This window comes from Pyxicephalus adspersus, chromosome 7, assembly GCF_032062135.1.
Source record: "Pyxicephalus adspersus chromosome 7, UCB_Pads_2.0, whole genome shotgun sequence".
Lineage (NCBI taxonomy): Eukaryota > Metazoa > Chordata > Amphibia > Anura > Pyxicephalidae > Pyxicephalus > Pyxicephalus adspersus.
In genome coordinates, this window is record NC_092864.1 from 21163856 (window position 1) to 21235944 (window position 72089).

General features: G+C 37.4%; 1 pseudogene; it reads right to left on the reverse strand.

The window, feature by feature from the left end:
• Positions 1-21893: 21893 nt before the first annotated feature.
• LOC140336011 (annexin A4 pseudogene) lies at positions 21894-22763 on the reverse strand (annotated as a pseudogene).
• Between the last annotated feature and the right edge of the window lie 49326 nt (positions 22764-72089).

The following is a 72089-nucleotide window of genomic DNA, read 5'->3' on the forward strand; positions in this document are numbered from 1 at the left end:
CATAAACTAAAGGTACTGATCTCCCCAAACTAGACAGCATGGGACTACTCTGACAAAGTGGTTCTCCATGTTGTATCACTCAAGGATCACCTTAAATCAAGTCAAAGCAATCTGTCCAGATGTTTAAAGCCCCATTCATATCTGCACATTTAAGATGTATTGTATTGGAAAAAGTAATTTTCACACGTTTGAGGAAACTGATGTAACATGGATCTGGCATATTCGATACACATACAAAGCACCACAATCACAACGTGTCTAAAACTATCAGATGTGAACGGGCCCTTATTGTCTGCTTAAAAATTATTTCAGGGGTCCATTAAAACCTTATTATTTTTGATGGAGTAAAAAAGATATTCTATACCTAACCTATTTGTAATGATGCAGGTTCCAAGGCTGTCATCCTTATCTTTGTATTGATAGTTGGGGAGAGAGGAAATATGAATAAGTATGTACATAGCAAGTATTCTTTTACCAACTGCATACTCTCCTGGGTTAGTAACCCAGTAGAATAAAGCAGCTTCCATAGTTCTGTATTCACAGGTTAACTTTCCATGTGAAGCATAAATGTTCTTTTCTCTGGCAACTGTCCAAACTCTTCAATGCCACACTTAGCCTGACTTTGTGTCCCGAGAGTGGTTCATGTTTATTATAGGCAAGTCCCCTGGTATATATTACGCCGTTGTTTCTCAACCAGGGTTCCTCCAGAGGTTGCCAGGGGTTTATTGAGCAACAAGCAATTTGTGACTTTAAGATCATTTTAAGTAGCATCAATGATCTTATTGGCTATCTATAAGGGTGACATTCTTCCCAGTGGTCAGCAATGTAAGAGGCATTCTTCCTACTGATCATCACACGAATGTACTGTAAGTTGTGGATATAGCAATTATAAAAAAGCTTCTGTAAGACCTTAAATTTAAGATTAAATATAAAAGCCAAAGCAGTGTTCAAACATTTGACCTTCTATAATAGGTTCAGCAGAGAATCTAAGTGTGGAGATCCCTGTTGATCACCCCAAAATGTGACTATAAGACTGTAAAATATATTTGTTATATATCTTGTCATTATTTTGTCATTATTTGGCCCATTAAATATAAATTTCAATCTTTTAAGCCTGTTACTATAGCATTTTATGATCTCGTTTAACACAAAAACATTGTCATCATAATGTTTATATTGATTTTTCATTTATCATCTGTAGAATAGAAGCAGTTAGGTGTATGAATGTGGAAAATTGTTTTTGGGTGATGAAACCCATATATTTCTGTATAATTAGTTTTGGTTGTATAGATTGTAGTAGAAAGTTGTCCAAAGCTAACAAACCATGCTGTCTAAAACTTGTGTACAATTTCATGCAAAGATTGAGACGTGATTCTTTCAGGCTGAAATGGAGTTTTCTGAGGAAGGTCAAGGACATTGTCTAAGCTGATTACAGACAGCATGATGAGTCTAGGCAAACTGTAATACGTGAAATAAATATGTACAGTTTAAACAATATTCTTAAGTCTGCTAATATATTTTGCATGCATTTTCCTTTTCCTCAACTCCTTTTATTGTCCTATGACCCCTTGCTGTTTATCACAATGTTAAGTAAACCTTCTGTATTGCCACCAATAGATAGCCAGAGCAATAGACACTAGTAGACTCATAGACAGATAGACAAGTAAAGAAAAGACAAATAATCCATATTCCAGAGAGCCAAACAGTGCAATTCTGGACAATAGCAGAGAAAACATGCTGATAATAGGAATAAGCAAAGAGAAGAAGAGCATGGTCACATGTAGAGATAAATACATTAGAGTGGGTCTAGAAGTAAGACGATATGTTAGAGACTCATAAGAAGGCAGATCCCATGTTTCCTAATTCTAAAGGTGCATTAACAACCCCTCAGTTTTTGGGGTATTTGTTTAGGTATACCCCCATTCCTGGGAGAATGGGGCAGAGTGTCTTTTGCTGTACCACCTTTCTCTCAGAATGTAATTGATCTTTATTGGAAGAAAGAAGAATTGGAGTGGTCTTTTGTAACAAGGTAGAAGTATTTGTAGGACTACAAGTGTCAGGAAGGGTTATAGAATGACACAAAACACTCAGGCACTGCTTAATTAAATGTTAGTTATTTTTATTGGATGCATAGAAAGATCAAGATCACTGGACCCCAGGGAGGATCTGTTTTTGTATCATTGAACTGGGAAGAGTGAGGCAGGGAGATGTTGGCATTTCTTTACACGTATCCAGAAAATGTCAGTGTCAGCACTTCATTGTATGGTATCTGGAGTTACCAATTCCAAACTGATCTCAACCTAACCCAGTTTACATAAATCCACATGTACATCCACAATACATGTATTCAGTATTCCATGTTTTTGTATTTAACATGCTAAAAAAGATGAACTCCTAGGTGGCTCTGGAGTGGAATAATTACAAAGCCTTACAAGCCCTGATACATCTTTGAAGTGATATCCGATGTAGTAACCCAGACGCAGCCACCAGAAATGTTCTAATTTGAATTTTGTTTTTTATTTTACTATTGGAAGTCTATGCAGTCTATGCCCATTTATTTTTCAACCAGTAACCATATGGATTTTATAGAAACCATTTTGTCTGTAAAAACTATCCAAAGCTAAAATAATGACTTTATCTCCATTTCTCCAGAAAATGAAGAGTGTTTGTCACCTTTACCGCAGTCATCACATATTGGGACTGTTGTGCACCCCACAATTTTAGGACTGACACGTGGGAGTGAGACTCCTAATACATTTTGTTGAAAGCTCGTATCATCAAAAAAATCTGTTTTGCAAATATAATTGTGTGCCAAAGACCCAATTATATTATTTTTTAAGGAGGTGTGCTGTGAGAAGAGTACCAGAGGCCAAATATTAGGAAACCTGCAATCACACCTAGAGATTTCCACTCTACAGCTGGGTCTATGGAAAGTGTCTATATTACTACAGTGTAATTCATAAGCACAGTGTAGTCTGTAGCATTTCCCAGACACAATTGAGTCCATCTAAATAACATCAAATATTTAAGCAATATTTATTGGCGGAATGGAAGATATGCAAAAAAGAGGACTCACTAACTCCTGCAGTGCCCTTTTAATGAACAATGAAATCCATATTCTTTTATTTGTATTTCTCCTAAAACTAAAAATGTCTGGAAAGACAAATTATTGGAATAAAGATAAGGAGAGGGTGAAGAGAAAAGTGTCTCTTTAAGGCAGTATTTTTATAAAATTGAATAAAATATTTTATTTATTTTCAATAAAATAAAATAAATGTCTACAAGCTACAAGGTCAATTACTGATCTATCCTTTTAACTTACATCGCTTCCTGGTCAATATACCAAGGTCTCAACTCAGCCCTCAGCCCATGAGGGCGAAATGCGTCGAGAGAGACCATTAACAGGAAACTCACCTATATCACCCTCACTTCACTGGGGTTTGGTGTACATTATAACCATGTAGTGTATCTAGATTCATAATGTCAGAGTGCTAAAACCTTATATGTATGTATGTTAAGACATTTATTTTATTTTATTAAATATATATAAATAATTTTAATCAATTTTATAATAACACTGCCTTAAAGAGCCACTTTTTACTTCATCCTCTCCTTGTCTTTAGATGTTTAGGCTCGGCAACACTACCTAAGTAGTCATGAATCCTATCCCTTAGAAACTGATCACATACTAAACTTTCTACACTAATTGGAATACCAATAACATGAGGTGTGGGCTTGGGGGAAAATTGTTCTGACAAAGCTCTGTATAGATACAGATTTAGACTTAGCTGTATAATAGAGAATTGAGATGTGGTATATTTCGTAATCACCGCTGCACTCAATAGGAAAAACAGCATTCTCTAGACAAAGCTGTACCTAAAGTTTCTCCAAGGCAGAAAACATTGTACAAATTGTATTGAGAAATGGAACAAGATATGCAAAAAGTAGAAATTTTTACTTTTTTAATGGTCAGAAAAATACTATTTCACTATCACTTTTGCGCTCATGAAAATCTTTGTAAAAAGCGAAAAAAGTTCATAGACCATTACTGATTGATGGGGTTAAATCCATTTTTTACCAAAATGGTTGCAGAATAGGAAATAAATATATCTCCCTCTTTTGGAACTTGGAAGCTGCATACCCAGGGGCCCAATGATATCTGTAATTAGTATGGAGGATTTCCATTTTAAAAAATGGTCAACCCAACTCTAACCTTTAAGGTAAAACCATGCTTTGAAAACCTTTTCCAGATTAATCTATAGGTAAGACTGTATTCATATAACATATTCTTATTTCAAGTAAACTTCCTTTTCCTATTTATGAAACTAATACTTTAAAGTACTTCAGTACAATACTTTAAACTCCATCCCAAAACAATATTAAAAATGAGTCCTGTAAAGGATAAAATACTAAGAAAATTTATGGGAAAAGTCATCTTAAATCAAACAATTTTTCCTATAGTATTTTTTTCTGCCACGGATGTCTTCAGTCTGATGCCCAGAATTATTCAAGTCACCTGTTCTTAGCTCAGGCCAGGTCCAGGTATTACAATTTTTTTTTTAATTTTGGCAAACCCCTATAGGCCTAGTTTTCATGTGTTAAGTTTGTCTTTGATCTCCTAAAAGCCCACATCTGGAAAACAGTCCTGTACAAGCCTATGGAAGCAGTTCAGCTTCGAGACTGATCTGTGATGCTGTGTTGAGTGCTCTACCACCGCACCATTGGAAAGTATTGTATTTTCAACCAGTTTCATTTGTTTTTTGGTTATCAGAGGTCTCAGGCGGTGTTGTTCGCGCTGAACCGCTGCCATATGGCTTACTTTGACTGCCTCTCAGAACATAGCCTTAGTGTTCAAATGGCATCTTCGACCACTGAGAATGTCAGTAACACCTTGCAATATTTTATTGCATATGGAGAACCCAATATATAGCATGGTGCAAATTGATATATATCTTATTATGAATATTAGGGATCTTCTTTGGATTGCTTTAGAAATGTACATTTTAACTGTAAAATACAACTGGCGAGGAGCAAACCTTCTCATGTTGAAATTCTGACCTGGGAGAATGGATTTGGAATTATCCGGCAGGTGGAGGAGCTGCTGGAAGTAAAGAATCATTCGAGAATGATTTAGAATGAGCCTTTGATAACGTAAACCATTTTAATGAGCTGGCAGAGACACAAACAACCTGCATCCTTCCTGCAATCAGCGCTTTCCTCGTCATTTCCACCACAAAGGCCATAAGGATTCGGCAATGGGCTTTCAAGCTGTGATTCCTTTTTTTTCTTACGAGCTACAAAGTCTATGTGAATTTCTGGACCTCCCTGGAAAATTTTAGTTTGTTTGCCTTACTTGGCAAGCTGCTAGTCAGCCTTCCCTCATTTGACTTGCTCTATTATTATTACATGTGCAGATTATTCCAAGCTTCTCTGGTGAAACCTGCCGAGCTCATTGTGTGGAAAATGAGGCCTCGTTTATGCTGCTTCTGAGCGGCAACCTGAACACTTCTACAAAAAAACGGCTTTGTTGTTGGGAAATTTGCGTCCCTCTGTGCAGTGTACTTTGTGTTGCTTTACTTCCTACAGAAATTTAAAAAATGTTACAGACATGCTAGTATGTCGATATTGTCAGATGGCATATATTGTAGATTATAGCCCAATTTCAAATGGCAAATAGCAGTCACGGGGAATTCTCACCCTATCATTGTCCATGTTCCCTGCAGATTCACTAATCTATGATCCATTGGTGGACTTCTTCCAGATTGATTAACTCCCAGCGTCACTTAACCCACATCCTGTAAACCCAGGGAGTCAAAGACCCAGCCCCCAGGGGCAGATTAGCCAGCTGCACTGCAATCACAAGGGAATGGTGAAGAAACTGGATGCATGTGTGGATTTCTACAATTTCTATAACCCGGTAGATTGTCTGGAGAGCCCAAAGATCTGTAAATTCAAATAGTAGCTTTCCTGCTATGTATGAAATTTATTGCATTCAACCAGAAGTCAGCCTACATCAAACAAATGAAGTACACAGAAATGCTGCAACGGTTTGATTGTCAATTGGTTAAATGTGGTCAATTAAGGGTCATTTATTAATTTTAAACCCCCTCCCATTATTCACTGTTCCCAATCCAAATCATGTTTTGTGAAGGCTGATAAGTCCCAGACTGAATACATTTCTTTCTTTCCTCCCCCTCCTTCTTCATTTTCCTTCTTTCTTTCTTTCTTTCTTTCTTTCTTTCTTTCTTTCTTTCTTTCTTTCTTTCTTTCTTTCCTTCTTTCTTTCTTTCCTTCTTTCTTTCTTTCTTCCACCTTTCCTTCTTTCATTCCTCCATAAATGCCCAGGAGTTGTATACAAGCATGTACAGTAATTTTCACCTCTGAAAACACACCTGTATGTAAATGCAACATTTGCAAACAGGGAACACGAGTTACATAAAAAGAGTCTGGTGTATCACATTTGTACAATGACATTTCAACATTGCTGACATCCTCCAAGAATTCCCGGGATGCAGATGTCATTAAAAGGTGTGAACAACTGCTGCCTACATGTACCATTTTCATACTGCAAACAGAATATGAAGCTGAGTCAGAAGAATGCCAGAGCTTATTTGACAGACAGATTGATGAAAAAACAGGTGGGACAAGAAGAAAAATCTATGTACATTCCATGCATGAAAAATATGAAAATGGTTATTTAAAATATATACATATTCATTATAAAATATAAAACACATTACTTTCTGAAGTAAGACTCATACTAAAATAAATCTTTAAATGAGAATATTTGGTGGTAATAGTTCCTTCCTACATTCTGGTGACAAAGCCCTGCTTTGATCCCGGGGCACTAGAGGTTAATTAACCTCTAGTGCCCGGGGGATCGCAGTGGAACTGCAGAAGAGTTTCTCCATTGAGAGTTAATCTGGAGTTCAGTTTCCACGGTCACTCGACTGATAAGTACAGCCCAGTGACCGTGGGAACTGTGCGGTCACAGCTTATTGGAGGAGGCACGCGAGTGCATCCAATCGGCTGTGACTGCTGGCAAACTCTCAATGGAGTTGGTTCGGCAAAATTTCGCGGACCCATCAGAAGTTCGAGGAAATTTTCGCGAGAATGCCATCCCTATTCATAACTAGAAAAATAGTTTAAGAGGAATCCTAAGTTATATTTGACTTTTGTGATATTCTCATTTAGTTTAAAAAAACAGTGACAACGCTTTTGTACCATCACCAGGGCTCTTTTAGATCATTACAATAGAAAAGGGATTAGGGCCATTTATTGTGAATGTCACCCCAACACACTGCACAGAACTGGGCATTGCACTACAGCACAGCATAATTTCGTCCGTTATGGTGCACTGCACTAAAAAAATGTTTTTTAAAAAGTTGAAATGAGTGGGCTGCCTTACACAGCACATTTTAATGCAGGGGAATGTGCTAACACAACTCATGTTGTAAAGAAATCTTTTAGGATAATTACAATATCCACAGCTCACAGTACATTGGTATAGTGGTCAGTGGGAAGAATACCTCTTACTTTGCCGGTCAATAGGAAAAATTTCATCTTTACACATAGCCAAAAGGATCATTAGTTTCAGTAAAAACTGAGGCACAAATTTTCCAGTGCTCAAGAAAACCTGATTGAGAAACATTGGTCTAGTGGTTAATCTACAACTCTGAAAATTTGGTACAACAGCATAAACATAAAAGAGCAAATTTTTTAAATTGTGAATTTAGTTTATCAAAAATTGCTTTAAGGTAAATGTTCTTTACCAATAACACATGGGAATATCCATGAGGGTGAATACATTATGTAGGACTTGTATGTGCTCATTTTAAATATTATACTTTCCAATTAAATGTACTTCATGATTAAATATTCTACCTGTCTGTGAATGCATAGCATATGTGGCTTTGTTTCAAGTTGGATCTTGTTTAACATAATGAATAATTTACACCAGGCTGTAAAAATAAAGTATGTGTGAAATTCTACCAATAAATGTGCACATATGACTATGCATGTGATGGTGCTTACATTTGCTCAAGAACAACAAGGATGACAAATTGAAGTAAACTTTGTAAGTTTAGCTTTGGGTGTATTTATCAATGTTTTTTTTTTTATTTAAGATTGACACCAACTTGTAGACAAGATTCACTCATTTTTCTAATGGTATCAAATGTGAACAATGGCATCAATGCATCTGGGAAGGATGAGCTTTTTGAGCATTATGTTGTGTTCTTCATGAGGATGAGATTTTTTCAATATAATTGTAGGTGAACCGGGGTAGATATGGATTGTTGAAGCCCTAGCTAAGATTTAAAGCCAGAAAAGAAGAATGTGAGAATTGAATGAGCTGAGCAGGCAGGTACACAATGTGAATTAGTGCAACTCATTATTCCCCATAACCATTGGGCCCTTTCATACCCACTTTAGGCTTGGCTACTTCCAGGACACTTTTGTAAACTGTGTTGCCTTCACTTGAGTGGGAGCAATGGGGGGCATTGTTGAGCCTACAGGGTCTAAAATGGCCCTTAGAGACAAAGAAATACTATATTTTGCACCCTTCAGTAGACTGACTATTGAAGTACACACAGAAAAACATGTGACACAAGCTGTTTGGCTGAAAATCTGCTTTTAAAAGTAATGCTGGTATTGGAAGATATCCCAAAAAGTGTCCAACAGTAAAGACTAAATCTTAAACAATGCCAAAAAAATTAAAGATGCGTGTTGTTTAGCCAGAATCTGCTGCAAGAAAAACTCCAGAATATACAACCCTGGGGTCAGCGAATGGCAGCTTTGCTATTGTCCATTGTAAACAATACTGCATGTTCTTCTGCTGCCATTTCAGAGATGGGGAAATTATATAAAAAAAGAGGCTACAATGATTTAGAAAGCTCCAGCAGTAAATATTGTACTGGTAAATGCAGCAATGAAGTTGAGTTAAATACATCGTTATTGACATTTATGCGACTAGATGGGAGGTTTTTCTCTAACAAAATTGCTTCACCCACTGTAGTGACAACAAAACACTAAAGCATATCCAAATTACACATAATTGCAAAACTCAAAACACTGAAGACGCCTCTTGCATACCAAGTCGGAACATAGTTGAGTATTAAAAGTCTGGTGGCAGCTGGCAGGAGACTCACAGACTGTGTTAATTGTAGCAAGGAAGATTGAAAAAAGAACACTTAACTAGTGATGTGCTGCCACCATTCTATATTTCTGAATCTGTTTTCTAAAACCCTAGCCAAGACAACAGACCGGGAGGAACAATACTATGTCTGAGGGTTAAAGACTCAACATTGCTTTAGAAAATGGGGCAGTTGTAGAGGAATAGGGCATGATACTGTGACAATGAAATATCTGCAGTCAGGTTACAAAAGGTCTAAGCCATACTAAACTCTGAATTTCTGACTATATATTCAAAATCTAGCCTTTATATGTCAAATGTTATGGACAAATTATTTGAAGTTATTGTAAAAGATCAGCAGAAAGGAACATGGCGATTGGGTGTTTGCCCCTTGGACCAGTGCCTGTAAGAAATGTAGGACAATGGTCCTAAAGGTAGATCCTTCAGATATTGTTTATATGAGGACCTTTTTAATACATGGTGGGCATTTTACAACTACCAGATCCTTGTTTAGACATCAAATTGAAGGTTCTAGAACAAGGAATTTTATAGCACTTAGGTTTAGTTCAAGTGGAAGTGAGATTGTGCTCCTCATACCAATAAACCACGTCTGTTAAATTGGGAATAAATACGTGTTGTTAACCTCCTAATAATAATGTAAGTTGATATACAATTCGGTTAATGTGCCTAAGCCCCTAATGTCCGAGTAGGGACAACTTATGATAAAATGTAAGGACAGAACAGTGGGCTACTTGTGGCACAGACCAACTTTTAGGTATTGTATGAAATTAAAAAATCACTTTTATTAAATATACAAGAATTATAAGAACCATAAAAAATGGGAGTAACAGAGGTTAATACACTGTATCCTTTAACAAAGTTTTTACAAACGTGTATCAGGAATCAAAGAGACAGAGAAGTTGGGTCTCTACCCAACGCGTTTCGCCCATGTGGACTTCTTCAGGGGATAATAGAGAACATTACATTACAATGTTGATAGTATGCCCAATCAAGTATAATAGCAATATATGTATGTCGGGTGTAGACCCAAATAAAGAAATATTGAGGAGCTTTTTATGGGTTCAGACAGCGATAATTGTTGGGGGGCTCACTGACTCATGTATCATAGGAAGATTCATTAAGGTTGTTGAAGAAAAAGTTCCTTATAGAAAGGGTTCAAGAATTTCACAATTAATATCAATGGAGGTCTGGATATGTTATATGTTGATAGAGGAAGACAAAATAAAAGGATGAAACCTAACGTGGATAAATTGATATAGGGAATGTCTCCCGATTCCAGTAGTTGAATTCAGCTTCAGTTGAGAGGACATGTACTCCAAAAAGGGACGTTTTTTTATATGTTCAAGGAGTATGGGAGTAGTGAGCCCGCTGTGGTCGTCCAGGCAAAAGGGCGTCTGTTAAATACAACATGGCTGGCCATGGGGAATGAATTGGGTTGGCAGTGAGTGGTTCACTTCTGTGAAATGCTGAAATGTTGGTTCCATAAGAACCAATGCAAGGGAAGGGCCTTGGCACTGCTAACTCTAAATCTTTTACTAACCTCAACTGTAACACTAAGGCTAATTTGATTGATTATATTTGATAAGACTGGTAATTTTGCTGCAAAAATAATTTTAATAACTTCCTCTACAGATCACAGCTCTGCCTGTTCTGCTGGTAGGGAAGGAAGAGGAATAAGAGGACTTGTTGATAAAGCTACAGAAACACTGCATCATAACAGCTGAACATTTGGTCTCACTAGCTGTCCATATACAAGGGAACCCTCATGATGATCCAAAGAGTCAACATTACTTGAACTATACCCTTGTAGTTAACACGTGTGCTAATAAAGAGAAGAATAAGGCAAAGACAGTGAGCCGAAGCTGGTAGCCACAGAAGAACTTGGATCACCTCTCATAAATGACATGGAGATGTCTGCCATCCCAAATAAATTGCAGTTTTAGATGTTTAATACCATAACATAGCACATCTTTTGTTCCATTCCCATGGCAAATGAGTGACTAAGCCTGTGCTTAAGAGTATTAAATATTTATTCTGTCCCATTTATGATTTAGAGAAGCACAACTATTCCCTAAATGGTTCACTTGTCCTTCAATACTGGGCTGTTTGCCTAAATTGTAGAATATTGTAACCCTCTGTGAATTGCCTTGAGTTCTTGGAAGAGAAAACGATCACTAAAGCTATTTTCTTAATTTTTGTATTCTTCACATTATCTATACATGTTTAGCTCTCTCAGCAAAAAGAAAAAAAAAAGTTGCAGCTGTAAAGTCTAATGCTACGGGGTGTGTATAGTAGAACAGATGTTAAAGTGTGCCTGTGTTAATACACAACCTGATAAACTAACTGTACATGTTGCCAGAAGGGTTATGATTCCTAATTCACAATGTCTGCTATATTCCAGACGATCCACAAAGTCATATGCAAACTTCAACTTTTCCGAAAATTAAGGTACACCTTCATCTTCATCTTTCTTCATGTGAAATGAAACAAAATGATCCTTATTTAACCTCTTGTTCTGGTAAATATATTATATTATTGAGATGTTTGTAATATCTAAACGACTGGTACCCATTAACTTTGTCAAAAATGTAAAGCGATCATATACTGTGCACACTTCCTGGAGAATATTTAGGCCATCTTGTTTTTGGATGACAACATAGTTAATGTCTTTGATTTAGATTTGGGCAGGACTGACCGCATTCAGTCCACAAAATGCTCCGTGGGACACTGTGTGGGACAGGGTGTATTTCTAGTGGATTTTTCTGTACTTGCCGGATCTTTAATAGGATATATGAGGAAATATGTTTGTTTAGCAGATATGACTGTTTTTTCTGTGACACACATTTTAATGTAATGTAGATATCTTTGAAATGTCAGCTAAAACACCTACATTGCATCAAGGGGTGTCTACCCTAACCTGGAAATGGGTAACAGTTTTGGAGGCTCCTGGGGTGCATATCAGATATCTGAAAGTTGAACATAATCCTCTGGTAACTTTACATGTCTGTATGAATAAATTACTGACTTGCCACCATATACAGTACCATAAATAGCTGTAAATTGGCTCCCTTATCTATAGCCAAAACATTTTCTCTCTAGTGTATGATGAGGAACCACAATAACTCTTGGCAGAATTATCTCCCAATAGAGGCTCCATTTTAGAGATTCCTTAATTTCCTGTTAAAAACCTGTTAAGGTTGTCCTTAGGACATGAATTGAGCAGGAACCTATCCAACAGCAATATAAATTCTATGTTAGAACCCCATAAGCTTTTTATTGTGTATTTCCCTGCTGCAGATTTTCTCCAACATCTTGCCCAACAAAAGATTGTCCCCAGGGTTCAATTACAGTACTACCATAGCTAAATGGTAAAGTTGGTGTCCGTTAGGACAAGGACCTCAAAAAAATGACTGCCTATCAAACACTGTGGGAACTCAAAGAGTGCCACAGGAACTTGTCACTAGGCAGGAACTTCCTGGGTATAAAATTAGACATTGATAGCAGATAAAGTCCAGGAACCTTCAAACTCATGGCGCCCAAGAAGACTGCCCAACTCACCATTTCTTGGAGCTGCCCCCTTTTTAATTGATCCTTGATCCTTACACCAGCTCTCTAGCTCTATTTGTTGCTGGTTTCAAATACACAGCTTCCATTTCTGGTGTGTAAATGATTTTAGATGCATGATATTTTGTTAAAGGATACCCCTTCATGTAAAATTTCTACTAACGAATGCATTTCAACTTTCTTAGCTGTTAAGATTTATTCCTATATAGTACATTGCTAACAGAGCTTAGACTCAAAAACCATAAGGAAAATCACATTTTTATTGTAGGCATGCTACGGCTTGACTGGCATACATCTGATCACTGAAGCGTACACTCTATAGCAAAACACCTTTGTCAATAAATTCAGCACATACCTGATATATCCTGTGTGTGAACATTTGCACATAGCATTGACAAACAATAAATTCTATAAGCATAGATTTTTGACATTGAATCACAATCGTAAACACATACTTGTTAGTATATCAGGTCCATTGCCCTTTCTTTCAAATGGTGCCTCCAAAGTATAAAATATAGAGTAACTACACTTTGCAGATTTATGACTTCTTTATATGAATTTCCACTTTACTTATTGTAGAAAATGTTTGAGATACTCTTACATTTTGTATCTGATATTAAAAGATCTTCTATATAACTGTTGACTTTTTTTATTATTTCCTCAGTTGTTTAAATAAACCATATGGTTTCTATAACCCTGTATTTCACTAAGACAGATTACTATCCACACATTTTTAGTCTTTTTGTATTTTGATTGGGTTCCTGCTATCTCCTTACTCGAATTCGACTTCACAGAAAAGCTTCTGTTATCCAAGCCGATGTGTTAGTGTTGCACTAATGGGAGACGAAAATCTTAGCACTTAATACTGGAAGGCTCTAATTAGAAACATGTTTCTAATAGAAATCTATGTCATAAATTCAGTGTTCTATACACTTAGCCTTGTGTAAGTGGTGTCATGAATTGCATTTAATGTGAGAGTTGTGTTATTGCTCATGTTTAAATAGTTCCTTTCAGGTAACAATAGGCATGCTACTGTAAATGTTGGGATATTGTATTTGGTTCTTTCAACAAACGAAAAGAGTTTAAAGCTTAAAACAGCCTTTCTTAAGAATTTCTACCCCAGAGGAACCCAAAATACTTTTCAGAGCTCGGTGAACCCCCTGGTGAAATCAATTTATTGGGGTTCAATATAAAGAATAACCCTTACATTGGTGGTTGGTTGGAAAACTTCTCCTTAAGGTGGCCAGGAGGTGAAATCAATTTATTGGGGTTCAGTATAAAGAATAACCCTTACATTGGTGGTTGGTGGGAAAATGTCTCCTTAAGGTGGCCAGGTGGCCATGTTTATATACTGAAACTATACCTGTAGATTTCTTCTTCTTCAAGTAGTCTCTTAGTCTCTCTGACATACCTTAAAACCTTATGGATCAATGGGTACATTGAAAATTTACAGAGAGAAATGATATATATAGATATGCTGTATTGGTATAATAGGTAGAAACAATATGTAGAATGGGAGGTAGAAGTTGCAAAAAATATGGGGTTACACTTTAAAGGACAAAAAAAAGAGAAAAACAGAAGATAAGGATGGGGGAAAGGGATATTGGTTATGGTATGAGTGCCAACCTGTGTTTCTGCTACTTTGAACCCATGTCAGACAGCAGATCCTAGGTTGTCAAGCCCCGTGAAAAACACATGTTCATCAAACTGAATAAACTGGCCTTTCTCAAGATTTTATCTTACAGGGACACTTAATATGATTTTTTAGATCTCAAAGAACCACTGTTAAAATCAATTCATTGAGGGTCAGTGGGAAAAATGCCAGGAGGAGTTCAGAATGTTCACCCTACAGCTAAAAAGATTTTCGGGCTCATGCTGCTACCATTGAATGGGAATAATTCAGCCACAAATTGAGGAACCTCTAGCAACCTCTGAAGGTACCCCAGAGTTCGATGGAACCCTTTTTGAAAATGGCTGGCTTATTGACCCTGGTATTGGTCATCAAATTCAGCAGCAGTAACTAAGATCATAAAGTATGTGACTGTAGGGTATAAAGACTCTAAGACTGCTGCTAGGTGCCATCATCTTGGATGCTTATCACCTTTCCTAGAAGTTGCCACTCAATTGACACTGTGGGTCCAATTTAATAAAGATCTCCAAGACTGGAAAGGATAGACTATCATGGGAGAACTTTCTGATTCAGCAAACCTGGAATGGAGTTCATTAAAATAATTTTCTATTAGTTGGCAAATGTTTTCATTCATGGACAGATTCATTCCAGGTTTGCCTGATAACCCAGGTTCTCCCATGATAGTCTATCTTTTCCAGTCATGGAGATCTTTAATAAATCAGGTCCTATAAGTATTCCCCATTTCTTCTCTAACAGCTTTATAATAGATAAGGTACAGAGGTATAGGAAAGGATAGAAGAAGTGGTTGAACAAAGACAGTAATTAGACAGCCACAGAAGTGATACAACACATATGAAGAAAGGGAGAATCGGGTCTGTGGTGGGGAATGTATTCTTCCTAAAGTCATCAAATTTTTCAGCAAATTGATAGGAAAATTGCATGTGAACTTTACAAAGATGGAAAATGAGAATATTTTTGGAATAGGGCTTCCTAGAGACAGAGTAGTCAATCAAGCTTCAGATGAGAACAACCATTTAATTTACAAAAGACTGCCAAAGTTCAAATTCACTTTTATTAGTTTTGGATACAGTGGAACACAGTCCCAATATCTTTGGTTATAATTTCTTTATGTCTCTCCTGCAATAAAAAGCCGCACGCCTGCTTGTACTTTTTAAAATTTTTAAGCTTAATAACCCTACAAGACAGACGTTGTCACTTGCACTGAATGGGAAAGGTGACAGTGTCTCTTTATTATCACCTTTCCAAAATACACCAAAATCATTCATAAAGCTAAAAAAAGAGCCGTACTCTTCCATGGAACAAAATTACAGCTTCACTTTAATGGCATCGCCCAAAGAAACTAGAAAGTGGAAAACTTTTGTCTAGGAGCTGAACTTTTATTTGAAATCCCAGCAAAGCCTCCACGTCTCAGGTTTTCTGGTGCTATCTTTCCCCATTGCTAGCAGAATTTCCTCACTTCAAAGCTTTTATTAAGAGAATCAGCCAGAGACTCCGCATGACCTTTGCTGAGAGCTTTAACAAGCAAATACCTCTGAAAGCATTTTACTGATTTTTTTTACCTCCTTTATGGAAACTACATCTAAATGGTATTGTATTCTTGCTGGGCTTAAGAATGACTTTGTTGGCTAGGTTGGATAAAAGACAGCCCGGTCCTCTTTTTGCCTAGTTGAGAGCTCACGTTAATATGAAGTTGCATTTAGCGTTGTGTCACCTTATATAAGTTTTATTTTATGACTTAGCTAATCTCTTTCTGCAAAAGTTAAATAGAGGTGATTTACTAACGACATAACTATGGATATGAATATTAATGATTGTATTAGAAAGGATTAGGAAGGTATATAGGTAGATGGTATTCATATGCTAATGTTTGGTATAGGGTTATTGGATATGTGAAGCTTAGTAGATTGGAGCCAATGAGGAAGTAGAGCATAAATGACTCCAATCTCTGGATAAGTGAATGCTCTGTCATTTGGTTATCATAATGAAGGATTGCTGTCATTTATTGTTTGGATGTTTATATATGTTATCATCAAATCATAGTATTGGACTATTGAAGATATGAGAGAGACTCATGTCACTGTCATCTAGGGGTTACGTTGTACTGGTGAGTGATAGTCCTAATGGTGGATGTGTGCCAAGTAAAGCGCGTCACACAGTTTGAAAGGGAATGAATCATAAGAAGGAGCAGCACTTATAACTGAAAGGTTTGGGGACTAATATCTGGATTTGTATGTACAGGTAGTCCCCGAGTTAAGGACATCCTACATACAGACCACTCCTAGATACGAAGCCTCCTCTGTGCGGGACAGAGGCTTGATGGGGGGAGGGGTGGTTCGCCTGACTTGCAGAAAAAGTCTCTTGCTATTCTTAACCTCTGGTAACTCACACACAGTGAGGATTTTATACAGTAGCTGACACCACACCGCCTAATAATATGTTGAGACAAACTTCTCTCCTAAATGCATTTATTAAAATAACGTACCTGTTCCAACTTACATACAAATTTAACTTAAGAGCAAACCTACAGTACCTATCTTGTATGTAACCCGGGGACTACCTGTAATTGTTTATGAATATTAGAGCAAGCTCATTGATTTTGTGGTGTAACAAGACTTTATAGGATACAGATATCCAACTTGACAAATACACATAAACAAATATTTATAACGTATGATTATAAATACGATTACAAGGCCCTTAGATGAAGCTCCCTATATCTTTGGTGTTTACCCTAACAGTTACCCACCCAAATCTTTAAAATAATTTCTGGGTGGAAATGACCTTTAAAGAGGCCAACGACAATATTCACATAGAATTGTATATTTATGCAGATTTAATAACAGGGAAAGCCTCACTGTTAAGACATTTAGAAACATAAGAAGAAAAAGATAAACCTGAACTTGGTCTATCTCACTTTGTATGCTTCCAAAAATGTAATGTATTTTTTTGTGTATCATAAAACAACAAAGTTTGAACACTTATTGAACACTCAGAACACTTATTGCAATACAGTTATTTATAGGCAATTATTCAAGTACAGCTCTATTTACAAGTGAAGGCATGAGTTCAAACTGATAAATAGGTTCAACTAAGGCCTAAAATTCCATCACATTTTGCAACACTAGTTGCTTCAGGGGATGTAGGTAGCCAGGTATAAATTAATTCAATGGTTAGACCAAATCCATGTAAATCCAAGAATAACTGTTGGTTGGACTCCATAAAACGTCCCCTTTCTGTGAAACAGCGATTTCAAAGCAAGTATTAAGACCAATTCATTTAGACAGATGGGAACTTTTCTATGTTTCCCAACTTACTTGAACATATGTATCAATTTTAACTCATGTAATCACTTGTTTGAGAGTCACATGACTGTGGCAAGGCAAAGAGACGCATTCAGTAAATTCCTATCCCACCCCAACTTCTTCCCCCAAATAAATATTACACAACAACATAGTGGTTAAATGGAACACAGGCCTTTTATTACAACTTTGAATAACATTAGGAATTTAATAAATAACAAACACAGATAACCATAAATACATAACATCATCAATAACATAACCCCATTTACCCTCACATATTCTTTCATCAAATCATTCTTGTTATTGATCCTCGAAGGCCTCCTCCCATCTACTAACCCCCATTTTGGACCTACGCAACCATGATATATATGCTCCCAGTCGCAACCTCACCCAGCTCGGGAAGGATATTACCAATATTCCCAGTCCTCACCTACAACCATTCCAACCATAACTGTTTTCCACCGAAATCCAGGGATTCCACACTAAAGATGGATCTCCTGCCCCCACTCCCAAAACCAACTTCCCTCGCGGACCTCATCCCATAAAATCCCTCCTATCTGACGGGCGGTGGTAAAAGCTTTTCTCTCACTGACCCCCCAACGATTGCCCACCCCCTCCCCTCTCACTTTTTCTTTTATAACCTTTTAACCCCTTCCCTACCCCTATGTCACCTTTTACCATAACTCCACCTTATTCATAACTCCACCTTAACACTTTAACCCTTTCTCTGCTTGCTTCCTGACCCCCAAATGCAGGCCTTCCCCTATGCATCTCTGTGCTCTAGGTCTGGCTAATGATCATTGCTCAAAGAACCTCTGGAGGAGCTCTGGTTGAGAAACATTGCTCTATAGTATTCCAAGTTACTCCTCCCTTGGAAGCTACATAAGAGATTATGTACGGAGATTTGGGGAGGGGAAATTAGACACTTTCAGAAAAGCAGAGGGCTATGACATGCAAGGAGGAAGGGGGCTGTGCTAAGGATTGCTCAAGGATTGCTCAAGTCAATTTTACTAGTAAGTTTAGAGACAAACTGTATCCAACAATGGAAAATGAAAAAAATTGAAGCATTTGGAATACTTGATTTTTCTATGGTTTTGCCTGTAATTTGTTTTAATAGGTAATGTGATATTTTTAAATCTAGAAGACCTCACTATTGCATATCAAAATCTTCTAACTCTTTGAAGCTCACATTTTGGTGTAAAGAGCCCTTTAACGCATTGTGATATGTTTCTGAATATAGGGGTGTCTATTTATCCAGGCACCTTATACAGATGCTTGCTTAAAAAAAATCACAGTTTGATAATATTTACTAACTCACATCAGGCTGTTTTCATGAAACATTGTCACATACATTTACCGGATGGGTATTGTTCATATGTGAATGTGTATGTGAAAGATCAGTGTGAGTTGGAGGTATTGGATGTACTTTAATCACACCCAACAAAGACAAATCTGCCAGATTCAGCTCCATGCTGTCACTTGGAAGAATGCTGCCGGATGGGGGATTTCACTTCTGAAGGGCGAGAATCACACAGCGGAGAGATCCATGAGGATGAGACGCTCAATTTGACAGAGTCTATCTTTAATAACAAGCGGGAGGCGAGAAGATCTCTAATGACAGGGTAATTCTTTGCTGTGTTTCACTAATAGAGCAGAGATCTTCAGCTTTTACATAGTGAGAGCTTGCCTGTAAGTGATATAAAAACAATTCCCAAAAAACAGATTCATGTACACTCTTGTAGGAAATGAATTGGGAGCACATACTATTTCTTTTTTTTTTTGGGGGGGGGGGGGGGTTAGGGATTATGCATCAACAGTACAATAACAGTAGTTTTTTGTGATAATTTGTTTAGGGCCTGTTAAAATGACACATTCTATCTTTCCCACTGTCAACAGTGGTAAGTATTCTATACCACTAGATGGTGCTGCAGTCCTGGACTGAATTAAGCCCAGTCTCATTTAACCCAATTTCCTAAATCCAGAGTGGCACCCCCTGGTGGCACATCTGGACTCAAAGGAGAACACGTAAAAGAGTGACCAATTACATACTGCTATTTTTGGCAGCATTCAGGGACTGTCCGACTCCCTAAAAATTGCTCCTAAAATTTTTTTTATGCAAAGTTCTTGACTCCCAGTAAATAGTGCTATGTCCTCATATACAGTGCATAACAAACTTATGCCCAACAGCAAGTTTATTACACACTTTTACATGATCACACAGTACCATCTACTGTTGTGAATCCCAGATTCTTTTTCTAATGCCATTTGTAAAGGCAAGAAAAAAATCTTGGCCTATACTAGTATAAGTATATACTGCACTAAAAATTTGTATGGATTCTGGTCTTTTAGGACTGGATTTGAGAGCCCCTGTCTCAAGATATCAATTCAAGTTGCAATTTAAGCCTGCTAGGTATTGGTAAAGTTTTGCTTTCTCAAAGTTTCTGACTCCCGCAGTTCTGACTCTTGACGCACCTGATCGTTCAAATTTTATAAGCATTGCCCTGCTACCCAGCAGTCAGGAGATAGCCTCCTATTAGCTCTTAGCAATTAAGCTGGCTCAGACACAGCGCTGAGCATTTGTGCAACGTTTCTATACTACTGTGATCTTCCTGTGTCTCCTGTGTGCCTCAGTGTCTTTGGTGACTGCCTCGTCACCTGTTCTTACTTTCTCTTTCTGTGTCTCCTGTGTTCCTTTGTGTCTTCGGTGACCCCCTTGTCATCGGTGTTAGTTTGTGGATTTCTGTTTTATCAACCCCTGGCTTTGTTCCTGACCTTGCTTGTTTGCTGCCTGCCTCAAACCCAGCCTTTTTTTGACTATTCCCCTTTCTGTTGAATCAGTACCACACATTGTTCTGGCCACCCTGGTGTGCCCAAGGACAGCAACCTGGCAGCAGTCTGCAGAGCAACATCCTCACCTCTAGAGGCTCCATAGAAGACCAGACTTCTGCTTAGATTTTGCATCTTGGCTCTTCTTAGGGCTCACACCACCATTGTGCAGGCCATATCTCACCAAGCGTGACAAAAAACATGTTGTGTTTATACTTGAGTCGAAAGAGTTATCTGTGTCCTCAATTATTAAAAACGACCTCAGTTTATATTCGGATTGGTTTTGAGTACCTAAGGTATTTGTCCAATAGAAAGCAGTAAAAAAAAAATGATTACAAAAAGCCAGAAAATTCAGCCTATACTGTGCTTGAGTTGAATACCCTTCTCTGAAAATTATGATTGTATTCGAGAGTATTAGTGGCATGAACTGATCAAGAAGCGCTATGACTACAAAAAGAATAGTAAAATATAAATTATAATATTTATGGAGTTTTACAGTTCTAATATATAGAATCATTATATCCATACAGTCACTGTGCTATACCAAGTATTACCTGCAGGTGCACGTGTAGGTGATTTACAATATGTAACTGCAGCTCCCAACCTCACTAACAACTTGGTTGTTTCTTTGTTTCTACAGAGGTGTGCCAAGGAAAAAATACATTTCCATTTTATGTATTGTCTGCCTTTAATCAGTCCCCTTTGTAAAAGCAACAGAGGTTAATTTAATAAGGGATAGCAGAATTGATTGGGTGAGACACCAAAGAGAGTTGACATGTTATGAGATCTGTATGACTTTGATCAAGCTTCTTCATCTTATCTCTAAATAAAATATGCTAACAGCTCTAGGGCAGATTAATAATTCATAGCACTCTATTAGATATACTGTGATGCATTCTGTAAGGGGCCTGATTTATAATTAGGACTCATTAAGGGATACAAAAATCACAAACATGTACATAAGCTTTATTAGTTATCTTCACTATTCCCGCTAGCCTCTGCTGTGTTGTATGACATAAGTAAATTAAGAATTTGTTGTCGGGGGGCTCAGATGATATCTACAGATTGCCAAGCCATACTGTCCAGGTTTTGTTTCCTGTTACTGCCTTTACACTACCAGAAGCCCAGTGCACTGACATATAGATGAATCTTTATTATTAGGTTGTTTTCAATCAAGGCAAGAGCTACTACAAATAAGATGTGTGATATACATTGCTGACTAAATTAGGCTAAGGGAGATGTAAGAGAAATAGCTCACCAGAGGCAATACTTTTATATTGTTATTTGCAGATTTGACATCTAAAGTGCTCACTCATGCCAGCTTAATTTAATCTAAAGCCATGAAAATAATCTTTATTGATTTATTACAGGTTTGTTGGAGATCACAGACCAGTAGCTAGAGGAAGCAATTAAAGAATGATGAGCATGAGCATCTCTTAATCGCAGCACTTGTGGCATTTGTCCTTAGTCTCCAGTTAGATACCCCAGGTATATCAGGTTTAAACTGAAGTATACACTTCTTTTTTTGCTCTCCTTGGTTATTCCTTTTCTTGATCAACATAGCAAAGTAAGCAGGCTTGCTCCTCACACATTTTAAAATGGCCAGGAGAGCATCTTCCAAGTGTCCAGAGATCTCAGATTTCATACTGGCCTCGATTTCTTTTTTGAAATCTTTTTATACTCCTGAAAAAAAGTAAATGCTTTTTGTCTCTTGTACAAAGAATGGTCCAAACTTCTCAGTCCCCTTTTTTTTTCTCATGAAGGCGTTTGCATCCACTGTGGGTAAAGCACCATCCACGATGTCACTCTGGTCTCTTCCTCCGGCAGCCAGAGATACCAGAACCCTCTGGAACATAAAAGAGGCATCTGAACAAATATTGACATCCAGAGACTTGCCATATTTAAATCTATAGCTTGCATGGATGTTGTGCATCTCTTCTGTTGAACGAGAAGCCAAGATTTCAATGAGACATCCTTCATCAGTTCCTGCACCCTTCATAGCTTTATTCATTTCTTGCACATCAGATATAATTGATGGAGTTATCAAGCCAAGAATCACTTGTTCAAAGTTTCCCGTCAGCTCAGATTTAAAGTAATCTTCCAAGTCCTTTCCCACATAGGTTTTTAAAGTGATTTTGACTTCCTGATGCTGGGTAACAGTACTGTTTGTAATCTCATCAACAATGGCAGCCCATTTCTGGACATCATCTGCCGCACTGAAGTTTGGGTAGGGCTTGATGGTCCGTTTGGTTCCAATTTCCATCATAATATCTTCTTAATGGTTCTCGATGTCATCATTAGGCTTTTGTGCTTCACAATGGAATGTAGGTAGAACATCCTTATAAACAAGAAGCCATGGTATTTCCTCCATGTGATGCTGAGCTTCCTTGAATAAATGAACATAAATTAATGAAAGGGTTGCTCCTGGGACACTAAGACTGGAGAGGAAAGGATAAAATGGTGCTAGATGTCCTCCAGTCAGGAAATAAGACTGCGTCTTGGACTTGTCATTGCTTCCAATGAACACTGTAAGAAGGTCACAATATGAAAAGAAACCAAAGTAAGCAATTTGAAGATAGAAGAGCATTCCAGAGATCTGTGCAAGATGAGAGGTAAGGCTGGAGTTCATTTTTCATGATGTTTAGCCACTTTAAAGCTTTGACCAATTGGTTGTGGCTTGTGCATACAATGAGGGGGTGAAACTAACTGCGCAGGGCCAGGGATTGCTTGTTGGGCAAAATAAACATGAAGCCAAAATAAAAGAGCTTTTTTCCCTGAGTTTTTGTTCTATATTTCCTATTTTTTGGTTAGATGCATGTCCTACTTCCATGGTGCCCCTTGACAGGTGTCTGTCTCTGTTTGAGGTTCATAGGGCACTTCTGTTTCCTGCCATATCTTACTAACCCATCGACTTCAGAAAAGCTTTTATGGCATCACCCACACCATCAGATTCATTCCTGAGATTTAACTAGAAACAGTTCGTCTCCCATGCTACCCCCTAAAGTTTACTCAGAATTGTAGCAGTTATAGTTAGGCAAGTGGTCCTGTTTGGAACCTGTTGGCTGGCACTTTGCCAACCACTCAGCTAATGCTACCACAGAGCCAAAAGAACCAGCATTAACTGATTTGTCAGAGGGCAGTGGTGAACAGTACTAAACCACTCAGGTCTGCCCCCATTCATTCTCTATTGGGCTGCTGTGGGTGGATGCTACATGTATCATCTTCCCCAAAGCATTGGTTCACTGGCACAATGAAGCAGTAACCACATTGCAACCATTTGCATACTTGTTAACCATAACAATTTTTGACCTGGGCATTTTATACACAGCTTCTGATAAATTCCAATATTATAACTGCAGCTATGTCTTCTTTATTTTATGCAGCACAGGACATCAGTGGCCACCGCTGCCTGCAGCTGTGAAAAAATCCTTATTGACATGCTGGTGTTTTTACCATGTGAAGTTTTTTTCCCTTAGCTAACAAATAAAGGAATATGCATGTGCCAGAGCGGTATTGTGTAAATGTCAGCACTTGAAGCAGCTTTTAAACTTCTTGTGAATAGGACACAGTGACATACTGTGCTGTCGGGAGTTAATAACAATACCCTGTACAGAACATAGAGAGGCACAATTGAACATTTTTTTCACACCCTTTCCTATATTTTTCCAACAGTTAATTCTCAAAGTTGCAAAATAATGCAGCTTTGACAAAGAAGTAAATTTGCCGTTACTTGTATGGGTGTAATGAACAAACTGCATGAGAATTGTCCATTCTTTCCGACTTTTTACACATCTCTGTAGGTTGCTGTGCCCAGGTATTGTACCATAATTATTTGTTCATTCCTATGAAGGACTGAGTGGATATATTTGCTCGGACAGGGTTAAACAGAGGCAATAGAAAAGCCTGACCTAACAGCTATGTAGCAGACCTTCTGTAGAATACACATTTGCTAGATCAGAAAACAGGCGTACTTGTGTTAAATCTCCTGGGAAGATATATATTTATAGTTGTTTAAGCTGAAAGTGTTTAAATAAAAGATATGTCAATCAAAGGAATGTCTTAAAATGTTATAAGAGAACCATTCAGAGGTGTAACTTTATGTACAAGGTCATCCTGACTTACCCTAACCTTTTTGATGTGTTAATGCTCCCTGACCCTATAACACAGAATTCAGATCTTGCAGTGATGAAAGCTAATAGGCTCATAACAGTTTCTATGCAAGCTGGATCAATGGCCTTAAAGTTTTGGCAACTGCAGCATAAAAGAATGATCTGGATGGTCGTAGTGTTTGCCTTAATGGGGAAATGTTTAAAGCTGAACTCCTAGCAAAAAGCAAAATGCGCAACTGAAATACAGAAAGTCAAGCTGTTTTGCTATTGTATTTCAGGTCCATTCATTTTTTTTTAAAGCCGTGCCACTGTGCCACACATTGCTTCCAACCTGATGACCCAATATTTCTATATTGCTCTTAAGCAAACACAGTTAAGTCACCTCAGCACACCCACCATGTGAATGGACAAGGATTTCCACCAGTGGTGATTGGTAAGTCTTAATCAGAGTTAATTCTGATCTAGATCTGAGCTATTCCAACTTTGGATTACAATTCAGATATCCCATGCAAAGGCAAAAATGCCAGCACTTGGGATCATCCAATAACATGCCGCCACATTGACACTCCTGTCTTCATCATCAATGATGTCAATGTAGCTCAGCTGGATTGTCGTTTGCTTAGTCAATCCTGTCATGAGATGTTGACAGCTAGCAATCACCACTGGCTGTTCTGGCTGAAGTAATAATAAAACAATGAGATAAAAAACAAGGCCATTTACACTTTTCTTATTCAGAATTTCATAATCCCGTTGGATTTCTTGACCAGATGGGATCTGACTGTCATGCTTGGAGAGACGGAGCCTCTAGGGGGCGTTATGGCTTGCACAATAGTGGTGTGGTCCCTGGGAAGAGCTAAGGTGCAGAATCTATACAACCTGGTCTTCTTCAGACCCTTTAGTGGTAAGGATGTTGCACTTCAGGCTGCTGTCAGGTTGCGGTCCTTGGACACACCAGGCCCAGTGTGTGAAAAATAGTTAAAGCTGGCCAGAAATCCATAAAATAGACACTGGTAACACTGGGTCACCACAGACACAGGGGAACAAAGGAGACCCAGAAAGAGACAGGAGGTGCAGGCGACACGGAGGTCACTGAAGACACAGGGGAATGCAGTGGACACAGGAAGAGACAAAGGGGACATGTGATACGGGGTTCACTAAAGACAAAGGGAACACAGGGGTAGAGCACAAGGGAATAGACAGTGAAATAGACTGGGCTACAGTGTGTTAACTGGCAAACAGTCATTTATCAGGCAGGTGAAAGGTAAATGCTCAGCAGAACTAGGGGGCTCAGCAGTAGTGGAGACACGTTGTACGAACGTTGAGTGCTATGTGTGAGCCAGCTAAATAGCCAGGGACGATTAGGAGGCTATTTCCTAATTGTAGGGGTGATGCTGATAAAACTTGGAAGAGCAGGCTCGCACGGGATCAGAACTGCCCATATGCACAGGAGAGAGGGAACCTGCGCTTTAGTGAGAAAGAGGTTAGTGTGACATCAACTTTCTATTCTGCTCACCTATAATTATTACCAGACTGATGAGATCGTCTCTCTGCCCATGTGAGATTACTGCAGACCATGTACAGTAAACATAGCATGCCCAGAATCTGCCCCTTTCTCCAACTAGAAATCACAAGTTGCTGAAATAAGTCAAATTTAGAAGCTGCAATTTATTACATTTAATACATTTTGTAAAATAAATAAACATAAACCTGAATTTACTGGAGTCTTTCCTTGAATATCTGCCTGCAGTTTAGGTTTAAATGCAAACCAAACACCTTACTCTTTACATCATGTGCTCAAGACTGCTATGGCTGAAGGTTAAAAAGCAGTGGATTTATATTCATAGAAGAAAAGAGGTGTCTTTTACTCAAAATAACAATGTGATTCAGTAACTCTGACATGAGTCCAAAAGATTTATATGCAGATTGTAAGGGAAAGTCCACTTTAATCCCTTTACAAGATTTAATTACATAGGCTGTGACTCGTTTTATTTTTAATGCTATAATTATTTTAATTTCTGAGTGCTTTTGCTAGCAATTCTTATAGAAATACATCCAATTATGTCTAGCGTAGATATAGAATGTATTTACGTGAGACATGCTAATGCACTTTAATAATAAAGGTCATAACAGATGTAAACTGGCAAAGCCTTTAGTATAAATACAAGAAAATATTTAATGGCCCCTATTACTAGCTCCATGCTTTTTATTTTTTTTCCCTGTGTGGAACATTCGATTACAGATGAGTTTGGTACCTGTATCTGTGTACTTATGCTGGTAAAAATAGAATTGAATGATCTAAATATAACATGTTTATTCATCGACATTCAAATAAATTCACTTAGCATGTTCCCTATCTTCATTAGTGGGCTGTTATCATTAATTAGGGAATAAAACATTAACCTTTAATATGCTTTTATTCTTTAGCTACAATATAGTGGGGCCCTCAAGATAGAATGTATTATTCTAAATTTAACATGTATATCCAGCTTATCTAAATTATTCAGTTTATTTCCAAACCTACAAAGGTATTTTGGTACCACGTTATGTTTGGAAATGATTTTATTCCAAATAAGAATATAATATTACATATTTAATTTTTTCTAGATAGAAATATTGTTAGGATGAATTAACTGTAGAAGCTGTGCCCAAAAACAACAACTAAATGCCAAATGACTATTCACTAGCATTGAAGGTGGTCTTCCTGCAGATGATAATTTCCCCATTACCGGCTTACCAAGCATTGTTCTATGCTCTTTTTGTGTTAAAATGGCTATCTTGGTTGGGGAACAATACTTAAATCAACAAAAAGACTACAAAGGATGCAGGGAGATCCTTTCACTGCAAATCTTTGCATACAGATTTCTCTCCTGTAAGGAGAACAGTGATTAGCACACCACTAAATCACATCTTATGAGACTAGCAGTCAGAGGAAGCAGTGCCTGCAATGATTTCACACAGCTTATGTACAGAGACACAGAAGTGCCTAAGCATAAACAGTGCACTTCTATCTAAAGCGAATTTATCACCAGAAATTTTACTTTACATAACAGGGTCTTTATCACCTCGGGACAACCACGTCATGCATCCCAGGAGGCTTCTGGTTGCTCTTCATGCATGCCTGATCTCAGAAAGCTACGTAGGGATTAAGGGATCTACGGTAGGGATGAGCGAGCGGGTTTTTAAAACTCAATCTCACTGTGAATTCGGCCGTTCCCGCTTACCGAAATTGTAAGCGAGAATGGCGGGTGTAAATTTGCCAATAAGGCTCAAATTTAAAAGAAAAAAAAATTTTCTTCAAAAAAATAAATAAAAAAAAGATAGCAGGCTGTGCTGATCAATGAATGCAGCGCCGGCCAAGCTTTCTCAACCAATCAGAGAGCACTAGAGGTTTTGAATGGGGAGACTTGTCCCCATTTCACCTCTAGTGCCGGGGATCTCAAACAGTATTCCCAGGGCTGCAAGAATGGTTGCAGCCCTAAGAATCCACTGCAATCCCGGGGCACTAGAGGTTAATTAACCTCTAGTGTCCGGGGCTCGCAATGGACTTGCAGAAGAACTCTCAATGGAGTTTCTCTATTGAGAGTTCATCTGCAGTTCAGTTCCCATGGTCACCGGGCTGATAAGTACAGCCCGGTGACCATGGGAACTTTGCGGTCACAGCTGATTGGAGGAGGCACGCAAAAGCCTCCAATCAGCTGTGACTGCGAGTGAACTCTCAATGGAGTTTCTCCATTGAGAGTTAATCTGCAGTTCAGTTCCCACGGTCACCGGGCTGTACTTATCAGCCCGGTGGCTGTGTGAACTGAACTGCAGATAAACTCTCAATGGAGAAACTCCATTGAGGGTTCATCTGCAGTTCCACTGTGATCCCTGGCACTAGAGGTTAATTAACCTCTAGAGCCGGGGATTGCAAACAGGAGGATTCCTAGGGCTGCAAACTGAATGCAGCCCTGAGAATCCATTGTGATCCCAGGGCACTAGAGGTTAATTAACCTCTAGTGCCAGGGATTGTAATGATTTACTCGATCTTCTGATGGTTTTGCAAAATCTGTTCACTGAAATTTCGTGGACCCATGAGAAGTTCAAGGAATCTGTGGAAGTAAAGGTGAGTTGTTTTTTTATGTTAAGTTTCAGTTTAAGCTAAAGCTTCATTTCGGCCAGGCAACGTTCTAGATGTTCCCTATAAAATAGAACGTTTCACCATTTCACCAGGTCCTTTTTGGGAGCAATTCTAAGCAATGGGCCTGATTTTTTAAAGCCCGCCTAAGAATTAAGAAAATATACTATGAAGGGAGAACCTGAGTGATCCAACAAACTTAGAATTGATTTATTTAAAAACATTATTGATTGTCAAATATTTTTAATTCTGGACCAGATCCATTTCAGGTCTGCTGGATCACCCAAGCTCTCCAATTGACGTCTTGGAGAGCTTTGATAAATCAGGGCCAATGAGTGCACCTAATTAATGACAGCTGTATGTATATCAAGAAGACCGCTCAATCTGTCTTATTTAGGGTAGTTTATAATCACCTGCAGCCATACTGCATACAGCTGCATGCATGTGATTAAAGCTCATATCTGGGCACAATCGCAAGCTCAAAATTTTGCTTTCCATTGCCCAGTCAGGAGAATTTTCTACAACACCCAAACCACTCTGCAAATCATGCAGTTTGTTATGCTCTGTGCCAGCTTTCTTTTTCCCTGATCATTGAAATGTGTCTCTGGTTCCATGGCAATACCCAACATAATCATCAAACAATCTTAAAGAAGGGGAGTTCAAACTCCTGAAACGTGTTGACAATATACATTTTACAGAGAAAAACTCTTTTCTCCATATGACTCTCCATGATGCCCCTCATAGCACACAAAATATGAGTATGCATTATTTGTGACATTATTTGTTACATTTTCACCCTGACATATAGTGTTTTAGTTTACGAGGCAGGAGAACAAAATCTTGCTGGACTGAGGACAGGGGAATATAACACTGGTGGAAAGGTCTCAAAAACGCGTTTTAGGATAAATAACCACTCGATGTTTGCTGTTAAAGAACACAAGAAAGCAAAGTTTTTTTTCCACGTTTAAGTGCTCTATGACTCCCATGAATGCAACCAGTGTGCACCATACAATTTTCAGAGTTTTCCAACTATAGATCATTGTAGAAAGAATAAACGTCCAAGCCAAGAATTAGGTTACAATGTTTCCACATGCCAGTTACTCCTGTTACATCTACAAATCCATTCAATAAAAGATAAGTAAAAATAGTTACATTAAGGGAATACTTCACTTTCCTAATTGATCTTCCTGAGGTCCATTGGGTAGAGCTGGGACACCTTTATTCAGAGATAAAAGTCAGGATTTCCTTAAAAGCTCCCCATGTCGACCGGTTTAAAGTCCAAAGGACCCCTTTAAAAACCACTGGAGCAGGTAGGGAGACCTATTTTCACATATCAAACGATAAGTAAAGCTAAATACCATTCTGTGGTGAAAATCTGCTTGTTATGGATCCACTTGATGTGCTGTAAATGAAGGTTCAGGATGAGCGATTTGTTCATTATCACTACTAGTGGGTTTATTCACCTTCCAGCTTGTCATGTCTCTCTGCATGTGTCTCCACGCCCTTAATAATGAAGGTTTCACTCTGTTGCAATATCATTCCCTAATGGATATTTATTCTAGTTTTTTGAAGAATTAATTAGTGGGGCATTCCAGTTTGTAAAATTTAGGGCAGCTTGATGGAGTTAACCATTGAAGGGGAAAATTGATATTGGAGAAAAATTGTAAACCCAGCAGGCTGAATTATTAGTTTTTGACTGGACCTTTAATGGGAACCTCATTGACCAAAAATATAGTTGAATTTTGCTCCCTACTGGATGGGAGTTCCATAGTACTTTGCCTTTTCCTGCATTTTGGCCATACTGGGCACAGTAATTAGATAATTTTATCATATATATCTAAATATTTACTATTTTACTTTTCCTATTTTACTATCTAGATTTTACTATCTCCAGGTATGGGGAAACACATTCTTATCTTTCCATGATGCAGATCTTGGAGTCTAAATAGCCTATCACCATGCCTGGGTGCTGTTACATGGGAGGTGAGGGAGTTCACATACCCCCTTTGTAAGTCTGGACATTACTCAGCAAGTCAAAACTTACACGTTTTCTCCATTTGGAGAGAGATTATGAGTGGGTGTGCCATATACTGTCCAGTGTGGGCCATGTACTGGTGCTATTGAAGCTTAATTTTGGGGTAAATAGTCTAAACTTATGGGGTGATACATAGAAAATATCCACAGACTAATGTTAAAGTATATGTGTCACAGATCAGCAACATAGCCGTCCACAAGTCCACTTACATGCACAGCATAGTTGCTTGTCATACCTTGCTTCGGGCTGCTCTGTCCGGACCTTTGAGACATAGGTGTCGCTGGATTCTACCTGCAGTTTATATAGCACCTGCTTAACCAGTACCTGCCCAGCTGGCCTGCTAGCCTCGGTAAAAGAATGTGCTTGGTTGGACACTCCTTGCCTTGCAATTAGTTACCTACCTGAAGCTCCAGTTTGTGTCTGTTGCTGACTACTGATTCCCTGGTTCTGACTTCGGCTTGTTTTTGACTACCCTTGTTCGCTGCCTGACCTGCTCCTGTTCTTGTTTATGAGATTTCCTGATTATTTTGTATTACGCTCTGGTTTCCTCTGCGGTCAGATTCCATCTGCACAGGTGTCGGTGTGAGGTGTGAGGTGTGAGGGCCGCAACCTGGGAGCCTCTGCAGCAAACCCCATCACCCCTTGCGGGGTGCTCTGGTGAACACCAGGCGGTTCCTTAGACTCTGCGCCTCAGCTCACATCTCCGCCAAATGTGCAGATAGCACAGAGAGTCCACCCTCCTGAGTATTCATGGTGTCTGCCATGACAATATGCTAACATAAACACTATAATCTCATATAATATTTATAGCAGAGCTAAACTAAAAAAAAAAATCTCACTTATCTCCTGCAGATCCCTCCAGAGCTTTCCTGGATTGGGTCCAGTGTCGTCCTGCAATCCGCCTTCATCCCAGTACGGAGGAAGCGCTGGGCAGCGCCATCTTCATCTTCCAGCTTCTGACTACGTCGCCTGATCTCGCATTGTGAGCCACTGTAGCCACTCTCATGCGCATGCGTGAGATCAGCAATTTTTTTCCCAAGAAAATGCCTTTTCTGCACATGGCTGAACTCAGGTGTGCACAGAAGGAGCAGCCAGAAGAATATGTGACATGGGTATCCCAGGTGGATTTTCGCTCTCGTTCTGCCTTTATCCCCGCAGCGGGTTTTCTACTCTTTAATGTAAAGTAAACATTTTGGTGAATAGTTCGCTTTAACATGATGTAATTATATTGTGTATAATTAGGTATATCATGTGTAATTGTATTGTGTGCAATTATATTGTATAAAATAAAATAACAACTAGCAATCCTACCTTGAAGATCCTTGTAGTGGCCTTCACTCTTATGATGGGAGCATACTCTGTCCCTCTTTCTTGGCTTATCTTTGGAATTGTTATCCCATCACAAGGGGCTTCTGAAGTAGACTACAAATAGCTGTTCCAACACACATTCAGCTAGAAGAGTTGCTGCCATCAGAAAACCCCACCCTGAGAAATGCCATGCAGCCAGAGCTAAAGTGTTGCAGCACTGAAGGTGAACAAAGGATGAAAAAAGGCATTACCTTTTGGAGCGCTTTCCATGGTGCTGACACTGTATAAACACAGTTTTCAAAGTTTAGGCATGAATGAATTGGCCTGACAACCCAAGTGTGCAGGTTAGTATCCCAAAGATGTTCAACACTATCAGATGTAGTGCTGACAGATCAGAGAAAGGAGGACCTACCTTCCTAATGCTCATACCTAATCGTCATAATTAGCAGAGGGAGTTTCCTAAGATAACAAAGCCCATATTTCAACAAAAAGGCAACTCCTATTTAATGTATAGAGCTGCATAATAATAATAATAATCACTGACCCTATGGTGTCAGCAGACCCCATTCCCCAAAGTTTGACGAGCAGTATGCCATTGTACATTGTTTAGGCAGTGAATATTAATGAGTAATTAAACTGCTATTCTGCTAGCAATGGGGCAAATGGTGAAAGATATCTATGGACATCACTGTAACCTGGAAATATTAGTTAAAAATAAAATTTTTGTGGGCATGTGTTTACTTAAATATTTATAATACGTACATGCATTGGTGGACTGAGAAAAGGTCTGGGTAACCTTTGAAGCTAGTAGGCAGGTAGGTGGAACATGGTCCCCACCTTCTTTTTGCACCCTCTTCTGGGCACTGTGAGTTCTGGTGCAATTCATCATGGAACTACCCCTAATGGTCAAGGGCATGTGGGCTGCAGGGGAATTTGCTGATTTTTTTTACAGTAAACACAAAACATTTGTAATCTAGAAAAAAAAATATTTTTAACAAATATTTCCACTTCAAACAAGGAACTGGGGAAGTTTCCAGACACATTTACATTAACTGAGTGATAAACATAATAAATAATATTATTAACTGGGTGTGTCCTGTTGGATAGTTTTTTCACAATTTTGTTTCATGCTACTTTGGTCTAGTGAATCTTGTTTAAATAAAAGCAAAAAAAAAAGCAAATAGACAAAGAAAAGAATATAATCTTGGCCAAAATTGCATGAATTTTTTCTCAAATTAATCATAAATTCACCCTCAACTATTATATGTATTTTTAAAATTACTACACTCTTTCTGTGACAAAATGTTTAATTGTGATATAATTGGCTTGTCCTAATCACCCCATGCCACAATTATTGCCGTACTTTTAGAGATATTGGATAAATCAGGCTGTACCCTTTCTTTAGTTTCTGGAAACATGTTCTTTCTGTAAGCACCTTGTCTCTTTATTCCCTGTATTTTTTTCTGTCCATCATTCGTGAAAGAGTTTTGGAGTTCACACAATAACAGAGTAACAGAGTTCCTTGCTGAGATATTGTATTACATTAAAATACACATTTCCTAATAGACTAAAATGACATGTTGGTCTTGCAGTGGAGCGAGAAGATGAAGGTTTCTGTTTGATATGTATTAATATCTGTCACATACCAGCCAAAGTACTCATACCGTTGACCTATGCTGTGTCTAATTCAAGTTTTTTGAGAATTTTTTGTATTGTTAATTTTTTTCTATATTTCCAAACAGTTATAATGGCCAATGCCATTTGTTTGTGGATCCAGTCATTGGTTCCTTTAGTAACTTTAAAACAATGTAGCTATTTTTCCATTTTCTCTGGCTCAGTTATATTTTGAGGGAGTCCCAACTACATCTGCTGGAATGTCTGAAACTTTGCCCGACCTGGTCAAAGTTATTTCCAACAAGAGCACATAAAATTACATTCAGGGACCCATAGGTTTAGAATTTACCTAGGGTTATTCTGTGCATTCCTATAGTGAAAGCTGCTGGATTTTAATTGGTTATCTATAGATAATAAAGATATCTCATTGGTTGGTGACATAAATTTGTGCCTGGCATGACTGTGTAGGATTATAGTAAATTGTCCCTGCATATAAGGGAACCAATAAGGCTGGCCATACATCATAGAGTACAATTTTTAGATAGGACCTTGCAGGTCCTTGTCCTACACAGTTTATAAAAGATCTAGTGGAATGTGTACATTTATGTTGTGTATAGTCTGCTTAGGGCTTCTGGTGGGGGACCCTTGACCTACCCCACCCCATACTGAAAAGAATCTTTTTGAGTTTTGAATAAAGTTTTTATTTTAAAAGTGGGACCTGTTATCAGAGAAGTAAGACGGCTGCCATTGCTGAACTTTATCTAAAGATTCTAGTTAGAATTATCTTTATACTGGTCCTAGGTCCAGACAGCATGACAGTGAGGCAACTAGTATTTTCAGAAGTTTAGTTACAAAGACAGCCTCTATACTTCTGTAATGACTGGTTTCCCAGAACACAACTGTGTCAAGTAAAACAAAAATATTAGATTAAGATTAAACTTCTCTAAAATAGAAGAGGTATTATACTCACCTTGTGGTGCTCCATGTCTGCTGCCTCACCTCTTTTATACTGCTGCAATCTCCCCTCTGGCCATGACATAGAGAACAGAAACACAGCACACAACTTAAAGCAGAATTAAATTCACTTACCTTTTCTCCCATGGCCACATGTACATCTACAACCAGTCTTCTTCTGGGTTTGGTATCTTCAGCCATATTGGTCGGGCCAGAATTACAAAACTCCCAAGCATGAACACAGGAGTTTGCTCATTCCGTCACGAAGGTATGTTTAATATGTACACTAAGACGTGCATAGGGTCAGTGTTCATTTCAAAGAAAATATGAACAGGCAGGTAAGTCTACTTTGATTCCCCTTTAGGAAACCAATATCTGACACTTCCGTAGGTGTCAATGCTGACTACTGATGGATGATGGAGAGAAGGTCGGAGACTCTGGTTGCCAGGGAAGGGAGTATAAATGCTTTTCTTTTTCAGGGAACTTGCATCTTGATTAGTTCATCAATGGACAGGGTCACTTTAAACACTCACTGTCCCTGACATGCACATGTGCAAAGTGAGTCTGTCTGAGCTGAGTCTTAATCAATCCTATCCTGTATACTTGCCTCTAGTCATCTTTCTTTTTGTGTATAACGTCAATAATAACATTGTTGCACCCGATATCAGGAAATTAGCAGAATCATTCCCAGCGTGATTATGAATGTCTCTGTGTGCCTTATTGTGTTTACCCTAAAGCAACAATACTTTGCTTAAAAAGAGTAAATCAGAAAATGGAAAATAAGCAAACAGAAAACAAAAATGCATCTATGTTCTATAAAGAATGCGTGTCCTTATTATTTTTATATCCAGCTCAATGGATGTAAATTGGCAAATAAACAGTAAATGTTTACCATTTTTCTTTCTTCTTCTGTCCTTGAATGCCACAAACAAGCCAGATTTTTCCAATAAAAAGTTATTTTCTGATTCTGACTGTAAATACATCTTACAAAATTAACTGATGTTATGTTTGTACCCAAAAATATGCATGGGTACTGCCCTTCGTGGATTCAAGCTGGACAACTATGCTTTAGAGAATACATTTCTAAAATACAAGTTGGCTGGCTATCTTGCTGATCCAGTTCCATTAAAATTAATACTCAGAACAAACTTATGATTAAGGAAGCACAGACTTTATCCTCACTACATTGATCACATGAAGTCAAATGATTATTATGACATCCAGTCAGACATGACTGGAAACATAATCCTATCCGTTTATTATATTGGGCTAATCTGCCTTTAGATGTGGGGTTCACTATACATGCTATTATATCAAAGAAAGCATCATTTAGGCTACAGTTATTGGCCAAAGAGGTTGGACAACTTGCACCCAAAGGGAAAATTATTTTGGCTTACCTTTGAAGCCTACGTTCTATGTTCCGTAAATTACTCCAGTACTGAATAACTCCCAGGGCAGATAAGGTGATTACTGGGGTCCCAAAGTGGCCAATTCCTTCCCTGACACTTCTGAGACATCATTAGGTGTCAGTACAAATTATGGCTTGTCTAGTGGTATGACATATTTATTACAGTGGTACACATGTGCAAACTTTAAAGTGTATATAAAGTGTATATAACTCCTAACAATACACTTCTATTGTTGGCTCCCTACATTTAGAAGCATTTTACTAAATTTGTTCTTTAAGTGCATGAAATACCTGTTAATCCTGTCTGATATTTTGTGATTACAGGCAGGGAAAGACAAAGAGATCACAGGAACCTATTAGTAAGGCTTTGTTCCCAGTTACCTACTATAAGTGAAATATAGAACACCTACCCCCTATTTTGTAGAGAAGAGGAATATGAAGGTTAGGTTTTCTGTAATGGGTGACAAGGCTCTGATATGTATGTTCTAGTGAGTGAACATTGTAACCCTAAAAGAGTGTTAATAACATTATCACTAGTTGAAAAAAAAGAAAAAGCTATGGTAGCTACTTTGGACTAGTAAACTGCAATTTAATATATATTTGTTACAAGATTTACATGTATTTTTATAGTAGACTATAAATGTCTAAAATTCTAACTGGGTTTGCTGTCTGCGTCACTATCCCTAAATATTCAGTATATCAGAGCAGTCTCAAGTAAACAAAATTGCTATTTTTCATGAACATCTTCTTTAAATGTTCACAAATAATAAATTCAGCTAGCCCACAAATGAAGCCATAAGCCAAGACAATGATATTACATCTTCATAGGATTTTTTAACAGGCATATTGGAAACATTCCAACCACTACGTTCATTGAGTTGACAAAAAGATTGAGTTCATCTATTTAATTCAAACTGCGAGATCTAATATCTTTCATTTGGAGTTATTATCCGCCATGCAGTTATTCAGCTTCAAGAATTTCTTGGGCAGGGCTTTTTATTATTAGCATGAATTCCCTCTCCCTGCTCGAGTTGCAGCCCAATGAAAACTGTACAGCAATTGAAAAGACTACACCGGGAGAGAAAAGGTTGTACAAGGCATTTTGGAATGAAAATGGGTTCATTCTGTCTTCTTGGATAAGCAGCTGTACTTTAGTTCTTGTGATCTATAAAATTAAGTTAAGAAAAGTGAAAATGAGATAACAAGGCTCTATTTTAGTCAATCCTTTTTTAACTAAAGGGAAACTCCTTTTATATAAATATGGACGCCAAATGGATGCTAATAATGCAACATTTTAAAAATCCCTTTGTATTTGCACAATTTCCAAAATATATTTAACACAGGGGTGTAAATTACATATATTTTGCTGCACTGTACCCCCTTTTTAGTGTAAGTTTTTAGGTCAGGAAACTGGCAACCCTGTTTTTCAACTAGGGTGCTTTCCAGGGTTGCCAGGGTTTTCTTGACCAATTTGTACCTCTCAGGTCAAAGACATATTTGATCTTTTTGGCTATCGGTAATAGTGCCATGGGCATTCTTCCCACTGACCACCACACTAATGTACTGTGAGCTGTGGATTTAGTAATAATTGCAAAGGTTCCCTGAAGACTTGAAAATTATTTCAAGGATCCCCCCATGTTAAAAGATTAGAAAATGCTGTTCTCACAGTGGTTCTAACCTCTACCTAAAAAAAGAGGAAGAAAGGCTTTAGATACACTTATTTAAAAATGTAGGAATATACTGAAATGCAGTCAGCAGGACTATTACATCAATCATTACATTGTGTCTTATTTGAATGAGCGGCTATTCAAATCTTAGTGCTGTGTTGCAGTACATGAATGAGCCCCAATATTATTTTGTTCAATTTAAATAGCCTTCCAAAGCCACAAAACTCAGGCCACTTAGTAAGCAATAGAGGCCACCAAAACAGAAAGCCTTCTAAGCACAGTATGCAGGAGTCGGGGGACATCGGAGGTCCAACATTTTAAATGGTGTGAAACACAGGAATAAAGACTTTTCTATATGGGGAGTAGTATTAAAATATTATAACAGGGTGAAGGGACAGGAAGAAAAAAATAGGATAGCATATAAAGGATCAGATAGAATAGAATAGGAATTATAGGATAGGCAAAGAATGGTAGAATAGAATAGGACGGTGGGGATAGGAAGGAGTAGGAAGTGTAGGGAGTAGTATAGGAAGTGTAGAAAAATTGGATATTGTAGCAAGGGAATAGTAAAGAAAGAATAAGATATGATAGGATTGGAGAGGACAGGATAGGTAGGATAGGATAGGACAGAAAAAAAGAAGCATCAGAAAATTGGATAGGATAGCATAGGAAGAATAGTATATGAAGGATAATAGATAATAGGAAAAATATATTACAATATAATAGGAAGGATAGGACAGAAATAGAAGCACAGGAAAATTGGATAGGATAGCTTAGGAAGAATAGTATAGGAAGGATAGGAAATGAAAGAAAGAATATAAAAGATTAGAATAGGTAGGGAATAGGATAGGAAAAAAACAAGATAGCTAGAATAGGGTAGGACAGCTTTGTAAGGAAATGATAGGACAGGATAGGAAGAATAGGGTAGGATGATAAAGCTTGTATCAGATTTTAGTTACTGGGTTTAAATATACTTCATGTATTATTATTTTATTTTTATCATCACTTTATTAGTTATTAATTAGTATCTATTCTAGATGTTTTTATGTTTGTTTTTCATGGCTCTTGCTCTTTTATTCTGTCCTTATGTACAGACATGAGGATAAATGCTATTAGTTTTATTATATAGCTGTCTTCATTTATTATTCAATTTACTAATGAAACAAGGGGTTCAAAGGTGGACGTAGAGCACTGATTGAAAAGTAATGATCTTAGGAACCCTAGTGAAGAGGGTTACTCTGTTATATGGCAATTGTATTAAATGTACAGCTGAGTTGCTGAGTCTGCGTTGCTATGGAATTACATTGCAGTGTTGGGAGAGCAAAACATAATTTATATCTTGTATACTGTTCTTGTGCCTGGAGCCATCATTATCATGCTACACCTCCTTCACATATAGTGGTGTAACATATATGACAAGAATAGATACCAATGTGTCATCAAACCACAGAATATTGAAGTCATCATTTTGGTTGCAAATAAATTATTGATTATATACTATAACGTGTAGTTATTCCCATTCATTGTCATTGTAAGGCATGGCCTCTGAGAACCCAACTTGAGCTAAACCATAGGCAAAGAGTTATATACATGGGTGAAATAGATAGAAAACTGTTTTACCTGCTATAGAATTTTTTTTGTATTTCCACACAGCAAAACATTGGCTGGGCAGAGTGGAATACCTGATTTTTCACCTGTCCGGTTCAAAGCAATAACTGGTCCTGCTGATACAAAAAGGAGGAAAATTTAAAGCTCATCTTTCTGTCACTCTGCTTGCTGCTCATATGGGAATGTCTCCTGTTGGCACATGAACTGATCGGCTCTTGATGATTTTACCTTTCCCTCCCTTCTGTCTCTCAAGAAACTGTACTCTGAATGTTTGTGTACATGGACCTGTCACAAGGTTGGGTCAAACAAGTTTACTAAAAGAGTTTAGGCTGTTCACTTAGCAAAGGTAAATAACATTCTGTCTATTGAACGAGCTCTCCTGATGCAGCAAGTAAAAATCATGTTTTTTTTGCACATGGGTTGGTGTTTTTTGCAAAGTGAACTTTCACCACATTTACTGAGCTAGGTAAACTAGCAGAGTAATATTTTACTTTACTAAGTGAGCAGTCTGAACTACTTCAGAGAATTAATCCCAATAACTATTACAGCCTGACAGTACCTGTATTCGCCTAGGGACCAATTAATATATGCCAAATTGATTTTTTGATGACGTATTTAATGTTGTAATGTTGCTCTGGTGCTTCATTATAAAAAAAAAAATGTATGTAACTGAACACATGCCTGTACCTCTTTAAAAGATACTGCTAGTGAAACACAGGGCTCACCATTGCTCTTAGTTCCCAGTGTCCAAATGCAGGAAATTGGCAATTGAAGAGCGTTCCAGAGCATTACTATCTGTCACAGGCACAGGGCACTTGTCCCAGGGGAATTTCCAGCAAATTGACTTTTTAAATTAAATGAATCTTGGAATCAATATCTAGCTGGATAATCTGTCTTTCCTTATACACACACCATGCAAGTTACAGATTACTTTCTCAATGCAAGTTTGTATGGCTCTGTAAAAGGTCATTCAGATCTGCACTGCTAAGTTTCATTTAATATGTAAACTGGAGTACTTGGGCTCATTTTTTCCTAAATTGTTCTTCAGCCTAAACAACCATTTTTAAATGCTTTTGAAGGGCACATGGATAGCTTCTCCTATTTCTTCCAGACTTCCCACCATTCTAATATTAAATGGAGGTTAATTTGCATTCCCTCATTACATTAGTGGCACCAGTTATTCTACCTAGTTCTTTTCTGGGTTCAGGATCTTTAAACATCTTAATTGTCCAATCCAGAATGATGTAACTTCCAAGAATGAGCGCAGGGATTCATTCATTCAGGCATTAGGATATGGCAGATATGGCATTAAGAGTGGCATGTTTGTACTGAAACTTTATTCTTTAGGAACCTATTTTCCAAAACCCCTCACTGTTTTATTAAAAAGAGGCTTCTTTCTGAAAATCTACTCATTTGTTTCTAAACCCCCTTTCATTCTAAAATTGGGGGTCACCCTCCTGAACCTCCTCCCAATTTGTTAAAAAATGATCTTGCACCCTGATCCTTCTTTCTTTTTAATTTGGGGCGGACCTTACTTCCTAAACGTTCTCTTGTTTTATTATATTGGGATTTTTCTTCTAGATTCTCCCATTCTTTTTGAATCTCCCAATTCTAATACTGACATTTCTTTTCCCAAATCTCTCATCATTTTAATATTGGGGGAGTTTCTTTCTAACCCCTCACCCGAATATTATTAGCCCTTTTTATCTGAACCTCATGCCATTCTAATATTGAAGAGTCTTTGTTACTCATCTCCTTCCATTTCAAAAACCATTCCAATATAACATTTGGATATTTTTTTTCCTGAACTTCACCCCATTCTAATAATGCGGGTAGGTTTTTTTTTCCTTAATAAAGCTCCTCTCATTCTAATATTGAGGGGCTCTTTGTTTCTAAACCTTTTAATATTTTAACATTAAAGGGTCATAGTCATCAACCATTCCACATTCCAATATGGGGAGTTTAATTTTTTTCTCCCTTTATTTATTGTAACGTGTAGTGATCCTTCCTACCAGTTTTCCTCTTATTCTGACATGGAGGGATCCTACTTCCCATACCTCACCCCATTTTATTCTGCAGGTTTTATGCATATATTTGCCTCTGTATTCATTTACACAATTCATACGAACACTGACCCATGAGAAAAGTCGGGATGTTATTGACCTACATAGCTTCTGCTTGTATTGCTATAGCAATAATTCCTTCAGATATATACAGTATTATATGAGTAAAACAAATTTATGGTGTTTGAAAATATTGTTTCAAAGCTGACTTCTTTACGATCTTTGTCTCTGACAAATTTGATTAAATAGTTTGATTATAGGGTTCACAGGCACTGAACCGATAAAGTAGAAAATCAACAAATAGATAAGCTAATTACAACTCCTACACTCTATTTTCACAGCGATGAAAATAGGAAAAGTGAACCATGGAGAAAGTATTAATAAAAAAAAATGAGTAATAATGGGTAATTATATAACGTTAGATCTCGCTTTTAATCATTGTTGAGAAATGGTTTGTAAATAAACCTAGGAAAAAGATGTTTGTTGCGTGGTTTTCATAAGATGCATAATAGGCCATAAAAATGTAAGATGGTGATACTGAAGGTGAAATTTTATCAATAGCATTACTTGAAGTCATGGTCTGAGGTTGAGGGTGCAGTTTGACCACTCAAAAGATACTGATAGACAATCATTGCTAGACATGTCTGAACTGATCCTAATGTAGATCTGCCCTGGGTTTAACCTTTTTGAAAGAATCAGTTTTTTTTTCTTTAATCAATATTTATTTATTAAATTAAATTAAAAAATATAATCACCTACATCAAACAATATATATATACTACAAATTATGTAGTGCATTCAAACATAAAATACTAAAAAAAAAAGCTTTACCACATTGAACCTGTGCTGGACTCAACTGTCATCCCAGAATCTGTCTCACCCTAAAACAAATCATGAATCTCTGCATGTCCAGGGTAGTTTATTTAAACAAATAAAAATTAATAACCATAAAATATAAAAAAACAGTAAATAACAAACAAATAAATAACAAAACAAATATAATGTAAATCCTATTTACCTTAACAAGCATATTACCATAAACCAAAATTAAGCTCCCTTTATATTACCACTGCAACATCCCTGTTTTATACCTCAACATTCAGGCTGCAGATCTCAGAAGGCATAACCTGTACTCTTCCAGAATTTAACTCCGAAAACACCACTTTGACCCCTAGCCGTCCAGCACTGCCTCAGGAGCCATAACCACCAGACCACCATAAAGGGGGACCCTACCACTGAGAATCCCTACTACCACAATTCATCATTTTTACCATGCCCAGGATCCCTGCCTTCCAAGACCCCAACCGCCACCCCTAAAATATACCAAACCACTTACCAAAATTCAGGAAGGGTGGGCGGGATACGCTTTCTTCCTAATAGAGGGCCTCCCACTTCCGACTTCCCCCTTTTAAATCCTCCTTTTCCTAATCACCTCCTCCTCAATTCTCTAGCTAACACTGCCCCTCCCTACACTATTCGGACCACTTAACCCTTTCCTACCCTGTGCTGGGGCCTTACGCCCTGTCATGCAGGCCCTGCGCCTAATATTATATATGGCTACGAGCCTCACTCTCCATAAATAAAGGGTTACCGTATTTTTCTGACCATAAGACGCACTTTTTCCCCCCAGAAGTGGGGGAAAAAAGTCCCTGCGTCTTATGGTCCAAATACAGCCTACACATAGGCTGTTAAAAAAAAAGTTTCTTACCATGTTCCTCTCCTGGGATTCAGTTTGACAGTAGCCCAATTTACATCATAGAGGATACAGGAGACTGACTTAGCATATGCAGTGGACATCAAACATGAAAACAAAGAATGAGAGTTGAAAAATACAAGTTGGAGTAGAGGGGAATGATAATACAATGCTTCAAAATGATAATACTAAAAATAAATATATTGGTGACTATTTTGCTGCTTACAGGGAATGTTGCGGTGACCTTGTTCTAGTTTATTGCAGTTGTGCTTTGCAGTTCTGTTGACAGCTTAATTGCAATGACAACATCTCTTGCCAATTCAGTTTGGCAATTCACAGATATAATGTATGATTTGGTTGAGCCAGTACTGTTAAAACTGTTTGATATAGCAAGAGCTGAATATGTATTGGTATTCTGAAATGCTCCTAGAGCTTGCATGAGTAGGGGTTTTGGCTGTTGGAAGCATGGCCATGTGCATTTGGATATGTTTAATAATATTCACAATTTTCTAATTGGTTACATTTAGCCCTTCATGAGCTTTGGGTGGGAACAGCTGGGGTTAATTTTAATTGGTGTTTATTGCAGAATAGGGCATGTGATATCCCTTCTGCAATAAAACATACTTACCTGCCTGATTACTGACTTCTTCTAAAAAAAAAACATTTAGCTATACATGCCCCAGGATTTGAATAAATCAATCAAGATGGCCAAAGAATGGGAATAGCGGTGTGTATAAAAAATTACAATCAGGCAGGTAATGGTTTTTTATTGCAGCAGGAACATGCAGTATAATAACCCGAATATCTCCATCTGTTCCCTGCCAAAGGACCTGCCTGGTGGCATTTTTTTTATTCTCAGAGCTTGGTCTCGCTTTAAGCTTAGGTGGGTGGGTTGCACTTCCACTTTGGAATTGCTGTTATTTTCTGTTAAACAAGATACAATCTTTCTAAAAAGTGCCTAAACATAGTGCATCTACAAGTGTTTTAGGTTAGAACTGTGCCCAGGCTATGGACTATTAAAAATATTTACATATTCTATGGGGGAGTGTAACCTCAGGATTCCCAATCTGCTATTCCCACTTTTTGTGTACCTGATTTGTGTATGCAAAAGTAGATTAGTAGACTCCAAGGCTGCCCAGTCACTGATGGGATGACCAGGGGGAAACTGAGCAAAACTTTGAAGATGGAAAGCTCCACAGTGCCTGCAGCTATAAGAGTCAGTAAGGGTCAGTAAGATATTGTTTAAAAACCTAATCTAACCCCCCCCCCCAAAATAAAAGTAATATATTGAATTTGTCAGTTTTTAGATTAATTGTTTTTTTATAGGTGTTATTACTTTATTTTTCTTTGGTAACCCACTTTCTGTTCCGGGGTTACAATGTCTGCCCAATATACTGTACCTGCCCTGTACCAGTGGATGAGCGCATAATGTGGATGAGTTATATAATAACCTTTCCCAATCATCATCAGTGTTCTCTATCAATAGAATCTTTGTGCTAATTTTATAAGTATAATGTGGTATTATCTCTTTGTACAAGCATGACTGTTTCTGATGCTGTAGATCAAATTCTCCATTACATAAATAATAGGTGTAATAATATTTATTAGAATATAAGACCTACAGGGCACAACCAACCCATTTATCCAAAACCCTATTAAAAGAAGATAAAATTGGGTTGTGGCCAGTAAGGAAGAAAAGTTTTTTCTTTTGCAGCTTTAAGAAGGAGAAAAAGTGAATGTCATTTGTATTCACTATACAGTACGTGTGTGGGATCATGAATTCCAGGAAAAAAACTTCTACCCTTAAGCTGTAACTATTAAATGCGTGTATTTATCGTATTTCCTTGCTCCTGCAGATTTCACTATGCATCATCACCCATGCACTGGTTCACCCCTAATAGTGGTGAAAAATCATTCCAAAAGCACTGACACACACCAAACATAGAATGAATGAGGCTGAGTTGTGCACATGGAGAAGGAGCAACATGTGACCAAGAATTAGAGTTAGGCAAAGTTTGGGCAATGCTAGGCAGGCCTTCATATTGAAAATCTCCAGGATGAGGGTAAATGATGTTTTCTTTAGGTTACTCCGAAGGAGAAAAAGGGTACCTAATGTGACATTTAATTGCCCGTCTTAGGACAGAATAGCCTCATTTACTAGGGTCATGGGAGAGCCAATGTGGACAATACCTTTCCCCAATGTGTGGAAGTAAGCAGTACATAGAATCGCCATTCTACTGCTCCAGCGGAACAGAATAACCTTCTGAACTCATCGATTGGCTTGATAAAGTGTCTTTGCTTTCCTCCCTAAATCCTACTTTTTTAAAACACAAATCATATGAGTAAATACGTTGCTATAAACGTGGATCTGCATGCTCAGATATATTGCCAGCCCATATGACTGGTGAACCAAACTGGTAATTTTGAGGTTGAGACAACCTTTTTCATTTTTTATAATTTAAAAAGAAAAAATAAAGGCAGGTCTAAATAATGATGATACAGGAATGCTGGTGTTTAATTTGTTTTCTTCTTACTTCAAAGACTTAAAATTTTATGCAACTTTTACATTTTAGCTTTTTTCAAGAACACAAATAGAATTATTAGAAAAAATAATATTAAAAAAGCAACTTTTATATAAATGTGGCAATGTTGTTGAGTTGGCTGAAACATTTATTGACCTTTGTTTTGGAAGAAACTCTGGTAAACAGAAGCATATACCATTCTTCTATGTAAAAAGCAATGACTGCTTTAACCAGTGACTAATATAATTGTAAACATATCACAGATGCCAAAAAGTGCTGATCCAGCTATAGTGCTGGATAAATTTTTAATGCTTCAAAATACATTCTGGCCAAAAGACATCCTTTAACAGATAAATTTTGCATTGCCTTTATATAAAGTTATAGGAAAGCAGAGCAAGTGTCATGACAGGCCGAGGAAATTGCCGAGATATATCAGGACATGCTGAAACAAAAATATACGTCTGCAGTTCTTTGTCCTTCTGCATTAGTTTGTTTGACTGCAAAGACCAATATGTTGTAGTGGCGTCTGGTAAATATAGATAAATTGCTCAATAAATTGCATTTCTGCCTTATGTCTTTTATTAATGTGGGTTGATCTTAATTAGTCTTTTTTTAATTAAAGAAAGATTAACAGCAGATTAACACAAAAACATAAATGATACCCTTCTAAAGAGTTTTGAATAATTGTATGATCAATTATTAATTTAATTCTAAAGCCATTTTTTAAATATATTGACAGATTTAAAGAAAAGTTAAAACTAGTGTTTATTTTTTATTGTTACTTTTTTTTTGTCTGTATACTGTGTGGGAGTTTTTTTCCTAAATTTGGCCTGAACATCTAACAACTTTATTTTACTAAAAACATTTAAATATGCATTATTGTGCAAGATCAGTCTTAGTGTATTATCCACCTTTGCATAACTGATTGGTCATATTATTGCAAAGGGATGCTATGTCTATGGTTTAGTAGTCCCAGCTGTAAGATCTTGTCACTTGTGTGTTTTGTTGCAGTATAATGTATGTAAACATAATATGCATTATATTGGAGTCCATTAACATGTGAAATATATCATTTCTAAAAAGTACTGAATTTTGCATTCTTTGGATATTGTATGGGCTGCACAATTGATTTCTTTATTCATCATGTAAAATTTTTATTTTTTTTTTTTTATTTTGAAATATTACAAATTAAAATGTAGTGTTTTACTCAACATGAATAAATATGGAAACACCTAATTTATACCATGTGTAATATTCAAATATTTGATATCTGGATAATCCACGGTTACATAATTTCTAAGGAAGTTTAGAGTATGATGAATATTAATACGAAAAGGTTTTCTTACATTAAAATCTTTAAAAATGTGGAATAAAGTTCCATAGGAACCTATTTTAGCCAACTCTGCATCCTGCAAAAAAGGTTGAATGTGTTTAAAAGAGCGTAAAAAAATACACTGTAGATGATTGATACAGGGAGTATATGTTTGACTTAGGGAACTAGAAAAGCTTTTTTTTCTTTTACTATTGGAGATAATGAGCCATGCATTATAAATATATTTGCCTTCCTCTGGATCAACTGCCAATATAAGGTTCTAAGGATGCAGTTTTTTAATTTGCTTATATTTAGTAAGCTATGGTGTATATGCTTATTTATGTGTATATATATATATATATATATATATTCTGGATTATTAGACCTAAATGTCCCATGAGCTGATGTTCGGGGTTCTCCCTTGATGCTGTGGACTTGCTGTACTAAAGCTATCCTGTAGTGTGGGACAAACCAGATTGGAGTGTTTCTGAGGGTCCCTGTCCTATGCATGGCTTGCTGATATCAATACCAGTTGAGGGTATCCTCCTCCTTTCTGTTGACCAATATTTCCCTCAAGTCATCCTTTCAAACAAAAGTTAATTGAATGCTAAGCCACACCACTGCCAATTTTATGGTCAACTTTGAAGACCATAGCCCAGAAATTCCTGTCTCGTTCTCTTTCATCCCACTCATTTATTAAGTAACTGTAGATATTACTTTCATCTCTATAAAATACATCTGCCTGCTTATCCTGGTAAGTCATCTCTTTCCCCGAGACTAATTAAAAGAGATCCGAGGTGACGAGCAGTCTGTTTTTTAACAAGATTTAATACATCATTTATTGTTGAGTTAACGTTTCCTTTCGAATTGGTTTTCACTTTGAAAGAAATGATTTATGTTCTGGATAATCAGATGTCTGGCCTGAAATATAACCAGATTCTATCTCATCTGATGGCTAAAGCAACGGAAATTACAAGCTCAGAGATTCATTTAGAAATGAACATTTTTTTAGTTGTTGTGTTTACAAAATCAGAGCAAAGATTTCACAATTATTTTTTGTCATTTTCATTGTTGCAGTGATAAATGTAGGGTAAGCCAGGGGGACCAAAAAACATTTATTCAAAAAACAGTGCAAATATTAAGCAAAGACCTGATTTGTTGCTGTCGTATTCTGAACATAAATATATTAGTTGTAGGATATAAAATGGAATCCAAGTTCAAATAATGTTTTAATACATTAAATCAGTGTTTCTTGATCTGTTTAACATGGGGAAACCCCTTGCAATAACTTTCAGGTCTTCCGGGAACCCCTTTTATAAATTCTATATCCTCAACTCACAGTGCATTAGCATAGTGGTCAAAAGGAATAATGCCTCTTACATTGCTGGCCAGTAGGAAGAATGTTACCCATACAGATAGTCAAAAAGTTTATCGTTATCTATAAAGGTGAACTGAGTGTCACAAATAGCTCATTGCTCAAGGAACCCCAAGCAACCTCTGGAGGAACTCTAGAGTTTCACGGACCCTGGCTGAGAAACACTGCTTTGGAGTAAATGAATAGTGGTTTACGTTTATATTTTTTTCATTTATCATGGTTGTTGATGCTAAATTCTGACCCTACGATTCCAGTGTTACAGCTAAAAATGAGAGTATTTATATCAGGCACCAATTTTCTGGCCTTCTCTTGTCGAGTTTCAGTAAATTTGTGCAAATTTTATCTATAGGTTCCTGTCTTTAGATAACTGAATGGCCCCCATTATGGTCTCCTGCTGCTGTAGCCCATCTGCTTAAAGGTTTTACATCTTGCGTGTTTAGAGATACTTTTCTGCATACCTTGGTTTTAACAAGTGGTTGTTTGAGTTACTATTACCTTTCTATCAGCTCGGGACAATTTAGACATTCTCCTATGGCATCAACATAGCATTTTAAACCAAAGATCTGCTGCACACTGAATATTTTTTTCTGTAAAGTAGGGATGAGCGAGAATGCCTCTGACATTCTTGCGAAAAATTCCTTGAACTTCCGATAGGTCCGTGAAATTTGGGCAAACTGCGGACCCATCAGAAGTTCGAGGGAAATCATTTTAGGGTAAGCCCTCATTTAACCTCTAGCGCCCAGGGATCGCACACAGGAGGATTCCCACAGTTGCATTCATGAATGCAGCCTCGGTACTCCTCCTGTCAGTGTGAGTACTGCGGCTGTGCTCATCAATGAATGCAGCCGATCTCGATGGCCGAATTTACACAGGCCATTCTCACTTACATGTTTGGTAAGCGTGAACGGCCCGATTCACTGTGAGATCGAATTTTAAAATCTCGCTCGCTCATCCCTACCCCAGAGATGGTTGTGTTTTAAAATCCCAGCAAGTCAGCGATTTATGAAGTGCTCAGACCAGCCCAACTGGCACCATCAACCATGCGCTTCAAAGTCATTTAAATCACATTTCTCCCCCATAATGATGCTCGGTTTGAATTTTAGCAGGTTTTTTTGTCCAATGTCTACATACCTGAATGTATTAGATTGATGCAACATGATTAGCTGATTAGATATTTGTGTTGACAAGCAATTGACTAAATTTAACTAATAAAGTGGCCAGTGAGTGTATATGCTGTACTGATTTGACTATATTTTTTATATAATATAGGTAAAATGTATACCCTATATTGAACTCTGATTTAGAACTGAAAGCATGTTCTTTTGTATCTCTAATGGTTCTTTATAAATAAATTGTTGACTCCACATTAAAAACGTCACCTTTATAAAACAATATGAAGATAATAAATCCTTTGCTCTTTTATTCCCATGTCAAAAGCTTCCTATTAACCCTAGACGCGTCCATTTTTTTTCTTTTGAAGCAGTGAGTGGGTGGCTGAACAAACAGGAAAGCAAAAAGAATACAGACAATATGAAGCTAATGAGACAGAATTAGAGGGATCTTGCCCTCCGGCTAAAAAGAAGGCAGTTCTCTCATATTAAAGCCTTCTACTGATGGTAGGATCAATTGTAAATTACAGTCAATAACATTTTCTTTTAAAAAATGTTAACCATATTTTAGCTTTCAAGCAGTAGTTTTTAATTTATGCTTCAATGGTCAGCCTTTATCAAGCTAAGGAGGCAGGTGCTTTGGGTGTACCCCAGGGGCGTGAGTTTGTGTGTGGGGGGGTTGGGTATTACACTATACATTCTAATACTGGAGAGGGGTATAAGAGACTCAGATGTGATTTGTTCCACATGACTATTAATATTGCAATGCACCTTAGTTACTTAAAAATACTCAAATATTAGTAAAGTGAGAACAAAAAAAATCAATCACTAAATTATCATTAATGAACATGTATATATACAGAAAAACTTCAATAATAATTCAATTATTTTACATAGTTGCATAGTAGTCAGGTTGAAAAAAAGACATAAGTCATTCAAGTTCAACCAATAGGGAAAAAGAAAAAAAATGAAAAAAGATAATAACCCTATAGGCATATATATATAGTAATGCATCTAACATTCACTATACATTCACTGGTGGAGAATAAGTAATTGCCATTAAAAACACATGGACTTTCTCCACAAGATAGTGTTGCCACCAGGGTGGAAAATCTCTCGTATGGGAAAACAATCAACAACTTGACAGGGTTAGCTTTTCCCAGCTACATCCAAAACCTAAAAAAAAACATTTTTTGTCAATCTAATTCCCAGGAGCCCACAGATCCATTCTTACTATTGTTTAACTGATCACTTGCATTTAAGAAAATAAATAAATTGTTTACAGGAGAAAGGGTCCTTTTTCGGTTGTCCATGTCACTACCTTGGTAATGCGGATACTTCCTCTTGACTGTCTATCAGTGGGGTTCCTTCCAGATTCAGAGGAGTCTACAACAGTGACAGTGACAAAGGGACTGGGGAACTAACCAGCGTGGGCACAACTGTAGCACTCAGTTAATGGTTAACCACATGACTGCCACACAGAAATGGTGCTGGCAAGAACCTACATAACGGACATGAAAGACTGAAACATTATCTTTCATCAAAAAGTAAGAAAAAAGGCAGGGTGATAAGGGGAACAATATTTGCCCAGAGGCTTTAAAGAGGAACTAAACCCAAAAGTCCCTAAAACAATCCCTAAATCCACTTACCCTCAATCCTACAGGGCAGTCTGATCCACCCAGTGGTGTCTTCCTTTGGGTCTCGCCTCGTCCCGGCATCTGTCCGCTAGCAAGAGCTCCGGGCGGCGCCATTTTCTCCTTTTCTTCTTAGTTCTTCTTCCTATGTCACCCTACCCAGGCGTGAGATCGGGTGACGTAGGATGAAAAAAAAAATTGCCGATCCCACTGCTCATGCATCCCCACGAAGAGCCTCCCGGGATGCCTGACGTAGGTATCCTGGGAGGCTTTGCGCCTAGGCGGTTTAGAATTAGGGGCGGTGCTGCACCTTTGTTTTATTAAAAAAAAAGGTGTTGCACTTAAAACAAAACAGAATTTTCACTTAACATAAAAGGGTTGTTTACCCTTTAATGTAAAGTGAAATTTCGTAGTTTAGGTACATTTTAAGTATTTCAAATATTTGTTTCATTGTATTCATCCTCTTGGCAGACACTTCCTGTTCATTTGCATTTCAGCAATGACTGCTTGCAATTCCTATTGTAAGTTTTCTACTGGTGACAATAGAGGACTATAGTTGCGTAATGTGTGCAGAAATGGCCACTTAGTCTCCATCAGAAGCCTTTATGACAACAAAGAAGTACAACTGGGATACAGGAAGTGTATGGTTACCTTGAAGCGGGAACAAAAGTACAAATAAATTACACTTACCTTTACTTGCGCAAATCCATTGATCCATCTTCCATCTTCCTTACAGTCCCGAGCCATCCTGGTTTCTTGCTTTGTCCCAGCACAGAGGAACCCCTGGGCGCCATTATTTTCGTTGGACTTCTTCCTTCTTCTTTTTTTTTAATTTCACCCATCAGATAAGTGGGTACCAAAATCATTATTCCACAGCTGAGTCCCCTAAACAGCAAATACTTGCAGCTATAAAATCAGGACAAAACATATATGTAACGCATGTCATTGCAATCCATGGATAACATTTGCCTGGAGGTATGCTTTAGGTAATTTCCCTGTTAACAAAACAGCCTTCCCGTAGTAGATTGAACTGTAACAAATTCACATTTGAAAGATGTGGAGAGAAACTTATGATTAAAGGTGTCTCAAATATGCGACAGAATAGAAATTAAGATGGATGAAAGGGCATTTGTCACATTAATAGGATGCCGGGTTATTGATCCTCTTTGTTATCTTGATTTAATGTTTTCTGTTAGGCCCTGATGAATAAGAAAAAAAATATATATAAAAGAGGATGAATCACGTCTGTTGGTTAAATATAAATGCGGTTTGTACTAACAAGGAAGCCGGAGCCCACAGTCTATGTGAACCAGAGGGCTTGCTGGGTTCAGCAATGATGGAACGCAATGTACTTTGGATCTGAAACGAGGCGATATGTGCAACCAGCGACACATAAAAAAAATGACAGCATTGTTATAAGCAAAGCCATTCATTCATTTAACTAAACACACAAATGAGGCATTTTCCTTCAGCCTTGATGCTGTTTATCTATAAATGTGGCAGTTTACTTGCAAAGGAATCAAAACAGCACAGCGTGAAATATTATACAAAAATGAGACCATTAACCATAACTCTCTGTTCAAGGTGGATTCAGTAAGAAAATTGGCAAACACAAGCCTTCACTGCGATGCTATCTCACAGTAGGGAATTTGCAACGTATGACAGAGTTTCAAAGGCAACGGAAAGTGAAATATTCATGTTACATTTAATCAGGAGAAGGCAGCAGAGAGTAACTGCAAAGCTAATGAAATCATGCATGTTTTATTTTCTGTATGATTCCATGCCGAGCGGAAGTTACTTTATAGAAAAGAACTCATAACCTATAATGGTACTCTTGTGTGAGAAGGAAATATAGATACTCTTGGGCTTGCAACAATGGTGAAGGCCTAGGTGATGCATCAAGAGGTTTGCACAGTTTACTTTTCCATTTTACAATCTTCTTTTGGACACAAGTAAATGTAAATTTAAATTCCATCTCTGGAAATATAAATCCCTCTCTCATCAGCTCTCACCAGTCAGAATTATGTTGCATAATCTGTTGGCGCTATATAAAAAATAGCTAATAATAATAATAGCACTTCATACATGTATACTGTGTGCAGGTAGTCCCTAAGTTAAGGACATCCAACATACAGAAGACTCCCAGATACGAACGGGGCTTCCCTGCTCATTCGTGTGCAGGACAGAGGCTTGATGGGGAGAAGGGGGCGGTTTGCATGACTCGCAGAAAAAGTCTTTTGGTGCTCTGCAACCCTTTGTAACTCATTAATACCAAGACAAACTCTGCAGCTGTTTCTTTTTTCATATTAATACACAGCTTGCTCCAGAAGTTAATGAATATCTAGGCTCAATAAAGTTCATTTTTTGTTTTGCTTTGTTTTTTTGCTTTGTTCACAGTGAGGATTTTACACAGTAACTGACACCACACTGCCTAATAATATGTTGAGACAAACATCTGTCCTAATTGCATTCATTAAAATAATGTACCTGTTCCGACTTACATACAAATGCAACGTGAGAACAAGAAAAATGTTGGTATATAACTGGGATGCAGCAGTGGATGGTGCTGTGTCCTCATGTAAAGTGTGTAAAAAACTCTTGCAATTGGAGAGATGAGAAATTAGTTTGTTACACGTTTTAAATAAGGAAACTATCTACTGGTGGCCAAAAACCATACACAAAAGATCAGTAAAGAACCTAAATACTTATAGAAAAAAAAGTTAAGTGACACATAACCAACTCAAAAGTACAAAATAATTTACCCTGTAAAAAGGGGAGGAAATATATACAGGCCGACTCCATTTGCTTTTATGTTTTCCTCTTTTAACAAATTTATTCACTTTAATTTCATTACCATTTGTAATATTTACTCTTTTGAATGTTAATAGCAACAGACACATTGTACACACATTATATAGAGACTCCCTAGATTTCCTAAATTTTTGCAAAATGCATAGAGAATATTATTATCTAGTTAGCATTTGAAATTTATCATCCAGAGATTTCACTTGAAGTTTTGGATCCAAGTTTTGGATTGCATATATCTGAGATGAGTTTTTTTTTTAATTGATTTTATTTCTAACAATAAAATGTACCAAAAAAAATTAGAATTTGATTTTAATAGGACTGCTTAGACTAATATTTGCTATCTTTAAGTCCTGTCTATTTGTATTGTGTGTTATTGAAATTCATGGGATGTCGTAGCGTGGTGATAATATATACTGATTGGGATAAATTCATTGTTTATTGTCATTTTACCTTAGAATTCAAAATGGTTAAAGTTAAACTGAGATTTTAGTCAAAAGTGTAGTCTACCATCTCTAGTTTTTGACCATACCACTCTATCTATCCTAAAATATGGCACTGCTCTTTTCTTGGCTGTCAGGACTGTGGCGTTCCCCTGGTACATCCACTGAAGAAGCCAATATTGGACTGTGTACAGTATACAAAGCCAGTTTTGAGAAGTACTTTCCAAGAATTTTCTGTGTTTCATGGAGTGTTGCCTCGTGTTTCTACAAGGAATTTTAAGGATCTGATAGTATGTGGCCTTTTTTAATTAAGCCTCCAGATTTGCTGGTGGCTCGTCATAAAATGGACTGCCTTTAGATTTTTTTTTCGGTTGCTCTTGTGATATAAATCTATTTCACAACTTTGTTTTCTTTTTCTCCTCTATATATGTATATACCATATGTAAACATTTACCTATGTGACTATACATTTACCACTTTGACTAATTTTTCAGAAGAATGGTAAATGCATAGCAAGCATTAGAAAGTTCAGATTGAGTCAACATCATTTTGTCAATACATATTTTTAGGTCTATCTTTGGACTTTTTTGTATTTTTGCTAGATTTTGAGAGTTTATACAACTTGTAATTTTTTTAGCTACCCTGAGTGTGCCTCAGGGTTAGCGCTATCAGCTTTTTTTTTTTTTTACCCTGGGCCACACTGGGGGTTACCGCCCCGGGAGGTTAAAGGATAAGAGGATGGCTCAGAAGTAGGGGACTTTCTCTCACCTCAGAATAAATACTTTGACCTTCTAAAAAGGGCAGTTTTTTGTATGCTGCTAGTCTCATGAGATTTGTAGATGTCACTACTGTGGTGCTCACTATGTGGTCTAATATGAAGAAGCAAAATTCTGCCTCTACCAAGATGGCTGCCTCCATATAGGGACATGCAAAATATGTCAATATTGGAGGAAAGATCATCCTAATGAAGACCACAGGCAATACTGAGAGCTAGTCCTTAGACCTCTACCTGTCCTCTACCTGACCTCTACCAGATTCCAGAGATAAGGTATACTTTAAATGTAATGGTTGGATCAGGGTTGCAGAAAGGAAATTTGATCCTATTTTCTTGGCACCAAAGTGTCATAAAACTAACTTTCTAAATGTTGACCAGAAGGCCAAGGTACCCGTGGCAACTATAGCTATTGTGCCATTTTAGTCTTATAGTAATTTCCATTAGAGAATTTGATTCCTAGCAAACAATGTTTAGATTTGTGAATTCAGCAAAGCTGTAAATACAAATCTTTTTGCAAGGCCTGTTATAATTACACGATAATAATGGAAGCCTGGTAACCTCTTAGTGATCCTCTGTATTCAGCTTGTCCCTTTTCATGTCTGATTTGCTGCTGTTGCCAGCCCCACTATATCTGCAACTAATTTTTTGCAAGCCATATGTGGGTCATTTATGTTTCAAAATAATGTACTAAAACACATATGGGGCTGTTTTTACACACTGCACAGACGAGAGCAATTTCATGGTTCATCTGCTTGGAGGCTCCGTGTGATCATTGTACTTCTAGAGAGAATAAAATACACATTGATTACAAACAGGTACAACCAAGTGCTAATGTGGTCAAATATTTCCTAATGTACTTTTACTTTCATCTGCCTAATAACGTGAAGGTAAAAGGGTAGGATATTTGAGCTAAAATTTTTGACTTGTTTATTTAAGCTTAGATCTGTTGCCTTTGCAGCACTGAATTCTTAAGCAATGATGTTAGCCCTATCCAGTTATTCTCTGAAAGACGACTTACCGTTTTGTTAGGATGATATTAGGATTTTATGTTTTGCAGTCTATTAGGGGAGAACAATAAAGATTTGTTTTCAGTATTGTGCACAATTTTAGTTACAAATAATTTTTTGGTTAAAATACAACCAATATTTCAAACAGAATCAGATGTGTAAGATGAATGAATCTGGGTGTGGAAAAGCCATGCTCTGCTAACATGTTGATGTAACTGAAGACAGTTCCATGTAAAAAATTTTACAGATTACAAGACTGAGCACATAAACAATACAGAGGTGGTCTTCTGCATCAGGCAGGAACTTTAAGGAAGATGGGTGTTTCCTAATAATCCGCCTACGCTCTCTGGAAGAAGAACAAAGAAACATTTAACCCTAAGGGACAAATTTTCAATGGTTTGCTATGGAAAGACTAAATATGCTGTAGTAGCATTAGTTTGGACCTGGCCAAAAACACGAGAGCCCAGGTACACCCATCTACAGTTCATAAAAGCCTTGTCAGAAGTGGTCTTCATGGGAGACTTGAGGCCAAAAGCTTTGGAATGTAAACCAGCTAAAGCTTTTTGTCTGGGCACTAGACACTAGATACTACATAATTATAGGATTACATAGTATTTATAATCATTGCCTGGAGCACCATGGTACATAAAAATTTCAATGTTTTTATTTTAAAACAAAAAGGAATAGGATTTGTTATGAAATGTATAAAGCTGTGAAATAACGGATGGTATATCAACATGAAGTCATGCAAGAACAACTTAACATATCATAAATATTATTTAAATTTAAATTGCATGAGGCGACACCATATATAGAAATGTAACATTTGCTTTTCCTGCATTCTGTTAGGTGACATAGTGAGTCCAACTGGTACTTCTAACTAGTTTGCCCGGAGTGCATTGCATATAGTGCTTCACATCTGTCCCTCTCACAATCAGTGGCCTTGTTTGCAGATTTCTGACGAGCTCTCCCGTGTTTGACAGCTCATGTGGGAGTCCTTGCATTGAGATGGTTTTACTCTACTTATAAATACCGGTGATTGCTTTTGACAGTAAAATAATTAAAGTAATGCAAAAGCAATTTATTTTATTTTTATTTATTATTAAGTCCTTTTTTAAGTATGTTTGAAGACATCTGATTGGTTAAAAGCCTTTTTCTCTTCTAATTTGTCCACACACAGCCCGACAAAAGGCTGCAATAGGACAGATTTTAGTCTTCTGATACTGACTGGGTCCTAAAGTTAACCTAATAAATGTGTGATGAATATTTATACTCAATTAGTATAATATTAACATATTTTTATATGTTTTTAATTTCAACACAAAAAGCTGTCCAAGCTTCCTAAAGCCCAGTCTTTAGCTAGGCTGGTCTTTGGCTATCAGAGGAATTGTTTCATGAAAATGGGGATGGTAAATAAAACATTCATGTCACCAACAAATTATTGTACTGTGTTAACCATTAAATAATGTAGATGGTTAGGAGTATAAGTTGTACTCTTTATGGACCAACTTGAGTTATTAACAGGGATGTAACACCCCTTCTTTAAACAATACATGTTACTAGGGGCCTGCTTTATTAAAAGTCCCTCAAGACTGGATCTAGAGAACCTGCAATGGGCTTACTAAAAATCGTTTGTTCTTTCTTGGCCTGGTTTGCTGGATAACCCAGGTTCACCCATATTAGTCTATCATCTCCAGTCTTGGAGAGCTAAATACATCAGGCCTATTGTGTCTACTATATTGTAGATCAAAGATGGTCAGATGCTCCACCATTGCTCAAGCTACGATAGGCTGATGTATATAAATATGTATAATGGTAATTCATTTTTATGTTAACCTCTTTCTATAATGTTTAAGGTCTCCACTGCTTGCTGTCTCATTCTCTCAAATGACAGTCACCAATCATAGTCAAAGCCAATACTTCCAAAAAGAACTGTCAGCCTTAGAATTACAAGCAGTGAGATGACTCTTAGATAGAGTTATGCAAATATTAAATGCCTAGATGGGTAGATGCCAGTCTGGAGAAATGGGTATTCCTGGATAGGCTACATTAGTATTCCCCTATGTGATGTCGAGCTTCCACAATTAAAACAACTGAAACCAATACATATCATGGGTGGATAAAAACAAACTAAGAAGGAAATAAGGAAGTTATCCCATTTCTGCAGCTTTAATGCACATAGGGCTGGATCCATCTTTAAATCTTACTGCTGATATCCTATAACCCCTTTCAGCAACTAGATTCACTTCGGTGATGGCTGAATGTTTTTTCTTAGGGTGGGTTGCCTGATGATGACATTAGTGGGCCATGCCCATACATTGGAAGATAATGTGACAGTACAACGATGCAGTAGCATAAGCATCGTTATAGCACAGGGACCCTTAAAATAGGGGGTTTAGAAATGCCTTTAATATGATAATATAATTATTTGGTGATCGGGTTTACATATACTTTAATCAGTACAACAGGTGGGGCTAAATGCCTCCCAAATTACCCTAAAAATTATATTTTTATATAGAAAAATACAGGGTCATATATCCAATAGAGACATAGACAGCGATACAAACTCATAGCGACTGTAACTATTTCCTGCTCTGTCCAAGAAAAACATATTTTCTAGAGTTGATGCTTATTAGTTGTCTACATTAAGTATGGAGGGTACAGGTCTTCCAAAAGCTGTCTTATATCAATTCTTGTTCATATAAGTAATATACTCCCACTTAAGATAAAGTTAAAGCTAAAAAATTTTATTATATAAAATAGTAATAAAATAGTAAATAAATTGTATGAACTCACTCAGGCTTTTAAATATGTTTCTGGCTAAAAAGTGCAATGAGACACAACCTTGGAAAACTAAAAGTAGACAGAAATAAAATCTTATTTACTGAACATATTTAATAATAACAAATGCTTTACTTTGTGTTCTTTTTTAATGCAGTCTTCAATTTCTATACATTCCTTTAACTGCCTGGTGATGCTTTATTATGTAGGGTGTAAAAAAGAGTATTTTCTTTATGAGTTTCCATGGTTATAACTTTTTTTGTAAAATTGAACCAATTTGTTTCCATAGTTATAACTACAATTTATCCAGGGAAAAAGAAGATAACAAACTTCAACAGAGTTGTAAGTCATTGAATCAAACAAAGACTCATTTTTCAAGAGCCTTGGGTCAACTTGACATTTTCCTCCATAATTTTGATGTTGGTTTATATGCAATTGTATGATTCAATTACAAGCTTGGTTTGTTAAATGCACATAGTGGCAGGACAAAAGAAACACATTATTTAATTATGTTTCGGGGTAAAAAGATAACAATAGTGGTTTACTAATTTATACAATAATCTGCTTTAGAAATAAGTTTAAACTATTCTGTATTTTTTATGATTATATAATAAGTACCTAAAAAAATATCTAGTAAAAATGTTTCTCTTTCATTTTGGATACTTGAATAGAAGAGGAACCCTCTTGTCTATGTTTTTGCCATGTGTGTCCCATTTCTTACTTCCTGTCCTGTGGCCAGAAAAAGAAAAGAAACAGAATCACATAAATTAGAGCTTAACCCCACTGAAGCATGATTCACATAGATGGCTGTGATTGTAGTTGCAATGATCTGTTTCACACTCCATACCCTAGATTGCCCATCGGAACAAATGATGCCCCAAACATAGTTTGCTCTGGGAGCACTTACCCCCTGAATGAATGGGAGCATGCTGGAGTTGGGTGATCAATTGCTAGGGTAAAAGCATCCCAAATTAAATATTTTCTCTTTATTTCTGGTTTAGTGGTAAATCAACATTTAGGATTTTTTCTTGATGTTTGTCCCAGTTACAGTAATCACCAGGAAAAATAAAGAGGGTAAATTATTCTAGCAAACAACTATACACACCTATCAATTGTTCTAACTCTTCAAAAACTCAAATGTTTTCAATTATTTTTAAGCTTTCCCGTTGGAAATCTAGGTCTTTCCAGGACATTTTCTCACTTATACACTGGTTCTTTACTATTTAAACTTTAAACAGAAAGAAACTGGGATTATAGGGAAAAACAGCTTAAAGCTGCCTGACTATTAAAATAAAAAGTCTAAAACTCATGTTATATTTCAGATTTACTTTACTCTCACTTTACTATTGACTAAAAGTTGTTCAAAAATGGAGTTATAACTATAATAAAAAGGAAACAAATATGTGCAAAGCCATTATACATTCCTATTAAATAAAAGCATAAGCCCCCTTGTTCTTTTAAATTTGTGATAGAAATGATAGCATGAAATTACCTTCTGTATGAAGGCAATGTTTAGCTTCCCATTAAAGCAATCTATAAACCGTTACAATGCCCAAAATACTCATCTATAATTATAAGTTCCATTTTGGTTTTTATAAACGCCATTGGCTACCTAATTATACCAACTTGTGTCCATTTGCCTTGTACACGAACAGTAGGAGCCATGGGCTTGGATTTAAATAAGCCCTAATGAAATCATACAGTGTTCAGGGAGAAAATTAAATACAGATATTTTCTAAAGACTTATGAGGAAGGTTTATTATTCTGAAAAAATAAAAAAGGCGCATGATTACTGAACACAACTGAACGAGTTACGGGAACATACTGACTCCCATCAATCAGTTTTTTGATACCCATCTAGCTATAGAATGTTGCTTTCAATGCTAGAATCACTGCAATATTACAATAACAACTAAAAACCAATCATTTTTATGGGAACAAACACTATATAGAAAGGTCTTATTATCAGAACGCATAGATCATATCAACATCTATGGCTCTATAAAGCTGTCAGTTAGAGAAACGTCGAGCTGCGTCCTTGAACAATATCGTCTCAAGTTTAAACAGGGAAAAGAGAACTGTCCACAAATCACAGAGGGCGGAGGGAAGCGAATCAATGCGTGTTAAACAAATGTCATGTGCTTATCGCCCGCGGGCACAGAGAGAGACAAAAACATAGTTCTTGACCCACACAGTTCGACTGTCACACTCTGTTACTGTAACTACATAAACTCAAAAGGTTTGCTTTAATAAGAAACTTTTATGGCTTGCCTTTTTAGAGGTTACCCATTATGCAGTTCAGAAAATAGGCAGACAGAAAAAGTTTTCAAAACTATTTTTTTTTTTTACAAGTTACAGAGCTTTGAAATGAATCACGAATAAGGGGATTTAGGTCTAAAAAGGGGATTATTTATTGATGTATTGTTGACAAAGTTATTTTTAAAGTTTTCGGTTGTAATTGGTTTGTGTGTGTAGGCCAAGGAGAACTCTGATTTGATCATTGACATCTCCAGTTACTTGATCAGGAATAAGAGACGCCAATTATTAGACTTTGTTAAGGGAGTTACTGTCAGTTAACTAAGGTGCAGGGGACTGGCATGATGTCATAAGTTTAGATGACTGCCTTTGTTGGAAACAAGTGCCCATCTCTATTTAGGCAGCCATGTTACATCAACTGAGGAGCAGGGGAGTGGCCTAATGTCATAAGGATTACATGAGTGTCTTTTTTAAGAACAAATGCCCACCTTTAAACATGGGAGCCATGCTGTAAGACCCTGGCCCAGCAACAATACTCGCCAGACCCCAGTCTCTTATTCTAATGCTGCACTCTTCACTTATAGCAAGCCCCCGCCTAGCATTGGGAGGCTAGATGCATCATCCCAGCACACGGTTGCCCCCAAGACTTCTGTGCACAAGAGATGGTGTATGGCGAAGGACTGACAGTGGACCAGGAGTAAACAGATAATGCAGTACAAAAGGTTCTAACAGAGACAGGTTCAGAATAGAAAACCAGAGGCCATTCACAGGTAATCAATTCACCAGGCAAGGTATACAAGGGCAAGACACAGCAAAATTGGGGTCATAGGCAAAAGGTCAGTCCAGGCAGCATACAATCCAAAAGTCAGGAACAGGCAAGGTCAGCAATAGTAAATTAGATTAATTCACACACCAGGGGCAAGTCAACCTAGCTTAACTGCTAAGACAGGTGTTGGGGACTATAAGCATAAAGGCTATAAAGTCCTAGCAGCAAATGGCAGCGCAGGACAGAGTCAGGAACTCAGCTGCCACTAAAGTCTTCTTCAGCTGTGCACATCCTCAGCGCTGGGGATGCAGATAAAATACAACTCAGGCTGCACAGCTAAAGTGAAGCAGGGGCTGTTTCTTTTTCTTCTCCTTGCTGCTGCAAGTGACAATGCTGGACAGAAGAAACAGTGTTTGTCACGGCCATGATGCCGTATCACCGGCCAGATAGGCACCAAGGATCACTAGGCAGATAACCATCTCCTAATCTCCTAACTGGGAAGAAAAGGGCATGGCTTGATGGCAGTGTGCTCTAGGCTTGGCTGTGTGGGTCAGTGCACACAGGGATGAAAGGCCTAGATGTAGTTAATTTCTGGACTGAGCATGCAAAAGGTGGCTACGGTGGAGCTCCGTGGGACTCCACAGGGTGGTGTAGTCTCACTACAAATGTAAATTAGGAGGAATCGAATTTCATTGAACCTCTGCCAGAAGCTGTGAAACCCTAATCTTCCTGTTTAAGAGCAGTGGTCCAACATGTTCCCTAATAGGTCTCACCCCCAGCTCTGTATTGGCCAAGTTCATGCCCCCCATTGATTAGAGATCTCTAGCTCAGCAGAGGGCATTTTGGACCACTTCCTCCATATATTAACCAAGGGTCCTTCTTTGAAGCATGCAGCCAATGTATAGTTTTTTTTAAACAGGGCTGTGGCTGCTTTCTTATGTAATCTCCTAAAATGTAAGGCACATGAAATGTATCTACTCAAGTTAAGCTTCAGGTTCAGTTGGTGTTATGCGTGCCTGTAATGATCTGCATTAAAGTGAACCTGTTACTTTTCCTTGCATGGTCAAAGCACAGATTTCCTTGAAAGCAAGCATGTCCACTATTGTGAAGTTAGCCTGATGGATCTACCAAAAGTTCAAGAGCTTGGCTTTCCAAAGGAAGTTGACTACTTCTGGCCACCATCCTTTACAATTGCATCTTTCAGAAAGTTGATTTTGGGAACTGGACTTTGGCGCAAAAGTGCAGTGATTCACTAGGTCTTTGTGCAATTTTTTTTTATTTTTACCTATGTATTGCACATGAGCATTAGGGTGCTTGCCCCTAATTAAGAATAAATTACATGACCTAGCGGTGGTTGTCTCTTTACTCATTAATTTGTAAATATTTAACACACAAGTTTATTGAATTAATGCACCCCATACCTGTCATATGCTTTGATTCTATCAACTGTCCAATATATAACTGCAGGGCACTGGAGACCAGGTATCTAAAACACTGTAAATATTTTGCCAGAGGTTGTAGCTCTTTAAGACTACACATAAACAGATCCACTGCAAATGTTTTGATCAATCTATATGATTTTCTATTTTCAAAAAATCTTTTTTATTTAGTAAAAGTATTTTCTCACATAGAAAGTAACCAGAAATTCTTCCTGAATTCTAATAATGGTTTGTACATATGATGTAACTTGTGTACTTTCTGTATTTTCATTATGTCCAATCAGAAACCCAAATTCAACAAAGTCAAGACTCATGGCCCACCTTTAAAGGGTAATAAGAATGTATGTAAGTTTACCATTCTATCTCTGTTTGATTAACATATACTTTAATGAACATATAAAGAAAATAAATATTTAGTATTCTTTACAATTTATAAGCCCCATAGGACAGGTGTTCTCAGCTGCCTCTACAGATCATTGAGCTCGGTGTATTTTCGGTGTATTTTTTTTTGTATTTCGTTGTATTTTTTCTGTGCTTCCCCGTGTGTAGTCATTGTGTTTATGCTTTTCTGTAAATGAGGTGGCAGGTAAACCTCGGCGGGTACGAGGAAAGAAATGAATCAGAACAGCTAATAAGGGGTTTCCATAGAAAGCAATTTTATAGACAATTAAGTCTGTAAAATTTGGCTAATGTGTATTTAAAACCCAGGCAGCTAACAAGCTCTGTGCAATATATACTAACAAAACAAAAAGGGAAAGAGAACCTGTAATTATTTATTAATGAGCACCACTATCTTACATTTCATATCAAGTAAAGCTTCCGCGTTTATTACTGATGAGGAATTATTTGTGCTCATTGCGCTGTAGAAAATGCAGATTGCTAAATGAAATATGTAGCTTGTTCAGTAACAAATGTCACAAACGCACAATTATCCTAAACAGGAGGGAGCCGGGCATGAGACAATAGCATGATGAGATTGAAATGTTATGCTTCCTTTGTATAAAGATATTGCAAACACTAAAAGATAAGTGCATATGGTATAAACTGTTCTTTGTTTGTATCTAGAAAAGCTGTAGATGGGATTACATTTATGGGAAAAATATGGTTAACTTGTATATTGTATTTTTCTCCATTGTGTTCAGATCTAGTTACTATTAAATCCAACATTTCATTTAAGGGGTGAAAGATCATAAGGATGCTCAGAGGAGTCACGGGGACTTATGCAGCTTAGGTAGAAATATCATCTGTGCCTGAAAGTTGCTGAATTTTGCTGTATATTCAACAGTTGTTGCCCTGAAAATAATAATAGGATGGCTGTAATAGAAGGGGTAGGGCTTTAGAGCAGAGCTATAATCACATTATTTACTTTTTAAAAATGGGTGGATAACCCTTTTACCCTAAAAAAAAAAATTTTCATTTGAAGGGGAGACCCCTCTGCTTCATTCCTTACCTACGCAGTGGTAAAGACTGAATGGGAAACACAGAGGCTGTAATACATATGTCACATATCCCAGCAAGCTGTGGGCTACTCCTTCTGCACATGCCCAATCTCGAATGTCCAGTGAGATCAACACTATGCAGTGCAAGATTAGGTGATATAGGAAGAAGAACCCAGAGGAAAAGGTATAGTGGATAGTGGGGTCCGGTGTCCAGGCCGCACAGGTGAGAAGAAGGAAGACGGGATGGTATGGAGCCAACTGGACTAGTACCTGCAAATTTAATTTTTTTGTTTTAGTGACAGTTCTAATTTAAATATGTTTTTCACCTTTTTAATCCTTAGCTGCACCCTATTGTTATTGAGTGTGTTGGTATTGCTACGTGAAGGCACCCCCAAGAAGCATGTAACGGGGTGACAACACAGGACCAAAACTAGGAGACAGTTTCCATAGGGATAAGGTGCATGTTTGATTGGTTGGTTTTATCTGAACGTCCACCACTCACTATTTCCATGATCTTATTTCACTCAAGTAAACAGTGGCCATCACTTTCACTGGCTGGTGATTGTCAAGGGTGGTTCATAACAGGAGTTCTAACAAGATGGCCAATACTTTCATTGCCAAACTAATGGCTTTAAAAATATTGTCAGGATGCTGTTTTTTATAACACATAGGGGGCAGCGCTAGAATTTAGGCCATCACTGGATGGAAAATGTAGGAGAGGTAAGATGTCATGCCTGCTTGATGATTCCACTAGGATCAGGAGGATCTGTTAAAATGTATTACTAGGGTAATCGTAATTTGGCCAAGGTTCTCCTTCCTTACTTAATGATTTCATGCTTGACTGACCTTTTTGAGTTGGATATTTTTAGATTTAAATTATTTACAAGTAACACCAATGTTTCCAATATACTTACTGATTGATGACATATTATTATTCGGAACTGACATCTCAAATACCTTCATTTGATTCTGCATTTGGTCAAATTAATGGTGATATTTTATTTATTTACTGTTTTATCTTATCTTGCATTGTCTTTAGTGAAATTGAACATTTAGTTATACACGATTGAAGTCTACTTTGGGTAACAACCATGGCTCCTTCTGAAGAAAAGACCTGAACTGCTTAACTGCTATATTTTGAAGTTTGGTTTTGGGTTAATTTGATCCAATGGTAAACCTTTTCTGTCTTCACAACTTTATTCTACATCTTGTTTGCAATTTTCAGGGCAGCTAAAAATATAGCTCACAATAAAAAGAAACAATAATAAAAGCAACATTTATTTATTTAAATGTTTAAGGCACTGATGGAAGGACAGCTCTGAAAAGATTTTCTTCTTGTCTAATACTTACCTTCTTAAGAAGGGCATATGTGTTTTATTTTCCAAAATGAACTCTTGAAAGGATCCTCCTGCTGGTTGACACTTGAAATTATTTTTCTTTTCTTAGCATTTACTTTAATCGGAGCATGCCACAGAAGACTGATTTAGCTTGAATGGCCCTTAATGTAAAAATTAAGCAGTGAAAGCAGCTAACTTCTGCACTGGGATAACAAGATTAGGGAACAAGAAATTGCTAATGGAATTATACAACAGATGCTTTCACTCTATGCATCCTAGCAATCTGATTGGTTAATTGTGAGAACTGACGGAAATGCGAGGTGCTAAGAGCCAAATTTCTCAGTGGCCAAGCTGTTTACTGAACCCTCTAGCTGTAACAATAGGCCATCAGAAGGACATTAACCTACAATATTTTCCTGAGCAAATGTCTCAGAGATTGATGTATGTGAAAAACAAATTAAATTTAATTTGTGCTGCTCAAGAAAACATTTTTTCCTGCTACATATACTTTGGGTTTACATTTAAGGTTAACATTTATTTCTAAATTATTCTGTAAAGAAAAATATGACATGTTGCTCAATCAACTTATAACCAACGAAATGCAAATGTGACGAACAATTCACTCTAAGTGCAGTTTCTCACCATGACGTTTTGCTGGTTTTGAAAAATGATACAATTTAAACCATGTTCTCAAATACAAAAGAAAGCAGAGGTCTTAATTATAGCCATCTCCAAGTACGTCAAAGCCATACTGCCAACAATTATAAGGAAAATGGGAAACGGAATACACTCAGGGACAGAAAAACATAAAAAGAAAGTTATTAATTCCCTCATAACGTATATTGTATCCATTGTTGACCTTTGGTGGGCTGAATCACCAATAGGACTTTTAGTATATCAATGGGTTGTATATTTCAGTCCCATGTTGTGTCTGCTAGTGATGATTTTGCAAACAATTGTTCCCTTAACATGCACATTTGATTTTAATGGAAGAAGGAGACTGTGATCAGACACCCTTGCTATTGATAATAGTTTAGGGGATGCAAAAATGGTAAAAAAGTTACCTAGTCAGATATAGTTCCCTGGAAAAGATCACTAGGTGGGGTTGTTTACAGGTACTATGGCCACTATCATCCCAGGTATTTAAAGGATATCTGAAGCCAAATGATTTTGAAGTTTAGAAGGCATATAACCCTCTGCCAGATCAGGGGGCAACAATACTTACCTTTATTGAGGGTAATGGATAGCCTTGCATACAGAGTTACGCTAGTTTGGTTGAAAAGAAATGGGTAGTCAGTGGAGTGGAGGCTTTTTATGCAGCATAATGCCTAAACAAGTCCATTTGTCTGTTTTCTCAAAACACCATGAGTGCTATTTGCAGGCCCTCCCATTACATTAAGCTCCAATAGGAGAAATGCTGTTGCCTCAATATGTGTTGGCTGTTACAAGCATTTACAACTAATAAAGGTGCACTTGCTTTTTATGTTCTGACTTTTTTTATGTGTATTTTTCTGTCTGGGTTCGCCAGATCAGTTGAAGGGTTCTGTTTGACTTGAGATTTGCATCACCAGAGCCACCATAACCCCCAAATTATCGATAATCTGGATCCAGTGCCTCATATACACCTTGTTAAGACCCACTCTCTCCTCACTTATTCAACCATTTTAAAATATGATACTGGTAATTTAAAATACACAGGTTTTCATATACATTACAAATTATTGTGAGAATAGGAGTAACATATCAACATATGTGTACCTCACAATCACCAGTTCACGTCCCCACACTCCTACAGCACACTCATTCATCCATCAGGTAGATATTCCCCCAAATTTGGCTGCCCTGATTCTCATTTGCTGAATCTTCATTCTACAAACTTTTTCAAGATCATAAGCCAACTACTTCAGTCAATGATTCACATCCTTTCTTCTGACTCTTATTCAACTTCACCATAACCTTTTCCTCATTTGCTGAAAAATTTTCCATCGTATTGTAACAACTCTTTTCAGTTCTCAGGTTTAAAAAAAGAACCGCATTAAAGTTCAATACTGGAAGTAAAAAAAAACATTTCTTGACCTATCAATCAGTCTCTGGTGAAAGCAATCTCTTAACTTACTGCCATGTACAGGTTGACTACTCTTCAAGGTACTTAAACAAAAATTGATTTTTTTATTTCAATACCTTCAAGTGTGCCTAGCGCTGAATAGGGCAATGGATATTCATGCTCACTCATTGTTTCAGATTACATTTACCTACCTTAGACATGCACATGTAGGCTCGCCTACCTTCGCTGTAATAACCACAGGTCAAAAGTCATAAAATGCCAGCCGCCTAGCAGAGAGCCCTCTCTCCGCATCTCTAAACAAAATGTAATTCTCTCTTGAAGCTGCCAGGTCACACACAAATTGTTGTTTAATTAGGCCCACACAGAGCAAGATATGATCTGTGGAAAAACAGATGGCATTCGCTACCAAACTGCCCTTTAGCAGTAGGAATGTTTCCAATATTTGCTCAAGAAATAACATTTTATGTATTATTCCTTGTGATTTGCATCATCATTTCATCCGACAGATTTAGAGGGGAAATTGCTTCTCAGCAGAAGAGCCGTCGTATCAATCTGTTTGGCGAGCCACTCATGTCAGATTCTGAAAAGAAGATGAGGTTTTATTCAGATTTCTTTTTTTTTAAATGTTGCCTTATCTGACACAGTCAATGTCAAAAGCTGGTACTGCACACTGCATGTGATTAAATGGTACTGTTGTTTAAAGTAAACCTTTCCTAAAGGAAACTTGGCTTCCATAGCCGATATCTTATTCTGAAACTGTTATTGTCTAGTTGTCATGCTGAGCCTCTCTTGGTTCAAGTTTGATTTATCATATGATAATCACAATGATGTCTAAGGGTCTGCCTGACATATCGTTTTTTTTTTTTTGCACACAATAATCAAAAATGTTGTTATAATGACTAACAGACCAAGTCAGACCAGTCTATCCATGATGCATCAAGCTCTTGGAAAATAAAAGGACACAGGGAAATGTTGGGGGGTAAAGACATATTTAAGGGTAAAGTATGCCAAGTTTTTACAGTTTTACATGAAAAATTTACCTGGGATAAGAACCATCATCATCACCATCACCATCATCATCACCAAATCAACATTGCTTAGGATACAACAGTTTACTGTGAAACCTGTTGGACATTATTTAAAAAAAACCCTACCCCTGCAGGGTAAAGATACGGTCTGTTCAAAACCTGACCCCAACTACTTTCACAGACTGCCCAGCAAATCCATCCTCCACGAATTCTACAATGAGTACCTGGTGTTGAATCTCAGTGGGAGCAGTGATACTCCCTACTACATGAATGCCACCACAAGTACCTAGTGTAGGAGTTCAGAGGGAACAGTGACATGAACCTGTTCTTCATGTAATACTTCCTTTTTCATGAATGCCACCAGATGTACCTAGTGTTGGAGCTCAGAGGGAGCAGTGATAGTACCCTCTTCCTTATGTAACACTCCTCTCTCCATGAATGCCAACAGCTTGGAGGGAGCAGTGACATAAACCTGTTTTTCATGTAATACTTCCTTCTCCATGAATGCCACAACAATTACCTAGTGTTGGAGCTCTGAGGGAACAGTGACACCGCCCTCTTCTTCATGTAATGCTCCTTCCTCCATGAATGCCATCAAACATACCTGGTGTTGGAGCTCTGAGGAAGCAATGATGTCACCCTGCTTTTTGTCTGATATTCTTGCTTTTATGAATGCCACCATGTACCCATTGTTTTGGGGCTTAGAGGAAACAGTGATGTCATCCTCTTCCTTATGTACCAATCCTCCTTTCATGAATAATAACACAAGTGCCTACTGTTGGAGCTCAGAGGGAGCAGTACCCTTACCCTCTTCTTCATGTAATACTCCTCCCACCATGAATGCCACCACAAATACCTGGTGTTGGGGCTCAGAGGGAGCAGTGATGTTACCCTGTCCTTCATGTCAGTCCTTCATGACAGTCCCTGCAGCCAATTGCTAGTCCAAAGACCTGTACCTTATTACATGGGGTGATGCCACTGCTCCGTCTCATCTTTGAAGCTTTAGTTTTCACAGCAGAAAAATGGAGTACTACTAAAAAGATGGGCATTAGTTTAACAGGGTGGGCTTTTAACAGACCCACCTTAATGAGCAGGGTGACATGGGGCTCTTTTATTAATGAGATGGTCCTCTCAGTACACCCCGCTTAGTAAGAGTAGAAGATAGACTGCAGTTTTCCCTCCATAGGTTCAATTTGTTATTTTTTCATTGCTCAGTGATAATTACAGAAGTGTGATTTTCAGAACCTTGGACAGCAATTAGCTTAAGGTACAGAAGGGCAGCAAACAAGTCCAGACCTGTTAAATGTAATGCAGAGTGTAATATAAATGGTTATAAGGTGATTACCGGACCTGTATTTTAAAGCCACTTTATTTGCTGTATAAAGCATGGTAATATTTATTATAATAAATCAAGAAATGTACATTGATGTTTGTTGAATAAACTATTTCATTTTAAAAGTCTGCAACTTCTAAATACTTGCATTATCTGCACTAAAGGATCTTGTTCAGGCTCTTTATCTGTTATGTTCTGTGGTTTGTTCCAGTTGTACTCCTGCATGGTCCCCCATCATATGTGACCCCGGTGGGCAATACAAGGGTCTGAGATTTTCATACTTCCTGTCCTGGTGACTACACAAAAAAAAACAAACAAAACATAAACATAAATATCTGACAGAGGCTATTTTTTATTTTAGTTGGAGCTGTACATTGAGTAACCATTATATATGAGTGGACATATATGTGTGGTATGCAAATAAATGTACTAAACGAAATGTTATAAGATAATAGGAAATATTCATATCTAAAAAAAAAACACAGAACTGCATAACATTTGACACATGGAAACACCTGTACCATTGTTTAAAAGAGACACCAGGTTCAGACTGCTGATTTCAGATTGCTGGAGGGCCCTAAAAGAAACTTGTAGATTTACCTTACTTAAAAAAGGAGTCCTGGGTCTATATAAAGGTGGACTCACTGAAAAGAAATTGGAAAGCAGGCCAGCACTTCAACCATGGAATTCTGTGGTTATTATTTAGGATCCTGGAGTGCTCTAATATTATGCTGAAAATGCTGTCAGGAACCTGAAAGTGTCCACTCAATGGACCTGGAGCTCAATGGACCTGTGGCAACTGTACAAAAAGAAACTACTACACACGATTACTGTAACTGTTCCAGTGTCCCTTCTTAAACTAGATTGTTATTGACTCTAAACTGCATCTAGTAGGGCTGAACAGGATTGTTCCTTGACTGTGCCACATTTTTAACTGCCATAACACATAATGGGTTTCATGATGGTTATTGCCTATAATGGCACTGATGTGAACTAGAATTTCAGATACATGGATGCCTTTTTCCGCTCCTGGTTTGCTCCAAGTTTTCTTTAAATTTGGTTGTTCATTGGCTTATCTATGGATTAAAAAAGGCCAGATAAAAATACTTTCTTCTATGAAGTTTCCTCGTTCTTCATATTGGTTATCCATCAGGTACACAATAACGTGCCTATAAAAAGGGCCCACCACATTTATTTTGTTAATTTCTTCACTCAACTTGCTCTTTTCAGTTGAAGGTTCTTTGGCAATGACTAAGGTGTCCTTTTAATTGTTATATAAAATATAAAAAGTTTTATCTATCTTATCTGCAAAAAAACTCAGATATACTTTCTGCTTCCAAGGGGGTTTATTGATCTTCATATAAGTACATGGTAAGTATGCTGCCTACTAAACCCAACCCAATTATCTGGTTAATCTCTTCACTCAATCTGCTGGTAATGACTAATGTGCCATTTTACTTGTTACCTAAAATGGAAAGACATTTTCAGTAAATTGCTTCATTTTTTTTTCCTACAGGCAAAAAAATTCTTTCCACTGTAGATATACCATCATTGTTACTTATTATATTAGTGTTTCATTGCCTCCCTTAG